Below are 66,523 nucleotides of genomic sequence, written 5' to 3'. Positions count from 1 at the left end.
CAATACATTACCACATGACCAAACATTTCTTATAATATTAAGACATTATGTCAATTTATGCATGCCTCTACAATTGCACATTTTCAGGCAGTTAAGCGGATTCTTCATTATTTCAATGGTACACAATCATGTGGTATTATAATCTTATCTGTTGTTCCCTTGAGTTATATGCCTTCTCTGATGCAGACTGGGCTGGATGTACAATCACTCGTCGTTCAACCACTAGTTTTTGTACTTATCTTGGTTCCAACTTCATATCTCAGAGTGCTAAGAAATAATCCATTGTGGCTTGTTCCAGTGCTGAAGCGAAAATACGATCTATGGCATCCACGTCTGCAAAATTGACATGTCATTCTTTTATTCTTCGGGATATTGGGTTGCCTCTTTTTAGGCCACCAAAACTTTTTTGTGACAATATTAGTGCTCTCCACATAACAGTTAATCATGGTTTTCATACACGGACAAAACACATTGAGTTAAAATATCTTTTTACACGTGAAAAAGTTGATCTTGGATTACTTATCACTCGTTTTGTTTCCTCTCGTAATCAAGTAGCTAATATCTTCACTAAGCAATTTCTACGAGAAATTTTTCAATATCTTTGCTTCAAACTTAGGCTTCAAATGCCTCCCCAACCGAGTTTGAGGGGGAGTAATAGAAAGAAAATATTAACATGGAGGAATGTAACAAGATAGTCCTTATAGTTAATCATAGTTAAATGATAGCTAATTGTGGTTTCTTTAGGGTTCTGCTAGGATCTAAGTCTAGGACTTGTGTTTCCTAGGGTTTGGGATTAAAGCTTTCGTGCTCTTATATTTAGGCCAAGATTCATTTGAGGGTTTAAGGTTTGACGGTTGGGATTTTTCTTTCTAGTAAATGGGGTTTATTTCAAGAACCTCGGGGCTTCTTCTCCTTTTAGTTTCTAATCTTACTGCCAAATTCAATTACCTAGCCTAAGTGTCCTAAGTATCTAACCTTTCAGATGGTCGGACTTTGGTTTTTTTATAGATCCTTCGAGTTGTTGCAATGTGGTTCGGGATGTTTATTAAATTTGTTTAACTCAAATTTTGAAATTCTGGCGGTGAAGTTCCAGACATGTTGTTTGGGATTATCAGGGCCCGACAATAGAATCATGTTGTCCAAAGCATGTATCACCCAACTACAACCATCTGGCACAGGGTGACCAGGATGACATGAGATGTGTCGATTTAGTCAAATCCACTGTGATGACGTGTCTAGTGTCGTCCGACCAGAATCTTGAGGTTTCAATTCCAGTGATATTCCACACATTTTTTTTATAATTCTAATTACGTTTTGAATTTTACGATGTTTCTCTCCTGCATTTTGTTTATTTCAAATTCAATTTTATGGGATAAGGGACTATAGTTTAGGGACTATAGATCGCAGGGTTGGTTGTTATAGGTATCTCGAGGACAATACCGTCTCTAGGAGTTCAGTAAGTATTTTTAAGGCATTTGTAGAAGTTTTAAGGTTAGAAAAAATAAGGAAAAATGCCAATTCAAAATGGGTTTCTAAAAAATTACACTAGGTTTTAAAATATTCAAATATTCGAGTGTAATCAATTATAGCCTGGGTACTCTTAGCACATATTTAACAAACCATTAAAATAAGGGATTGTATACTATAAGACCATTTATTTGTGATACAAGAAAGTCGCAAATCACTTATATCCATCGGAGATCGAATCTAATGGCTCTAGTTGTGTCACAAAGGTTGAGAAATTTTCATTTAGACTTTGAGCATAATCAAGGATATACCCCCAACCACTCAATCGTACATCAAACCGCTAAGGTGGTTGTGACATCCTTGAGCCAAAAAGAAATGGTCCTTTTAAATACTTTCCCTCGATATAATCATGAGAGAGGCACCTATCAATCCATTCATGTGTCCTTAGATAATTATGACAGTGTGACAGCTATCAATCCATTCATCCATCTTTAAAACCGCAGGCCACATCAAAAAGCTTCATGTGACAGCATGCTGAACCAGTATTTGCAATATCGATCAGTTCAAATCCAAACCGGTCAGTGCCAAGTACTGGTCAGTTTTGATTTTGGCCCATTTTTGTGATCTCGCCGGGTATTTAAAAAAATTTATATGAAATCTTAAAAACTACGGGATTTGTTTGAAATGTGATTTTTAATGTTTTTACCATTTTGGCTAAGATTAGAAATTTTTATGGTCATGGATACTTAATTTTTCATTTTTTCATCTTTTTTAAAAAAATTAAAAATATCCTTGGGCAGAAATTGATTTTCAAAATATATTTTTTCACTAATTTTCAACTTCATTTTGATTGGCATTGTTTGATCATGTTTTAAAAGTACTTTTCAATTTTTAACATTTTTTTTAATTTTTTTAGTACTTTTTATATCTGTCGGGAATTGCCTAGTTAGGTTGGTTGAATCGGCCAGTTTACTGATTACTCAGATCCCGCCCTTGATCGGTTTCCAAGGCCGGTTCGATTTTTCGAACACTATATTGAACTCAAAATGCCTTGACCATGGCAAGTATGAGCAATGCTTAAGAATATAATTAAATGCATTGTTATTCTAGCTTTTACGCAAAAGGAGTAATTTCAATCCGGCTCATAAAATTGTGTGTCTCGAGTACATCTTTGGCACCAAATACATAGCTGCCGCAATTGAGAAGAGAAAGTCCCCATGACTTGTTTTGAACTTTTAGTCTTCATGTTTATAATGATTGTAGAGAAAATTACTGAAGAGCCTAAAAAATATACCTTTTAGACACTCTACCCCCATCCTAAACTTTTCATACTTATTTTTCTCAAAAACCAACTTTTATAACTAATACCCCCCAATTCAAAAAGTTACATCTTTTTTTTTAAAAATACCCTCCCTTCACATGACAAATCATTTCGGATCCCAATAAAAGGAAACGCCTGACTGCATTTGTACAACACCTGACTGCTCAGTCTGGCACACTTCAAAACGTTGGACTGCTCCTACAAAATCTTGGACTGCCATATAGAAAAACCGAACTACCCCTTCAAAATGCCGGACTGCAATTTAAAAATGCTGGACTGTAACTTCAAAATGCCGGACCGCCCATTCCAGCAAAAAAATAATCTTCGAACCGCCACCACGAAACGTCGGACCGCCCATTCCAGCAAAAACAAATTGTCCGACCGCTTGTTCAAAATGTCAGACCGCCCTCTCTAACGAAACTAATTTGTTATGTGAGGGAGAGGTATTTTTCTCAAAAATAAGTGAACTTTTTGTGTAGGGGATATTAACTAGGAAACATCATTTTTTTTAGGGGAGTTGCTAGGAAAAGTTGGGTGGGGTTTAAAGTAGGTAAAAAGACCATTTTGGGAGGGTTTTAGCAATTTTCTCATTATTGTTTTAAGAAACCCTGAGTGGAAGCCCAAATGCCCGGTTTGACCTAAGAGCGTGGGGTAGGTGATCCAGTTCTTGGAATTGTTATTTATTTATTTTATTTTTTTAATGTTGGAATTGATATGTTCTTGCTATTATATTTTTGGAAAACTATCCCATCTATTTGGGATTTCACAATGGTTGAGATTTCACAAGGCCATATCTAATAGCAAAAAATTAGTTTCATATTTTATTTTCTTTAATTAAATGTTATATTTATCTAAAGGGAAAGTATGGGATTAGGCCACTAGCTCATATGAACAGATGAGCCCAATGTCCCAAATTGAATCTGGGCCGATCTGACGATCACGGATGTCCGGTAGTATTTGAATTTTAGTTTTTTTTTCTACAAATCCAAATCATTTGAAATTTAAGACATGTGTTTGTCAAAAATAGGCGAATCTTACAAAAATATCAAAAAAATATTTTACATGAAATAAATTAACCAAAATAACCCCGAAAATTTTTGGGGGGTATTTTGATCTTTTTTTTCGTGAATAATTTTTTATATTTTTATTAGGTGAATCTTGATGAGAAGAACAAACATCTAAAATTTAAGTGATTTGGATCTGTAGAAAAACAAATTCAAGCACTATCGGACATCCGTGATCGTCAGATCGGCCTAGATTCAATCTGAGCCGTTGGGCTCATATGTTCATGTGAGCTAGTAGGCTAATCTCATCTTTTCCCTTATCTAAAATTTGGAATACAAATTCATTTTTGGGTGTGGTTTGTATAAAGCCAAGGCTCTAAACAATCACAGTAAAATACACCCTCAAATAGTGGCGAGAAATGCAGTTTAATACTAAAAATCTTTGTAATAGCCTTAAAATATATTTGTATCTTTAGTAGTAAAATTTAAAGCTTAAGATCAAGCAGATCTATAAAAACTTGAAAAATCTCAAAAATAGAAAGTCCAAAAATGCGTTACAAGATGCACTACTTTCAAATCTTGAAATCTATTTTTTTCTCATGTCCATACATTTTGATGTCAAGATAATCAATTTGAGGATATTTGGGTATCAAAACAACAATGAAATTTTTGAGGTGGGCTCTAATTTGATTGTTTTGAGCCACGGCTCTACATAACCTTCTTCCTTTTTTATAAACATAACCAAATAAAAATTATTTTGGGTAAAAAATACCAAAACACTCTTGAATATATTTTGGTCCATACTTTTTTATGCAAAATATTTTTATTATTTTATTTAATTCCCCATGCGAAAACCCAAACTTCAAGATATAATTTTAAATTAAATGTAAAAAATTAAAATAAAAGTAATCTGAATCATACCGTACACTGCAAGTGGACGCAATACCTGCTACTTCATTTTTTTTTTATTATCTTTACGATTGGCTAACGATTCGTCAATACCACGATGCCCGAGTCAGCCACTTGAATCGTTGTTCAAAACACACGTGTAACCACTACAATAATAGCATGAACGTTACAACGACTAAGTAAGATTTGAAAACATTATGAATGGAGTTTCCTATAGTGCTTTTGCATCAACCTAATCATCAGGTTAACATGGGAAGGGTGGAGGAGCATTTCTTTCGTCATTTATTTCGGGGTAAATGTTGTAATAAAAAAATAAGTTGGGACAGTAGGCTGTAAAGAAAGCTACGACTTGTAATTTTCTCAACAAGTTCACCTCATGGATGATGAAACGCTGTCTTGCTCTGCTCTGCTCAGCTCTTCTGTTCTCTTGGCTTTAAGAATGGGACAAAACCGGGGTTGGTGGGGATTGGACAATTGACGGGTGATACGACATAGTTGAAGAAGGATACAAAACTTTCACAGAGAGAGAGAGAGAGAGGAGATGGTTCAATAAAATTTTCCTGAGCGAGACAGTTCAATGTTCAAACTTCAAAGAAGTACTAGAAGGTTTCTAGGTTTTCAAACTTCAAAGAAAGAAACATGAGAAGGTTTCTTGGTTTTTTTTATAATTATCATCGACTTCAATGGGAAATTTTGTGTCTATTAAATTGACACAAAATAATTATCTATTATAGAAAACACATATGCTCTCTCTCATTGAGAGTCAGAAATTTTTTGGATTCATTAATGGTGATTGCCCTACACCAAGTCAAAAGATTTCATCTTCAGATGGTAAGTGTGAAATCGAAAACCCAGACTACAAATCATAGCTAAAGTCCGACCGACTTCTTAAAGCTTGGATCATAACGATTTTATCAGAAGAGTATCTTAGCCTTATTGTTGGCCTCAAACTTTTGCAAAAGTTTGTAAATGCCTGAAGCATGTCTATGTAGGTAATTCTCAAGCTAGGGAGTTCCAACTTATCGAGCAACGCCAACTCTACAAGAAAGGGAATTCAACCTTATTAGAATACATATGCAAATTTAAGAGTATTTGTGATGATTTGACGACTATTGGAAAACCTGTACAAGATGAAAATAATGTATTTTAGCTCTTTAATGGACTTGGTCCAAAATATGAGAGTTTTGCGACTGCTAAGCTTAAGCCTCTAATTCTTTCATATTCTAATATAATACATCTTCTTTTAAGCCATGAGAGTAGAAATTGACCCCATGTATTTGATGAATACTCATATCCAAATCAAAATAAAACATTTATTGGATAACAAAAATTCTTTGGACCCAACAAAGGAAACCAGAATTACAGAGCTAGAGGAAGAAACAACTTTAATAGTCAACAGTTCTTAAACTCTCAAGTATGTGGTTTTGTTCAAACTAGTTAGATCAGTAATGGGAGTTGCGAGACGGCCCAGAAAAATCAAGAAAGTGGTGGTAAACTTCCGATGCGACCCATTGATCAATCAACAATCTACTCAGACACCTTGAGAAAAGTTTCAAATTTGTGGGAAAAACAACTTTGGTGGTCAACAGTTTTTTAACTCTTAAGGATGTGGTTTTGTTAAAACTGGTCAGATCAGTAATGGGAGTTGCGGGATGACCCAAAAAAATCAAGAAAGTGATGGTACACTTACGATGCCACCCATCGGTCAAGCGGCAATCTACTCAGACACCTCGGGAGAAGTATCAAATTTATGGGAAACTTGAACATGCTGCATTCAAATATTTGCATCGATTCAACCACACGTACCAATCAGAAGATATTCCTCAGGCCTTTGCGGTAATAACTATAGCCGATTCATAAGACTCATAATGGTTCTTGGACACAAGTGCCTCCACTCATATGACATGAAATCCAGGCAAGTATTGCAAATCTTCATCCCTTTAGAGACACAAATACAATCATGGTTGGAAATGGTAAACAATTAACTATTTCACATGTTGGTGATACAAATATTGATATCAGATCTAGAAAATTCCATGTTTCTAATATTCTTTTGGTGCCTGAAATGAAAAATAACTTGTTGTCTGTTAGTCAATTTACAATGGATTTCTCTTGTATATTTGAGTTCTCATCAAGTGGTTTTCTTATTCAGGAAATGAGCACAGGGAGAACTCTGGCTAGCGGGAGTTGAAAGCGAGGATTGTATATACTCCAAAATGTGAAACAATCTTTATTCTCTAATTGAAATAAGAGAACATCAGAAGATGTGTGGCAACAATGTCTTAGACATCCTCAAAATGAAGTTGTCTAATACTTAAAACCTAAGCAGTTGATGAATTTTGATGCGTGGAATAAATCTCATTCTTTTTGTGCTAGTTGTCATATGGGAAAAAGTTGTAAGCTTCCTTTTAGTGGTGTTAATAAAACCTCTATTTAAGATTCATTCAGACTTATAGGGCCCTGCTCCAACGTTATCTAATCAGAGTTATCGATTTTATGTGGTGTTTGTTGATGATTACACTCGTTTTACATGGATTATCCTTCAAAACGAAAATCCGAATTTTCGTTGTATTTATGAAATTTTATCGTATGGTTGAAGTGAGCTTTGATAAAAGAATTAGAGTTTTTCAAAGTGATAGAGTGGCGAATTTGCTAAGAAAGAAGTTATTGATCATCATAATGACAATGGTATCATGCGACAATTATCATGTCCGATAACCCTCAAGCAAAATGGAATAGTTGAAAGGAAACATCGAAATATTATAGAATTGAGTCTTACAATAATGTTTCAAGCAAAAATTCCTAAAAGATTTTGGGTTGTAGTCTTTGAAACTGCAGTATTTGTTATCAACAGAATTCTCTCTACCAGTTTAAAATGGATTCACCATACTCGTTATCGTTTGGACACTTACCGAACTACTTCTCACTTCAAGTATTTGGTTGTCGATGTTTTCCATATCTTCGAGACTATGCTACAAAAAACTTTACTCCTCGTTCTCTTTCATGTCTATTCTTGGGTTATAATGTCCAGCATAAGGGCTACAGATGTCTACATTCACCCACATGACACGTCTATATCTCTAAACATGTTGTATTTTATGAAAATGTATTTTCTTATGCTAACCCCAATTCTTTGTTTGTTAGTGCTCAGGTCCTGGTGGAGCATCCACATATGCAGAATGGTCAAAGTGTTATGAGCCCGACATACAGGCTCCTTCATCTTCTGATTCATCAATCCCACATAAACCACTCTTACGAGACGCATTTGATGTATCTAATCCCTCAAGTCCTTCTTTGCTCATCACCAATGATACCTCTCAAACTTCTCTTGTAGAGGGAGATGTCACCACTGCAACACCGATCCAAGATGTCCAGGATGATGCAACACACAACCATGGTGATGAAAATGTTGCTACTCAAGAAACCAATCAGTCAATTTTTTTAGCAGTCTCTAAGCGTCGTTGTTATAACATGGTTATAAGATCTCAAGATGGTACTCAAAGACCTCGAATTCTCCCATCCATGGCAATAATATCTAGTGCTCCTACTTTTGAAATTATCCCTTATGAACCGAAAACTATTAAGTCTATTTTAGTTCATTCGGGTTGGCATCGTGCTATGTAAGAGGAAATTGAAGCCCTACATGTCAATTTAACTTGGGAGCTAGCCGTCTTCCAGGTACGAATGTTGTTGATCGTCGTTGGGTCTATAAGTCTAAATTAAAGTATGATGGAAGTCTAGAGAGACTTAAAGCCAGATTAGTTGTTAAAAGATACAATCAAGTTGTTGGAATTGATTTCTCTGAAATAGTAAGTCATGTTATTGTGCTTACTAGTATTCGGATTATGCTCACCATGCTATTGTGCACGACTGGCTTATCAAACAACTTGATAAGAAAATCGTTTTCTTGCATGACTTTCTTGAGGAACTTGTATTTATGGAACAACCTTCTGGATTTGTGAACTCAAAATATTTAAATCATGTCTGCAAATTTGAAAGTGCTTTATATGGTCTCAAGCAAGTACCTCGAACCTGGTTTGATCGATTTAGTGCATATTTATTATCATTGGGATTTTATTGCAGCATTGTCGATTCATCTCACTACTAAAGGCACTATTATCCTTCTCTTTTATGTTGGTATTGTTGTTACTAGTGATAACTCAAATCTTCTAAAATGGTTCATTTCTCAACTTGGAAGGGAATTTGCAATGAAAGATCTTAGACCTCTTTATTACTTTTTTGGTATAGAGGTATCTCAGTTTTCAGGTGAGATTTTTTCCTCGCAAAGTAAATATGCCCGGGATCTTCTTGATCGTGCTCAAATGCTTGGTGCCAAACCTATTTCAACACCAATGGCAATGAAGAATATTATTTATAAATATTCTAATCTGTTTCCTGATCCATCTCTTTATCAGAGCATTGTTGGTGTACTTCTATACATTACCACATGACCAGACATTTCCTATAGTATTAAGACATTATGTCAATTTATGCATGCCACTACAATTGCACATTTTAAAGCAGTTAAGCGGATTCTTCGTTATTTCAATGGTACACAATCATGTGGTATTATAATCTTATCTATTGTTCCCTTTAGTTATATGGCTTCTCTGATGCAGACTGGGCTGGATGTACAATCACTCGTCGTTCAACCACTAGTTTTTGTACTTATCTTGGTTCCAACTTCATATCTCAGAGTGCTAAGAAATAATCGATTGTGGCTTGTTCCAGTGCTGAAGCGAAAAACTGATCTATGGCATCCACGGCTGCAAAATTGACATGTCATTCTTTTATTCTTCGAGATATTGGGTTGCCTCTTTTTAGGCCACCAAAACTTTTTTGAGACAATATTAGTGCTCTCCACATAACAGTTAATCATGTTTTTCATACACGGATAAAACACATTGAGTTACAATATCTTTTTACACGTGAAAACGTTGATCTTGGATAACTTATCACTCGTTTTGTTTCCTCTCGTAATCAAGTAGCTAATATCTTCACTAAGCAATTTCCACGAGATATTTTTCAATATCTTTGCTTCAAACTTAGGCTTCAAATGCCTCCCCAACCTAGTTTGAGGGGGAGTAATAGAAAGAAAATATTAACATGGAGGAATGTAACAAGATAGGAAAGTGTATAATGAAATATTGCCATAGTAGAAGGTAACAAGAGAGGAAAGTGTATATTGTATGTAACAAGATAGGAAAGTATACATTATACCATTGTATTACTCTATATATACAATGAAAGAACCACTATAAGAATTAAATGTGGGGAATAATTATCTGTCCAAAAGTTCCTCTCTCTCTAAAATTCTTTGGGCACAGGATGCTTGAAGCTTCGCCCGTATCAGGACCGTGACTGTGTTTAAACTATTGTCCCTTTTCTCTAGTCTTTATAGTTAATCATAGTTAAATGATAGCTAATTGTGGTTTCTTAAGGGTTGTGCTAGGATCTAAGTCTAGGACTTGTGTTTCCTAGGGTTTGGGATTAAAGCTTTCGTGCTCTTATATTTAGGCCAAGATTCATTTGAGGGTTTAAGGTTTGACGGTTGGGATTTTTCTCTTTAGTAAATGGGGTTTATTTCAAGAACCTCAGGGCTTCTTCTCTCTTTAGTTTCTAATCTTACTGCCAAATTCAAGTACCTAGCCTAAGTGTCCTAAGTATCTAACAATTCAGATGGTCGGACTTTGGTTTTTTTATAGATCCTTCGAGTTGTTGCAATGTGGTTCGGGATGTTTATTAAATTTGTTTAACTCAAATTTTGAAATTCTAGCGGTCAAGTGCCAGACATGTCGTTTGGGATTATCAGGGCCCGACAATAGAATCACGTTGTCCAAAGCATGTATCACCCAACTACAACCATCTGGCACAGGGCAACCAGGATGACATGAGATGTGTCAATTTAATAAAATCCACTGTGATGACGTGTCTAGTGTCGTCCGACCAGAATCTTGAGGTTTCAATTCCAGTGATATTCCACACATTTTTTTATAATTCTAATTACATTTTGAATTTTACGATGTTTCTCTCCTGCATTTTGTTTTCTTCAAATTCAAATGATGATTTTATGGGATAAGGGACTATAGTTTAGGGACTATAGATCGCAGGGTTGGTGGTTTTGGGTATCCCGAGGACAATACCATCTCTAGGAGTTCAGTAAGTATTTTTAAGGCATTTGTAGAAGTTTTAAGGTGAGAAAAAATACGGAAAAATGCCAATTCAAAATGGGTTTCTAAAAAATTACACTAGGTTTTAAAATATTCAAATATTCGAGTGTAATCAAATATAGCCTAGGTACTCTTAGCACATATTTAACAAACCATTAAAATAAGGGATTGTATACTATAAGACCATTTATTTGTGATACAAGAAGGTCACAAATCACTTTTATCCATCAGAGGTCGAATCTAATGGCTCTAGTTGTGTCACAAAGCTTGAGAAATTTTCATTTAGACTTTGAGCATAATCAAGGATATACCCCCAACCACTCAATCGTACATCAAACCGCTAAGGTGGTTGTGACATCCTTGAGCCAAAAAGAAATGGTCCTTTTAAATACTTTCCCTCGATATAATCATGAGAGAGGCATCTATCAATCCATTCATGTGTCTTTAGATAATTATGACAGAGTGGAAGCTATCAATCCATTCATCCATCTTTAAAACCGCAGGCCACATCAAAAAGCTTCCTGTGACAGCATGCTGAACCAGTATTTGCAATATCGATCAGTTCAAATCCAAACCGGTCAATGCCCAGTACTGGCCAGTTTTGATTTCGGCCCGTTTTTGTGATCTCGCCGGGTATTTAAAAAATTTAAATAAAATCTTAAAAACTACGGGATTTGTTTGAAATGTGATTTTTAATGTTTTTATCATTTTGGCTAAGATTGGAAATTTTTATGGTCATGGATATTTAATTTTTCATTTTTTCATCTTTTTTAAAAAAATTAAAAATATCTGGGCAGAAATTGATTTTCAAAATATATTTTTTCACTAATTTTCAACTTCATTTGGATTGGCATTGTTTAATCATGTTTTAAAAGTACTTTTCATGTTTTTATACTATTTTTTATTTTTTTAATACTTTTTTTATCTGTCATGAATTGCCTAGTTAGGTTGGTTGAATCGGCCAGTTTACTGATTACTCAGATCCCGCCCTTGATCGGTTTCCAAGGCCGGTTCGATTTTTCGAACACTATATTGAACTCAAAATGCCTTGACCATGGCAAGTATAGGCAATGCTTGAGAATATAATTAAATGCAATGTTATTCTAGCTTTTACGCAAAAGGAGTAATTTCAATCCGGCTCATGAAATTGTGTGTCTCAAGTACATCTTTGGCACCAAATACATAGCTGCCGCAATTGAGAAGAGAAAGTCCCAATGACTTGTTTTGAACTTTTAGTCCTCATGTTTATAATGATTGTTGAGAAAATTACTAAAAAGCCTAAAAAATATACCTTTTAGACACTCTACCCCCATCCTAAACTTTTCATACTTATTTTTCTCAAAAACCAACTTTTATAACTAATACCCCCCAATTCAAAAAGTTACATCTTTTTTTATGAAAATACCCTCCCTTAACATGACAAATCATTTTCGGATCCCAATAAAAGGAAATGCCAGACTTCATTTGTACAACACCTGACTGCTCAGTCTGGCACACTTCAAAACGTTGGACTGCTCCTATAAAATCTTGGACTGCCATATCAAAACACCGAACTACCCCTTCAAAATGCCGGACTGCAATTTCAAAATGCTGGACTGTAACTTCAAAATGCCGGACCGCCCATTCCAGCAAAAAAATAATCTCCGAACCGCCACCACGAAACGTCGGACCGCCCATTCCAGCAAAAAAAAATTGTCGGACCGCTTGTTCAAAATGTCAGACCGCCCTCTCTAATGAAAATAATTTGTTATGTGAGGGAGAGGTATTTTTCTCAAAAATAAGTGAACCTTTTGTGTAGGGGATATTAACTAGGAAACATCATTTTTTTTAGGGGAGTTGCTAGGAAAAGTTGGGTGGGGTTTAAAGTAGGTAAAAAGACCATTTTGGGAGGGTTTTAGCAATTTTCCCATTATTGTTTTAAGAAACCCTGAGTGGAAGCCCAAATTCCGGGTTTGACCTAAGAGCGTGGGGTAGGTGATCCAGTTCTTGGAATTGTTATTTATTTATTTTATTTTTTTAATGTTGGAATTGATATGTTCTTGCTATTATATTTTTGGAAAACTATCCCATCTATTTGGGATTTCACAATGGTTGAGATTTCACAAGGCCATATCTAATAGCAAAAAATTAGTTTCATATTTTATTTTCTTTATTTAAATGTTATATTTATCTAAAGGAAAAGTATGGGATTAGGCCACTAGCTCATATGAACAGATGAGCCCAACGTCCCAGATTGAATCTGGGCCGATCTGACGATCACGGATGTCCGGTAGTATTTTAATTTTAATTTTTTTTTTCTACAAATCCAAATCATTTGAAATTTAAGACTTGCGTTTGTCAAAAATAGGTGAATCTTACAAAAATATCAAAAAAATATTTTACATGAAATAAATTGACCAAAATACCCCCAAAAATTTTTGGGGGGTATTTTGATCATTTTTTTCGCGAATAATTTTTTATATTTTTATTAGGTGAATCTTGATGAGAAGAACAAACACCTAAAATTCAAGTAATTTGGATCTGTAGAAAAAAAAATTCAAGCACTATCGGACATCCGTGATCGTCAGATCGGCCTAGATTCAATCTGAGCCGTTGGGCTCATATGTTCATGTGAGCTAGTAGGCTAATCTCATCTTTTCCCTTATCTAAAATTTGGAATACAAATTCATTTTTGGGTGTGGTTTGTATAAAGCCGAGGCTCTAAACAATCAAAGTAAAATACACCCTCAAATAGTGTCGAGAAATGCAGTTTAATACTAAAAAGCTTTGTTATAGCCTTAAAATATATTTGTATCTTTAGCAGTAAAATTTAAAGCTTAAGATCAAGCAGATCTATAAAAACTTGAAAAATCTCAAAAATAGAAAGTCCAAAAATGCGTTACAAGATGCACTACTTTCAAATCTTGAAATCTATTTTTTTCTCATGTCCATACATTTTGATGTCAAGATAATCAATTTGAGGATATTTGGGTATCAAAACAACAATGAAATTTTTTAGGTGGGCTCTAATTTGATTGTTTTGAGCCACGACTCTACATAACCTTCTTCCTTTTTTATAAACATAACCAAATAAAAATTATTTTGGGTAAAAAATACCAAAACACTCTTGAATATATTTTGGTCCATACTTTTTTATGCAAAATATTTTTATTATTTTATTTAATTCCCCATGCGAAAACCCAAACTTCAAGATATAATTTTAAGTTAAATGTAAAAAATTAAAATAAAAGTAATCTGAATCATACCGTACACTGCGAGTGGACGCAATACCTGCTACTTCATTTTTTTATTATTATCTTTACGATTGGCTAACGATTCGTCAATACCACGATGCCCGAGTCAGCCACTTCAATCGTTGTTTAAAACACACGTGTAACCACTACAATAATAGCATGAACGTTACAACGACTAAGTAAGATTTGAAAACATTATGAATGGAGTTTCCTATAGTGCTTTTGCATCAACCTAATCATCAGGTCAACATGGGAACGGTGGAGGAGCATTTCTTTCGTCATTTATTTCGGGGTAAATGTTGTAATAAAAAAATAAGTTGGGACAGTAGGCTGTAAGGAAAGCTACGACTTGTAATTTTCTCAACAATTTCACCTCATGGATGATGAAACGCTGTCTTGCTCTGCTCTTCTGTTCTCTTGGCTTTAAGAATGGGACAAAACCGGGGTTGGTGGGGATTGGACAATTGACGGGTGATACGACATAGTTGAAGAAGGATACAAAACTTTATTATGACTCAGTTGAAAAAGACCACGTCCAGTTAACGGCACTGGACTTTGGGGGGAAACGCATAATGAAGTTGGAAACTCTGAAAGACCGCACGAGGGCTTGTTTTATTTCCCCCAAACAGACAACGGCAACAAAAGTATTTATCCACAGGTCAAATACTTTTAATACGTAACTCTTCTGGATAGTTCAATGTTTTTCTCCAAAATCTTTCACAGAGAGAGAGAGAGAGAGAGGAGATGGTTCAATAAAATTTTCCTGAGCAAGACAGTTCAATGTTCAAACTTCAAAGAAGTACTAGAAGGCTTCTCGGTTTTCAAACTTCAAAGAAAGAAACATGAGAAGGTTTCTTGGTTTTTTTTATAATTATCATCGACTTCAATGGGAAATTTTGTGTCTATTAAATTGACATAAAATAATTATCAATTATAGAAAACACAAATGCTCTCTCTCATTGAGAGTCAGAAATTTTTTGGATTCATTAATGGTGATTGCCCTACACCAAGTCAAAAGATTTCATCTTCAGATGGTAAGAGTGAAATCGAAAACCCAGACTACAAATCATGGCTAAAGTCCGACCGACTTCTTAAAGTTTGGATCATAACGACGTTATCAGAAGAGTATCTTAGCCTTATTGTTGGCCTCAGACTTTTGCAAAAGTTTGTAAATGCCTGAAGCATGTCTATGTAGGTAATTCTCAAGCTAGGGAGTTCCAACTTATTAAGCAACGCCAACTCTATAAGAAAGGGAATTCAACCTTATTAGAATACATATGCAAATTTAAGAGTATTTGTGATGATTTGACGGCTATTGGAAAACCTGTACAAGATGAAAATAATGTATTTTAGCTCTTTAATGGACTTGGTCCAAAATATGAGAGTTTTGCGACTGCTAAGCTTAAGCCTCTAGTTCTTTCATATTCTAATATAATACATCTTCTTTTAAGCCATGAGAGTAGAAATTGACCCCATGTATTTGATGAATACTCATATCCAAATCAAAATAAAACATTTATTGGATAACAAAAATTCTTTGGACCCAACAAAGGAAACCAAAATTACAGAGGTAGAGGAAGAAACAACTTTGGTAGTCAACAGTTCTTCAACTCTCAAGTATGTGGTTTTGTTCAAACTAGTTAGATAAGTAATGGGAGTTGCGAGATGGCCCAGAAAAATCAAGAAAGTGGTGGTAAACTTCCGATGCGACCCATGGATCAATCAACAATCTACTCAGACACCTTGAGAAAAGTTTCAAATTTGTGGGAAAAACAACTTTGGTGGTCAACAGTTTTTTAACTCTTAAGGATGTGGTTTTGTTGAAACTGGTCAGATCAGTAATGGGAGTTGCGGGATGACCCAAAAAAATCAAGAAAGTGATGGTACACTTACGATGCCACCCATCGGTCAAGCGGCAATCTACTCAGACACCTCGGGAAAAGTATCAAATTTATGGGAAACTTGAACATGCTGCATTCAAATATTTGCATCGATTCAACCACACGTACCAATCAGAAGATATTCTTCAGGCCTTTGCGGTAATAACTGTAGCCGATTCATAAGACTCATAATGGTTCTTGGACACAAGTGCCTCCACTCATATGACATGAAATCCAGGCAAGTATTGCAAAATCTTCATCCCTTTAGAGGCACAAATACAATCATGGTTGGAAATGGTAAACAATTAACTATTTCACATGTTGGTGATACAAATATTGATATCAGATCTAGAAAATTCCATGTTTCTAATATTCTTTTCGTGCCTGAAATAAAAAATAACTTGTTGTCTGTAACTCAATTTACAATGGATTTCTCTTGTATATTTGAGTTCTCATCAAGTGGTTTTCTTATTCAGGAAATGAGCACAGGGAGAACTCTGGCTAGCGGGAGTAGAAAGCGAGGATTGTATATACTCCAAAAAGTGAAACAATCTTTATTCTCTAATTGAAATAAAAGAACATCAGAAGATGTGTGGCAACAATGTCTTAGACATCCTCAAAATGAAGTTGTCTAATACTTAAAACCTAAGCACTTGATGAAGTTTGATGCGTGGAATAAATCTCATTCTTTTTGTGCTAGTTGTCATATGGGAAAAAGTTGTAAGCTTCCTTTTAGTGGTGTTAATAAAACCTCTATTTAAGATTCATTCAGACTTATAGGGCCCTGCTCCAAGTTTATCTAATCAGAGTTATCGATTTTATGTGGTGTTTGTTGATGATTACACTCGTTTTACATGGATTTATCCTTCAAAACGAAAATCCGAATTTTTCGTTGTATTTATGAAATTTCATCGTATGGTTGAAGTGAGCTTTGATAAAAGAATTAGAGTTTTTCAAAGTGATAGAGTGGCGAATTTGCTAAGAAAGAAGTTATTGATCATCATAATGACAATGGTATCATGCAACAATTATCATGTCCGATAACTCTCAAGCAAAATGGAATAGCTGAAAGGAAACATCGAAATATTATAGAATTGAGTCTTACAATAATGTTTCAAGCAAAAATTCCTAAAAGATTTTGGGTTGTAGTCTTCGAAATTGCAGTATTTGTTATCAACAGAATTCTCTCTACCAGTTTAAAATGGATTCACCATACTCGTTATCCTTTGGACACTTACCGAACTACTTCTCAGTTCAAGTATTTGGTTGTCGATGTTTTCCATATCTTCGAGACTATGCTACAAAAAAATTTAGTCCTCGTTCTCTTTCATGTCTATTCTTGGGCTATAATGTCCAGCATAAGGGCTACAGATGTCTACATTCACCCACATGACACGTCTATATCTCTAAACATGTTGTATTTTATGAAAAAGGATTTTCTTATGCTAACCCCAACTCTTTGTTTGTTAGTGCTCAGGTCCCGGTGGAGCATCCACATATGCAGAATGGTCAAAGTGTTATGAGCCCGACATACAGGCTCCTTCATCTTCTGATTCATCAATCCCACATAAACCACTCTTACGAGACGCATTTGATGTATCTAATCCCTCAAGTCCTTCTTTGCTCATCACCAATGATACCTCTCAAACTTCTCTTGTAGAGGGAGATGTCACCACTGCAACACCGATCCAAGATGTCCAGGATGATGCAACACACAACCATGGTGATGAAAATGTTGCTACTCAAGAAACCAATCAATCAATTTTTTTAGCAGTCTCTAATCGTCGTTGTTATAACATGGTTATAAGATCTCAAGATGGTACTCAAAGACCTCGAATTCTCCCATCTATGGCAATAATATCTAGTGCTCCTACTTTTGAAATTATCCCTTATGAACCGAAAACTATTAAGTCTATTTTAGTTCATTCGGGTTGGCATCGTGCTATGTAAGAGGAAATTGAAGCCCTACATATCAATTCAACTTGGGAGCTAGCCGTCTTCCAGGTACGAATGTTGTTGATCGTCGTTGGGTCTATAAGTCTAAATTAAAGTCTGATGGAAGTCTAGAGAGACTTAAAACCAGATTAGTTGTTAAAAGATACAATCAAGTTGTTGGAATTGATTTCTCTGAAACAGTAAATCATGTTATTGTGCTTACTAGTATTCGGATTATGCTCACCATGCTATTGTGCACGACTGGCTTATCAAACAACTTGATAAGAAAATCGTTTTCATTCATGACTTTCTTGAGGAACTTGTATTTATGGAACAACCTTCTGGATTTGTGAACTCAAAATATTTAAATCATGTCTGCAAATTTGAAAGTGCTTTATATGGTCTCAAGCAAGTACCTCGAACCTGGTTTGATCGATTTAGTGCATATTTATTATCATTGGGATTTTATTGCAGCATTGTCGATTCATCTCACTAAAGGCACTATTATCCTTCTCTTTTATGTTGGTATTGTTGTTACTAGTGATAACTCAAATCTTCTAAAATGGTTCATTTCTCAACTTGGAAGGGAATTTGCAATGAAAGATCTTAGACCTCTTTATTACTTTTTTGGTATAGAGGTATCTCAGTTTTCAGGTGAGATTTTTTCCTCGCAAAGTAAATATGCCCGGGATCTTCTTGATCGTGCTCAAATGCTTGGTGCCAAACCTATTTCAACACCAATGGCAATGAAGAATATTATTTATAGGAATTCTAATCTGTTTCCTGATCCATCTCTTTATTAGAGCATTGTTGGTGTACTTCAATACATTACCACATGACCAGACATTTCCTATAGTATTAAGACATTATGTCAATTTATGCATGCCACTACAATTGTACATTTTCAAGCAGTTAAGCGGATTCTTCGTTATTTCAATGGTACACAATCAAGTGGTATTATAATCTTATCTATTGTTCCCTTGAGTTATATGCCTTCTCTGATGCAGACTGGGCTGGATGTACAATCACTCGTCGTTCAACCACTAGTTTTTGTACTTATCTTGGTTCCAACTTTATTTCTCAGAGTGCTAAGAAATAATCGATTGTGGCTTGTTCCAGTGCTGAAGCGAAAAACTGATCTATGGCATCCACGGCTGCAAAATTGACATGTCATTCTTTTATTCTTCGAGATATTGGGTTGCCTCTTTTTAGGCAGCCAAAACTTTTTTGAGACAATATTAGTGCTCTCCACATAACAGTTAATCATGTTTTTCATACACGGATAAAACACATTGAGTTAGAATATCTTTTTACACGTGAAAACGTTGATCTTGGATTACTTATCACTCGTTTTGTTTCCTCTCGTAATCAAGTAGCTAATATCTTCACTAAGCAATTTCTACGAGATATTTTTCAATATTTTTGCTTCAAACTTAGGCTTCAAATGCCTCCCCAACCGAGTTTGAGGGGGAGTAATAGAAAGAAAATATTAACATGGAGGAATGTAACAAGATAGGAAAGTGTATATTGAAATATTGCCATTGTAGAAGGTAACAAGAGAGGAAAGTGTATATTGTATGTAACAAGATAGGAAAGTATACATTATACCATTGTATTACTATATATATACAATGAAAGAACCACTATAAGAATTAAATGTGGGGCATAATTATCTTCCCAAAAGTTCCTCTCTCTCTAAAATTCTTTGGGCACAGGATGCTTGAAGCTTCGCCCGTATCAGGACCGTGACTGTGTTTAAACTATTGTCCCTTTTCTCTAGTCTTTATAGTTAATCATAGTTAAATGATAACTAATTGTGGTTTCTTAAGGGTTCTGCTAGGATCTAAGTCTAGGACTTGTGTTTCCTAGGGTTTGGGATTAAAGCTTTCGTGCTCTTATATTTAGGCCAAGATTCATTTGAGGGTTTAAGGTTTGACGGTTGGGATTTTTCTCTCTAGTAAATGGGGTTTATTTCAAGAACCTCAGGGCTTCTTTTCTCTTTAGTTTCTAATCTTACTGCCAAATTCAAGTACCTAGCCTAAGTCTCCTAAGTATCTAACAATTCAGATGGTCGGACTTTGGTTTTTTTATAGATCCTTCGAGTTGTTGCAATGTGGTTCGAGATGTTTATTATTAAATTTGTTTAACTCAAATTTTGAAATTCTGGCGGTGAAGTGCCAGACATGTCGTTTGGGAATATCAGGGCCCGACAATAGAATCATGTTGTCCAAAGCATGTATCACCCAACAACAGCCATCTGGCACAGGGTAACCAGGATGACATGAGATGTGTCGATTTAGTCAAATCCACTGTGATGACGTGTCTAGTGTCGTCCGACCAGAATCTTGAGGTTTCAATTCCAGTGATATTCCACACATTTTTTTATAATTCTAATTACGTTTTGAATTTTACGATGTTTCTCTCCTGCATTTTGTTTATTTCAAATTCAAATGATGATTTTATGGGATAAGGGACTATAGTTTAGGGAATATAGATCGCAGGGGTGGTGGTTATGGGTATCCCGTGGACAATACCGTCTCTAGGAGTTCAGTAAGTACTTTTAAGGCATTTGTAGAAGTTTTAAGGTAAGAAAAAATACGGAAAAATGCCAATTCAAAATGGGTTTCTAAAAAATTACACTAGGTTTTAAAATATTCAAATATTCGAGTGTAATCAAATATAGCCTAGGTACTCTTAGCACATATTTAACAAACCATTAAAATAAGGGATTGTATACTATAAGACCATTTATTTGTGATACAAGAAGGTCACAAATCACTTTTATCCATCGGAGGTCGAATCTATTGGCTCTAGTTGTGTCACAAAGCTTGAGAAATTTTCATTTAGACTTTGAGCATAATCAAGGATATACCCCCAACCACTCAATCGTACATCAAACCGCTAAGGTGGTTGTGACATCCTTGAGCCAAAAAGAAATGGTCCTTTTAAATACTTTCCCTCGATATAATCATGAGAGAGGCATCTATCAATCCATTCATGTGTCTTTAGATAATTATGACAGAGTGGAAGCTATCAATCCATTCATCCATCTTTAAAACCGCACGCCACATCAAAAAGCTTCCTGTGACAGCATGCTGAACCAGTATTTGCAATATCGATTAGTTCAAATCCAAACCGGTCAATGCCCAGTACTGGCCAGTTTTGATTTTGGCCCGTTTTTGTGATCTCGCCGGGTATTTAAAAAATTTATATAAAATCTTAAAAACTACGGGATTTGTTTGAAATGTGATTTTTAATACTTTTATCATTTTGGGTAAGATTGGAAATTTTTATGGTCATGGATACTTAATTTTTCATTTTTTCATCTTTTTTAAAAAAATTAAAAATATCCTTGGGCAGAAATTGATTTTCAAAATATATTTTTTCACTAATTTTCAACTTCATTTGGATTGGCATTGTTTAATCATGTTTTAAAAGTACTTTTCATGTTTTTATATTATTTTTTATTTTTTTAATACTTTTTTTATCTGTCATGAAGTGCCTAGTTAGGTTGGTTGAATCGGCCAGTTTACTGATTACTCAGATCCCGCCCTTGATCGGTTTCCAAGGCCGGTTCGATTTTTCGAACACTATATTGAACTCAAAATGCCTTGACCATGGCAAGTATAGGCAATGCTTGAGAATATAATTAAATGCAATGTTATTCTAACTTTTACGCAAAAGGAGTAATTTCAATCCGGCTCATGAAATTGTGTGTCTCAAGTACATCTTTGGCACCAAATACATAGCTGCCGCAATTGAGAAGAGAAAGTCCCCATGACTTGGTTTGAACTTTTAGTCCTCATGTTTATAATGATTGTTGAGAAAATTACTAAAAAGCCTAAAAAATATACCTTTTAGACACTCTACCCCCATCCTAAACTTTTCATACTTATTTTTCTCAAAAACCAACTTTTATAACTAATACCCCCCAATTCAAAAAGTTACATCTTTTTTTATGAAAATACCCTCCCTTAACATGACAAATCATTTTCGGATCCCAATAAAAGGAAACGCCAGACTTCATTTGTACAACACCTGACTGCTCAGTCTGGCACGCTTCAAAACGTTGGACTGCTCCTATAAAATCTTGGACTGCCATATCAAAACACCGAACTACCCCTTCAAAATGCCGAACTACAATTTCAAAATGTTGGACTGTAACTTCAAAATTCCGGACCGCCCATTCCAGCAAAAAAATAATCTCCAAACCGCCACCATGAAACGCCGGACCGCCCATTCCAGCAAAAAAAAATCGCCGGACCGCTTGTTCAAAATGTCAGACCGCCCTCTCTAACGAAAATAATTTGTTATGTGAGGGAGAGGTATTTTTCTCAAAAATAAGTGAACCTTTTGTGTAGGGGATATTAACTAGGAAACATCATTTTTTTTAGGGGAGTTGCTAGGAAAAGTTGGGTGGGGTTTAAAGTAGGTAAAAAGACCATTTTGGGAGGGTTTTAGCAATTTTCCCATTATTGTTTTAAGAAACCCTGAGTGGAAGCCCAAATGCCCGGTTTGACCTAAGAGCGTGGGATAGGTGATCCAGTTCTTGGAATTGTTATTTATTTATTTTATTTTTTTAATGTTGGAATTGATATGTTCTTGCTATTATATTTTTGGAAAACTATCCCATCTATTTGGGATTTCACAATGGCTGAGATTTCACAAGGCCATATCTAATAGCAAAAAATTAGTTTCATATTTTATTTTCTTTATTTAAATGTTATATTTATCTAAAGGGAAAGTATGGGATTAGGCCACTAGCTCATATGAACAGATGAGCCCAACGTCCCAGATTGAATCTGGGCCGATCTGACGATCACGGATGTCCGGTAGTATTTGAATTTTAGTTTTTTTTTTCTACAAATCCAAATCATTTGAAATTTAAGACTTGTGTTTGTCAAAAATAGGTGAATCTTACAAAAATATCAAAAAAATATTTTACATGAAATAAATTGACCGAAATACCCCCAAAAATTTTTGGGGGGTATTTTGATCATTTTTTTCGTGAATAATTTTTTTTATTTTTATTAGGTGAATCTTGATGAGAAGAACAAACACCTAAAATTCAAGTGATCTGGATCTGTAGAAAAAAAAATTCAAGCACTATCGGACATCCGTGATCGTCAGATCGGCCTAGATTCAATCTGAGCCGTTGGGCTCATATGTTCATGTGAGCTAGTAGGCTAATCTCATCTTTTCCGTTATCTAACATTTGGAATACAAATTCATTTTTGGGTGTGGTTTGTATAAAGCCAAGGCTCTAAACAATCAAAGTAAAATACACCCTCAAATAGTGTCGAGAAATGCAGTTTAATACTAAAAATCTTTGTAATAGCCTTAAAATATATTTGTATCTTTAGTAGTAAAATTTAAAGCTTAAGATCAAGCAGATCTATAAAAACTTGAAAAATCTCAAAAATAGAAAGTCCAAAAATGCGTTACAAGATGCACTACTTTCAAATCTTGAAATCTATTTTTTTCTCATGTCCATACATTTTGATGTCAAGATAATCAATTTGAGGATATTTGGGTATCAAAACAACAATGAAATTTTTGAGGTGGGCTCTAATTTGATTGTTTTGAGCCACGGCTCTACATAACCTTCTTCCTTTTTTATAAACATAACCAAATAAAAATTATTTTGGGTAAAAAATACCAAAACCCTCTTGAATATATTTTGGTCCATACTTTTTTATGCAAAATATTTTTATTATTTTATTTAATTCCCCATGCGAAAACCCAAACTTCAAGATATAATTTTAAATTAAATGTAAAAAATTAAAATAAAAGTAATCTGAATCATACCGTACACTGCGAGTGGACGCAATACCTGCTACTTCATTTTTTTTTTATTATCTTTACGATTGGCTAACGATTCGTCAATACCACGATGCCCGAGTCAGCCACTTGAATCGTTGTTCAAAACACACGTGTAACCACTACAATAATAGCATGAACGTTACAACGACTAAGTAAGATTTGAAAACATTATGAATGGAGTTTCCTATAGTGCTTTTGCATCAACCTAATCATCAGGTTAACATGGGAAGGGTGGAGGAGCATTTCTTTCGTCATTTATTTCGGGGTAAATGTTGTAATAAAAAAATAAGTTGGGACAGTAGGCTGTAAAGAAAGCTACGACTTGTAATTTTCTCAACAAGTTCACCTCATGGATGATGAAACGCTGTCTTGCTCTGCTCTGCTCAGCTCTTCTGTTCTCTTGGCTTTAAGAATGGGACAAAACCGGGGTTGGTGGGGATTGGACAATTGACGGGTGATACGACATAGTTGAAGAAGGATACAAAACTTTCACACAGAGAGAGAGAGAGAGGAGATGGTTCAATAAAATTTTCCTGAGCGAGACAGTTCAATGTTCAAACTTCAAAGAAGTACTAGAAGGTTTCTAGGTTTTCAAACTTCAAAGAAAGAAACATGAGAAGGTTTCTTGTTTTTTTTTATAATTGTCATCGACTTCAATGGGAAATTTTGTGTCTATTAAATTGACACAAAATAATTATTAATTATGGAAAACACATATGCTCTCTCTCATTGAGAGTCAGAAATTTTTTGGATTCATTAATGGTGATTGCCCTACACCAAGTCAAAAGATTTCATCTTCAGATGGTAAGTGTGAAATCGAAAACCCAGACTACAAATCATAGCTAAAGTCCGACCGACTTCTTAAAGCTTGGATCATAACGATTTTATCAGAAGAATATCTTAGCCTTATTGTTGGCCTCAGACTTTTGCAAAAGTTTGTAAATGCCTGAAGCATGTCTATGTAGGTAATTCTCAAGTTAGGGAGTTCCAACTTATCGAGCAACGCCAACTCTACAAGAAAGGGAATTCAACCTTATTAGAATACATATGCAAATTTAAGAGTATTTGTGATGATTTGACGACTATTGGAAAACCTGTACAAGATGAAAATAATGTATTTTAGCTCTTTAATGGACTTGGTCCAAAATATGAGAGTTTTGCGACTGCTAAGCTTAAGCCTCTAATTCTTTCATATTCTAATATAATACATCTTCTTTTAAGCCATGAGAGTAGAAATTGGCCCCATGTATTTGATGAATACTCATATTCAAATCAAAATAAAACATTTATTGGATAACAAAAATTCTTTGGACCCAACAAAGGAAACCAGAATTACAGAGCTAGAGGAAGAAACAACTTTAATAGTCAACAGTTCTTAAACTCTCAAGTATGTGGTTTTGTTCAAACTAGTTAGATCAGTAATGGGAGTTGCGAGACGACCCAGAAAAATCAAGAAAGTAGTGGTAAACTTCCGATGCGACCCATTGATCAATCAACAATCTACTCAGACACCTTGAGAAAAGTTCCAAGTTTGTGGGAAAAACATTTTTGGTGGTCAACAGTTTTTTAACTCTTAAGGATGTGGTTTTGTTCAAACTGGTCAGATCAGTAATGGGAGTTGCGGGATGTCCCAAAAAAATCAAGAAAGTGATGGTACACTTACGATGCGACCCATCGGTCAAGCGGCAATCTACTCAGACACCTCGGGAGAAGTATCAAATTTATGGGAAACTTGAAACATGCTGCATTCAAATATTGGCATCGATTCAACCACACGTACCAATCAAAAGATATTCCTCGGGCCTTTGCGGTAATAACTATAGCCGATTCATAAGACTCATAATGGTTCTTGGACACAAGTGCCTCCACTCATATGACATGAAATCCAGGCAAGTTTTGCAAAATCTTCATCCCTTTAGAGGCACAAATACAATCATGGTTGGAAATGGTAAACAATTAACTATTTCACATGTTGGTGATACAAATATTGATATCAGATCTAGAAAATTCAATGTTTCTATTATTCTTTTGGTGCCTGAAATGAAAAATAACTTGTTGTCTGTTAGTCAATTTACAATGGATTTCTCTTGTATTTTTGAGTTCTCATCAAGTGGTTTTCTTATTCATGAAATGAGCACAAGGAGAACTCTTGCTAGCGAGAGTAGATACTCCAGGATTGTATATACTCCAAAAAGTGAAACGAGCTTTATTCTCTAATTGAAATAAAAGAACATCAGAAGATGTGTGGCAACAATGTCTTAGACATCCTCCAAATGAAGTTGTCTAATACTTAAAACCTAAGCAGTTGATGAATTTTGATGTGTGGAATAAATCTCATTCTGCTTGTGCTAGTTGTCATATGGGAAAAAGTTGTAAGCTTCCTTTTAGTGGTGTTAACCAAACCTCTATTGAACCTCTATTTAAGATTTATTCAGACTTATAGGGCCCTGCTCCAAGTTTATCTAATCAGAGTTATCGATTTTATGTGGTGTTTGTTGATGATTACACTCGTTTTGCTTGGATTTATCCTTCAAAACGAAAATCCGAATTTTTCGTTGTATTTATGAAATTTCATCGTATGGTTGAAATGAGGTTTGATAAAAGAATTAGAGTTTTTCAATGTGATAGAGTGGTGAATTTGCTAAGAAAGAAGTTATTGATCATCATAATGACAATGGTATCATGCGACAATTATCATGTCCGAGAACCCTCAAGCAAAATGGAATAGCTGAAAGGAAACATCGAAATATTATAGAATTGAGTCTTACAATAATGTTTCAAGCAGGAATTCCTAAAAGATTTTGGGTTGAAGTCTTTCAAGCTGCAGTATTTGTTATCAATAGAATTCCCTCTACCAATTTAAAATGGATTCACCATACTCATTATCGTTTGGACACTTACCAAACTACTTCTCACTTCAAGTATTTGGTTGTCGATATTTTCCATATCTTCGAGACTATGCTACAAAAAAATTTAGTCCTCGTTCTCTTTCATGTCTATTCTTGGGCTATAATGTCCAGCATAAGGGCTACAGATGTCTACATTCACCCACATGACACGTCTATATCTCTAGACATGTTGTATTTTTTGAAAATGTATTTTCTTATGCTAACCCCAATTCTTTGTTTGATAGTGCTCAAGTCCAGGTGGAGCATCCACATATGCAGAATGGTCAAAGTGTTATGAGCCTGACATACAGGCTCCTTCATCTTCTGATTCATCAATCCCACATAAACCACTCTTACGAGACGCATTTGATGTATCTAATCCCTCAAGTCCTTCTTTGCTCATCACCAATGATACCTCTCAAACTTCTCTTGTAGAGGGAGATGTCACCACTGCAACACCGATCCAAGATGTCCAGGATGATGCAACACACAACCATGGTGATGAAAATGTTGCTACTCAAGAAACCAATCAATCAATTTTTTTATCAGTCTCTAAGCGTCATTGTTATAACATGGTTATAAGATCTCAAGATGGTACTCAAAGACCTCGAATTCTCCCATCCATGGCAATAATATCTAGTGCTCCTACTTTTGAAATTATCCCTTATGAACCGAAAACTATTAAGTCTATTTTAGATCATTCGGGTTGGCATCGTGCTATGTAAGAGGAAATTGAAGCCCTACATGTCAATTCAACTTGGGAGCTAGCCGTCTTCCAGGTACGAATGTTGTTGATCGTCGTTGGGTCTATAAGTCTAAATTAAAGTCTGATGGAAGTCTAGAGAGACTTAAAGCCAGATTAGTTGTTAAAAGATACAATCAAGTTGTTGGAATTGATTTCTCTGAAACATTAAGTCATGTTATTGTTCCTACTAGTATTCAGATTATGCTCACCATGCTATTGTGCACGACTGGCTTATCAAACAACTTGATAAGAAAAATGTTTTCCTGCATGACTTTCTTGAGGAACTTGTATTTATGGAACAACCTCCTGGATTTGTGAACTCAAAATATTCAAATCATGTCTGCAAATTAGAAAGTGCTTTATATGGTCTCAAGCAAGCACCTCGAACTTGGTTTGATCGATTTAGTGCATATTTATTATCATTGGGATTTTATTGCAGCATTGTCGATTCATCTCACTACTAAAGGCACTATTATCCGTCTCTTTTATGTTGGTATTGTTGTTACTAGTGATAACTCAAATCTTCTAAAATGGTTCATTTCTCAACTTGGAAGGGAATTTGCAATGAAAGATCTTAGACCTCTTTATTACTTTTTTGGTATAGAGGTATCTCATTTTTCAGGTGAGATTTTTTCCTCACAAAGTAAATATGCCAGGGATCTTCTTGATCGTGCTCAAATGCTTGGTGCCAAACCTATTTCAACACCAATGGCAATGAAGAATATTATTTATAGGAATTCTAATATATTTCCTGATCCATCTCTTTATCAGAGCATTGTTGGTGTACTTCAATACATTACCACATGACCAGACAATTCCTATAGTATTAAGACATTATGTCAATTTATGCATGCCTCTACAATTGCACATTTTCAGGCAGTTAAGTGGATTCTTCGTTATTTTAATGGTACACAATCATGTGGTATTATAATCTTATATATTGCTCCCTTGAGTTATATGCCTTCTCTGATACAGACTGGGCTGGATGTACAATCACTCGTCGTTCAACCACTGGTTTTTGTACTTATCTTGGTTCCAACTTCATATCTCAGAGTGCTAAGAAATAATCGATTGTGGCTTGTTCCAGTGTTGAAGCGGAATACCGATATATGGCATCCACTGCTGCAGAATTCACATGTCATTCTTTTAATCTTCGGGATATTGGGTTGCCTCTTTTTAGGCCACCAAAACATTTTTGTGACATTATTAGTGCTCTCTACATGACCGTTAATCATGTTTTTCATACACGGACAAAACACATTGAGTTAAAATATCATTTTACATGTGAAAAAGGTAATCTTGGATTACTTATCACTCGTTTTGTTTCCTCTCGTAATCATGTAGCTAATATCTTTACTAAGCATTTTCCATGAGATGTTTTTCAATATCTTTGCTTCAAACTTAGGCTTCAAATGCCTACCCAACCGAGTTTGAGGGGGAGTAATGGAAAGAAAATATTAACATGGAGGAATGCAACAAGATAGGAAAGTGTATATTGAAATATTGCCATTGTAGAAGGTAACAAGAGAGGAAAATGTATATTGTATGTAACAAGATAGGAAAGTATACATTATACCATTGTATTACTATTATATATGCAATGAAAGAACCACTATAAGAATTAAATGTGGGGCATAATTATCTTTCCAAAAGTTCCTCTCTCTCTCTCAAAAATTCTTTGGGCACAGGATGCTTGAAGCTTCGCCCGTATCAGGACCGTGACTTTGTTTACACTATAGTCCCTTTTCTCTTCTCCTTATAATTAATCATAGTTAAATGTTAGCTAATAGTGGTTTCTTAAGGGCTAGGAATTGAGTTTCCTAGGGTTTGGGATTAAAGCGTTCGTGCTCTTTTATTTCTACCAAGATTCATTTGAGGGTTTAAGGTTTGACGGTTGGGGTTTTTCTCTCTAGAAAATGGGGTTTATTACAGGAACCTCAGGGCTTCTTCTCTCTTTAGTTTCTACTCTTACTGCCAAATTCAAGTACCTAGCCTAAGTGTCCTAAGTATCTAACCTTTCAGATGGTCGGACTTTGGTTTTTTTATAGACCCTCCGAGTTGTTGCAATGTGATTCGAATGTTTATTAAATTTGTTTAACTCAAATTTTGAAATTCTGGTGGGCAAGTGCCAGACATGTCGTCTAGGATTATCAGGGGCCGACAATATAATCGTGTTGTCCAAAGCGTGTATCACCCAACTACAACCTTCTTGCACATGGTGGCCAGGATGACATGAGATGTGTCGATTTAGTCAAATCCACCGTGATGACGTGTCTTGTGTCGTCCGACCAGAATCTTGAGGTTTCAATTCTCTTGATATTCCACACATTTTTTTATAATTCTAATCACGTTTTCAATTTTACGATGTTTCTCTCCTGCATTTTGTTTATTTCAAATTCAAATGATGATTTTATGGGATAAGGGACTATAGATCGCAAGGTTGGTGGTTATGGGTATCTTTACGACAATACAGTCTCTAGGAGTTCAATAAGTATGCTTAAGGCATTTGTAGAGGTTTTAAGGTGAGATAAAATAAGGAAAAAATGCCAATTCAAAATGGGGTTCTACAAAATTACACGAGGTTTTAAAATATTCAGATATGCGAGTGCAATCAAATATAGCCTAGGTACTCTTAGCACATATTAAACAAACCATTAAGATAAGGGATTGTATACTATAAGACCATTTATTTATGATACAAGAAGGCCACAAATCACTTTTATCCATCGGAGGTCGAATCTAATGGCTCTAGTTGTGTCACAAAGCTTGAGAAATTTTCATTTAGACTTTGAGCATAATCAAGGATACACCCCCAACCACTCAATCTTACATTAAACTGCTAAGGTGGTTGTGACATCCTTGAGCCAAAAGAAATTGTCCTTTTAAATACTTTCCCTCGATATAATCATGAGAGAGGCATCAATCAATCCATTCATGTGTCTTTATATAATTATGAGAGAGTGGCAGCTATCAATCCATTCATTCGCCTTTAAAACTGCAGGCCACATCAAAAAGGTTCATGTGACAGCATGCTGAACCAGTTTTTGTAATATCGATCGGTTCAAATCCAAACCGGTCAGTGCCCAGTACTGGTCAGTTTTGATTTTGGCCTGTTTTGGTGATCCAGCAGGGTATTTAAAAAAATTTATATAAAATCTTAAAAACTAAGCGATTAGTTTGTAATGTGATTTTTAATGTTTTTATCATTTTGGCTAAGATTGGAAAGTGTTATGGTCATGGATACTTAATTTTACATTTTTTTATCTTTTTAAAAAAAATTAAAAATATCCTTGGGTAGAAATTGATTTTTAAAATGTATATTTTCACTAATTTTCAACTTCATTTGGATTGGCATTGCTTAATCATGTTTTAAATGTACTTTTCATTTTTATATATATTTTTTTATTTTTTTAATACTTTTTTATCATTCGGGAATTGCCTAGTTAGGCTGGTTGAACCGACCAGTTTACTGATTACTCAGATCCCGCCCTTGACCGGTTTCCTAGGCCGGTTCGATTTTTCGAACACTACATTGAACTCAAAATGCCTTGACCATGGCAAGTATGAGCAATGCTTGAGAATAGCATTAAATGCAATGTTATTCTAGCTTTTACGCAAAAGGAGTAATTCCAATCCGGCTCATGAAATTGTGTGTCAAAGTATCGAGTACATCTTTGGCACCAAATACATAGCTACCGCAATTGAGAAGAGAAAGTCCCCATGACTTGTTTTGAACTTTTAGTCTTCATGTTTATAATGATTACTGGGAAAATTACTAAAAAGCCTCAAAAATATACCTTTTAGACACTATACCCCCATCCTCAACTTTTCTCACTTATTTTTCTCAAAAACCATCTTTTTATAACTAATACCCCCCAACTCAAAAGGTTATATCTTTTTTTATGAAAATACCCTCCCTTCACATGACAAATCATTTTCGGATCCCAATAAAAGAAAACGCCGGACCGCATTTGTACAACACCTGACTGCTCAATCTAGCGCACTTCAAAACGCCGGACTGCTCCTATAAAATTTTGGACTGCCACATCAAAACACCAGACTACCCCTTCAAAATGCCGGACCGCAATTTCAAAATGCTGGACTGTAACTTCAAAATGCCGGACCGCCACCATGAAAAATAATCGTCGGACCGCCACCATGAAACGCCGGACTGCCCATTCCAGCAAAAAGAAATCGTCGGACCGCTTGTTAAAAATGTCAGACCGCCCTCTCTAACGAAAATAATTTGTTATGTCAGGGAGGGGTATTTTTGTCCAAAATAAGTTAACTTTTTGTGTAGGGATATTAACTAGGAAACATCATTTTGTTAGGGGAGTTGCTAGGAAAAGTTGGGTGGGGTTTAAAGCAGGTAAAAGGTCCATTTTAAGAGGGTTTTAGCAATTTTCCTATTATTCTTTTAAGAAACCCTGGGTGGAAGCCCAAATGCCCGGTTTGACCTAAGAGCGTGGGGTAGGTGATCTAGTTCTTGGAATTGTTATTTATTTATTTTATTTTTTTAATGTTGGAATTTATATGTTCTTGCTATTATATTTGTGGAAAACTATCCCATCTATATCGGATTTCACAATGGTTGAGATTTCACAATGCCATATCTAATAGCAAAAAATTAGTTTCATATTTTATTTTTTTCAATTAAATATTATATTTTATCTAAAGGGAAAAGATGAGATTAGCCCACTAGCTCATACGAACATATTAGCCCAACGTCCCAGATTGAATATAGGCCGATCTGACGATCACGGATGTCCGGTTGTATTTGAATTTTAGTTTTTTTTTCTACAAATCCAAATCATTTGAAATTTTAGACATGCATTTATCAAAAATAGGTGAATCTTAGAAAAATATAAAAAAAATATTTTACATGAAATAAATTGACTAAAATACCCTCGAAAATTTTTTGGGGGTATTTTGGTCATTTTTTGTGAATAATTTTTTTATATTTTTATTAGGTGCGTCTTGATGAGAAGAATAACACCTATAATTCAAGTGATTTGGATCTGTAGAAAAAAAAAATTCAAGCACTATCGGACATCCGTGATCGTCAGATCGACTCAGATTCATTTTGGGCCGTTGGGCTCATATGTTCATGTGAGCTAGTGGGCTAATCCCATCTTTTTCCTTATCTAAAATTTGGAATACAAATTCATTTTTGGGTGTGGTTTGTACAAAGCCGAGGCTCTAAACAATCAAAGTAAAATACACCCTCAAATAGTGTCAAGAAATGTGGTTTAATACTAAAAATCTTTGTAATAGCCTTAAAATATATTTTTATCTTTAGTTATAAAATTTAAAGCTTAAGAAATAATATAGATCAAGCAGATCTATAAAAACTTGAAAAATCTAAAAAATAGACAGTCCAAAAGTGCGTTACAAGATGCACTATTTTCAAAACTTGAAATCTATTTTTTTCTCATGTCCATACATTTTGATGTCGAGATAATCAATTTGAAGATATTTAGGTATCAAAACAACAATGAAATTTTTAAGGTGGGATCTAATTTGATTGTTTTGAGCCACGGTTCTGCATAACCTTATTCCTTTTTTATAAACATAACCAAATAAAAATTGTTTTGAATAAAAAATACCAAAACACTCCTGAATATATTTTGGTCCATACTTTTTTATGCAAAATATTTTTATTATTTTATTTAATTCCCCAAGCGAAGACCCAAACTTCAAGATATAATTTTAAATTAAATGTGAAAAATTAAAATAAAAGTAATCTGAATCATACGGTACACTGCGAGTGGACGCAATACCTGCTACTTCATTTTTTTTTATTATCTCTACGATTGGCTAACGATTCGTCAATACGACGAGGATGACCGAGTCAGCCACTTGATTTGTTGTTCAAAACACACGTGTAACACTACAATAATAGCATGAACGTTACAACGACTAAGTAAGATTTGAAAACATTATGAATGGAGTTTCCTATAGTGCTTTTGCATCAACCTAATCATCAGGTCAGCACGGGAAGGGTGGAGGAGCATTTCTTTCGTCATTTATTTCGGGGGTAAATGTTGTAATGAAAAAATAAGTTGGGACAGTAGGCTGTAAAGAAAGCTTCGACTTGTAATTTTCTCAACAAGTTCACCTCATGGATGATGAAACGCTGTCTTTCTCTGCTCAGCTCAGCTCAGCTCTTCTCTTCTCTTCTCTTCTCTTTAATAATGGGACAAAAGCGGGGTTGGTGGGGATTGGACAGTTGACGGGTGATACGACATAGTTGAAGAAGCATACAAAACTTTAATATGACTTAGTTGAACAAGACCGCGTCCAGTTAACGGCACTGGACTTTGGGGGGAAACTCATAATGAAGTTGGAAACTCTGAAAGACCGCACGAAGGCCTGTTTTATTTCCCCCAAACAGAGAACGACAACAAAAGTATTTTATCCACAGGTCAATACTTTTAACACATAACTCTTCTGGATGGTTCAATGTTTTTCTCCAAAATCTTTCACAGATAGAGAGCGAGAGGAGATGGTTCAGTAAAATTTTCCTGAGAGAGACAGTTCAATGTTCGAACCTCAAAGAAGTAGTAGAAGGTTTCTTGGTTTTCAAACTTCAAAGAAAGAAAGATGAGAAGGTTCCTTGGTTTTCTTTAAAATTATTTCCCCCAACAACAAAAGTATTTTTATCCACAGGTCAAATACTTTTAATACGTAACTCTTCGGGATGGTTCAATGATTTTTTCCAAAATCTTTCACAGATAGAGACAGAGAGAGAGAGAGGAGATGGTTCAATAAAATTTTCCTGCGAGAGACCGTTCAATGTTCAAACTTCAAAGAAGTTCTAGAAGGTTTCTGGGTTTTCAAACTTCAAAGAAAGAAAGATGGGAAGGTTCCTTGGTTTTCTTTAAAATTATCATCGACTTCAATGGGAAAAGAACCCATTTCTGTTATACCAGAGAGAGAATACTCAGTCAGAGTCCATAGAAAGACATGAACCAAGAGGTGAGACACAGTGCACATTTACAGAGAGATTGAGAGGCTCTGTCGTTACTCGGAGATAGATTGTGCAGTTACTAACAAGATAGAGGGAGAGAGAGAGAGAGAGAGAGAGGATGGGTGGAGAATTAGAGAGAGAAAGGGCGGCGTCGCTCCCGGAAGAGTTGTGGGAGAACATTTTGGGGAGGCTTCCTGCCAAGGCATTTGCGAAGGCCTGCGTCACCTGCCATTCGTGGAACTGCATCTGCAACCGAATACTCTCGCGCCCTAAGCTTCTCTCTGCTCTCTCTGTCCACCACACTTTAGAGGTATATATCATACTCCCTGCTTTTATTTCCTTGCAGTCCATGATGTTTGGCCTTGATTCATCCTAAATTCCTAATTTTCTAGTTTTGTTAAGTTTTTCTATCTCTTTCTGTTTTTATGAATTATATTGTGGATTTGTTCTGTTATTGTTTGCATGTAATGTACGAATGGTTTGTTAAATTTTATTTCTCGCCGATTGATGACTGGTTCATTGGATATATACCTTTAATTTGGCAATTGGGGTTGATTTTGCATAAAGAAGGGAGAGTCTATTCTCCGGTAATCTTACGCTGGTTAGTTAGTTTAGGTAGTTTGATCTTCCATTGTACTTACGTTTCTGGCTTAAAGTATTTGCTTTGTCACTGTTTGCTTTGTTTCTGTTTTTTTTTTTTTGAGAGATGCTTTGTTTCTATATTTTTCTGGTTTTGAATCTACAGAAATAGGTTTTTCTTGTTTAGAGAAAGGATATGAACCATTTTAGTGGTTTTTCTTGTTTAGAGAAAGGTCGTGAACCATTTATAAGTTTGTCCTTCTCATTTTAGGAGTGCATGGATGAGGCTTTGGCCAAGGTTCTCTCTAAACCAATCCGGCCACACTTTGTGATGGCTTTCACGGGCTTCGCGTCATCTTTAGAGAAGACCCACATTCTTGTATGTTCTATTATCTTCCATTTATGATACATACTTCACATATCTACAGTGGCTCTGGTTTACAATTGCAAAATGAATACTCATTTTCTTTGTTATCCATCAAAGGAAGACATTTTTTCATTTAGAACACATTTTGCAGCTTTGTTCTGAATTTGGTGGAACAGTTCCTCTTGTCACATGTTTTTCTCAGGGTCTAATTGGTAGGGATACTGTCAGTAATGAAGTTGAGGAGGTACTCTGTCTCTGTCTCAATTTCTTTCTGTTTTCTGCAATTGTTGTACAAAAGGTGCTATTTCTGACAAAATTGTTAATCCAATGGCTTGTTATGGACTCATGGTGATGCTTTCGATTGAGCATTTACGAAAATTGGTTCCACTGATTGTTTGTTCAGGTTCTTTGGGATCCATACAATGACGTGCTTACCGATCGTGGGGTACTGCTAACTATTGGCTTCATCCCCGGCCTTAAAGTTGAAGCAGTGCCGTTATTTGGCTCTCCTGAAGTACGCCCTACATTTTAGTTTCATCTGTTAGAGGTGGTTCAGGGTAGCATTGGAATTTGTGAAGTAGTGTTGCTAACACCTTAATCAATTAATCACAATTACAATTCCACAGAAAATGATTTATTTCTTATCACAAATGAGTTTTTTTTTTCCTCTATAGAAAAAACTTTAACATTGTCGGACATATATTTGTGTATGGATAGAGAGAGAGATAGAGATTTATCATATCATGCTCCCACCTGGGCACACAATACACATACTCCCTTGGGCAAAAGACCTGTATGGGAGGATTTTTTCTATTTTAAATTCGGGCTCCACTTTAAAATCACCAAAATGAGTGCTTCAAAAAAAAAGAAGGATTTTGAGTCCCAAAAAATTGGACAGTCTCTGTGAAATCTAAGGACATTATTTTTTCGGGCACATAGAAAGTAAATCTTTTATTATTATTTTTTTGGGTACATAGAGTATGAATTTTTTTCTTTTAGTTTTTGTTGTTGAGATTGGTCACTTGGTTGAGCGGGTTACATCCCCAAAATTTGAAGGTCCTAAAAATACTCCTAGATATGGCTTTACGGAGTTAATATAGGATATGCTCTTTAGTATAACCCTTGGCTATAGAGTACAGGCTGCTGATGTGAGGTTCATCTCGTAGATAATTGTGCCTTTCAATTTTCATGTAATAGTGCCGGTCCTTGAGTTGGTCAATGGGTGCCTTCAAGCTTTGAATATTAATCTTGCAAAAGCATATCTATTTTGTTTTACTGACAGAGATAATTTTGATAGATCGCTACATTGTTTTGTAAATCGTAAAAAAGGAAAACACATGCTGATTAGAATGAAAAATGAAAGTTGTTTTGTATGGGGTGCAACTGTCCAAGTCATTTTGTTACAACAAATTGAATTATTGGATTATGTTCGGGAACACACCACTATACTTAGTTAATTTCCCTGCTTAGTTATCTTCTTTTTGTTGGTGTCTAATGTTGCCCTTTGTTGGTTTTATTTGTCCGTTACTGTTGATTTATTGCAATGCAACTGATACTGATTAATGGAGCTTTATATGACGATATCATCAGATATCTACTCGAACTTGTGTGGAATCATTCTTGGCTGATATTAACAACTTCACCAAAGAAGCTTCAAATTGTGCCAACCCCACAGGGATCGTGATGTTTACTGTGAGCTAACGCTATCTGCTTTGATATACCATCGTCTCTTGTAGAAACCTGAATTTCTAAACAGTAGTTTAAATGTGGTGATATGGCTTTAGAACTGATAGTATTGCGTAAAAATCTTTCAGGAACAGAAGGACTTGAGATATATTCTTCAGACGATGGGTAAGAATCAACTATTCTTGCAATAATTATCCTTTTTCTTCTTATTATCAGAGCACATGTATTCACCGGTTGCTTGAATTGGTACTTAGTGCTAACAAGTGTCACCTGGGCAATTGCTTATATCATGCTAAAATCAAAGGGGTTGCCGAAGAGTTTGCTTGCAAAATATCTGGAAATAAAAGCGTTAGCAATATCTGCATCTACTGCTCGTCTAAAGTTGTGTGATTTTGTGCTTCTAATTCTTTAGAAAATAGTGGTTTATATGTTACAATCCATTGCCTAGGAAGCTGACTTCACATGTGATCATTAAGGTAACCGGTTATGCTTAAATTTTCATTATATTCTCAAGCTTCAATCAACAGAGTGAATTAAAGACGAGATAATTAGAGTTGCATGGGTTACATTTGAATAGATCCACTAAACTTCCAGGTCTAACATCATTTAAACATTTATTGGGCCTCGAATTTAAGATACATTAGGAAGGAATGCCTTCCACATTGAACTGCCTAGGCTCCCTTCTGGTACATTTTTTATATGAAATATTTGTTTTGTTATATTAATTATTTAAGTTTTTGAGAGCTTCAGGTAGCCATCTGGACCACTTGTGGTACATGTTGCCTAGCACATCTGATGGAACTGCCTAGGTTACTTGTGCTACATGTTACCTAGCACTTCTGATGGAACTGCCAAGTTTAACCTTCAACAAAAAAGAAAGAAAAAAAAAAGAAAGAAAGAGACTTTGAAGAGCCCGTGTGTATTAAAATAGAAACTAGTCTGAGTTAACATATATCTGTTTTTTATTTTGAACAGAAAATTTTCCTTACCCCAGTAGAAGAAAAGAAATTGAATGGTACCCAAGAGACTTTCCAGGTGGAAATTTTGTTTGGAATTTAGTTATGTGATCCACGTTTCCCAAATTATCAATTAAATTGAACAATTTATACTTGACGAGTAATCCCACAAAATATTTTAAAATTAGTTCTACTGTAATTTCCCGAAGACAAATTTCTTTGTCATTTCTCTTTGATAATTAACTTTAATTATTCTAAAAAATATATTATTTTGATAAACAAGAAAATATCTTTCTTTTCAATTAGTTTTTCATTTCTTTTGTAGTTATTCTTTTGGGAGCTTTTTATTCTTCCCCTAATGTATATACATTTTATACTTCTTTTCTTTTTAATTTTTTTTTACAAAACATTTTGAAGTCAAATTTTGGCGTCCCCTCCTCTCTTGAACTCGCACATGTAAAAAATATATAAGAAACATTCTCAATAAAATGAAATGACCAGAATAACCCTAAAAGTTTCATAGGTATTTTGGTAATTTTGTTTCAAGGTGTATTTTGGTAAAGTTTTTCAAAAAATATGTTTTTTAATATTTTTTTTGGTGCAGCCATTGAGATGACGGCATGTACGAAATTTCATATTTATATGATTTGTAAAAAAAATTAAAAATAAAGTACTCTAAGGCTTCAAATTTAGATCAAATGGTCAATGGCTCACTCGAATTGGACGGCTGGATGGGGGGGAATTATATAACTTCAATACAGTCGGGTAAGTATAGAAAGCTTTCTCTATTCTTTTTTTCTTGTAGTTTGAACTTGGTGCATCTTTTCATATATTTTTGTGTATTTGGTGTTATTTCTTCTAGCTGCTAGTGTTTTCCTTTTATTTCTTTTGAAACATTAGACAATATCTTATGATCTCTATCAAAAAAGTATCAAAATACACATAACTGATGAAGTATTTAACATTTTACCCATTTCCTCTGATTTAATTTAAAAACCCATCAAAAGACATATGATTATGAGTTGGACCAATTGAAGAAGGGTAGAATGTTAGTTGATATTGAAGGAGTATTTTGATAAATTTCCCAAAACTTAAATTGGGATGTGTCCCAACAACAGAAATATTTGTTAAGTGATAGCTGGCTATATTGCTCTCTAAAAACAATTGTATTGGCGAGTATCTTCCAGGGCCTTTTTCTCCTTTTATCTACAAAATACCCTCCATCTGGTAGAATGTGAGCAATCCTATATTATGGAGAGTGTCACGTATTCATAACATTTTGAGTTTCCCATATTTTTGATATGTTCTTACCTGTTTTGAAAGTAATGAAACACTACGTCGTTCTTGTTAGTCTTCCTTTCACATGGGATTTAGATACGAACACATCCTCATTATAAGTTTTTCTTTCCTAATATAAAGCATGTTTTTGTATATGGGCCACCTGTGATTGTCAGTGGTCTTGAACTTCTATAAATGATGAGATTAATCTAAATGAAAAGTTAGACAATTGTTCTTCATATTAAACAATGTTGTTTTCTATTTCTTTCGATAATCTATCGATTTTATATATTAAGCAAGAGCAACACCCTCCCTATTTTTGTGCCACATGTCCCACCCTATTAATAACTCTCTCTTCTCTCCCCCCACATCTCTCTCATGCTCCCCCCCCACATCTCTCTCATGCCATGCATGTCATCTCAAGCCCATCCCTCTTCTTTTTCATCCCATTTTCTCCATTCTTTTAATTATCCATCTTTATTAATAACTCCCCCCTCTCGTTATGTTTTCTCTCATGCCCATGCATGTCATCTCATGTCTATCCCTCTTCTTTCTCATCCCATTCTCTCCCTTCCTTTAATTATCCCTCTTTCTTAATAATTCCCCCTCCCCTAACACATATTTTTCTCTCTCTTCTCTCTCCTTCCCGATTCATGAGTGTGCATCCATCTTCTCTCTCATCTCATTTTCTCCCTTCTTTTAATCATCCATCTTTGCTAATAACTTCCCCCTCAACGTCTTTCTCTCACTTCTATCTCCTCCCCCATGTAATTCCACATAACTCCTTTCTTTTATAACTCTTATTTCCTAATAACTCTCCATCCCCACTTTTTCTCTCTTCTCTCTTCTCTCTCCACCCCCATACTCTCTCATGCAACTCCTTTCCTAATAAAGCTCTCTCCTCTCTCTCCTCCCCCATACTCTCTTATGTAACTCATTTCCTAATAAAGCTCTCTCATCTCTCTCCGACCCCATACTCTCACTTAACTTCTCTCTCTTTTTTATAACTCTTATTAAGCATGTATAGTAAATATTTATTTATTCTCTCTTTCCTTCTCATGTCCCTCTCCTCATCACTTCCCCCAATCGGTTTATGTCTCTCTCTTCCTGTCCCTCTCCTCATCACTTCTCCCAATCGGTTTATGTCTCTCCTTCTCTTCCCCTATCTGTTTATGTCTCTCCCTCTCTCTAAAATTATTTGTTTTATAAATATATTATAACAATTATGAATAACTATATTAATATTTATGAATAAATAATACTCATTATTATAATTATAATAAAAGAAACATAGAAATTATAATTCTATAATTTCAATTTATTAAAGTAAAAATTAGAATGATAACAATGTTAATCATAGTTTCATTTATTATAATTATATATTATTCACACAATTAAAAATGATATGTGTAGTGGTGAATGCAAACAAAAGAAAAAGATTATATATTCTTTCTCTATTTTTGTTTTGTTTTCTTAAATTAATCAAATTTCTATAATATTTTTGTTTTCTATTTTTAGCTTTTATATTTTTTATTATTATGATTTTGACCTTTTATTTTAAAGTTTTGGAAAAGAGCACCTCATTTGTATAATGAGAAACTCTTTTTGAGTAACAACCCAATATTACTATTATTTCTCTCTCCCCTATCTTGTTAAATCAATAATTTCTCAACGCCTTTTCCCATATGCATCTCGCATTAAATGCAAATTTAAGTTGCTTTTTATTTATTACTTTCTATTTTCTTTCTCAAGGTATTCGCTCCCTATTTAACCATCAATGGCACTCTCTCTCACAGATTCTCTCTTTTTCTCTGACAAGCATACCTTTTTGTCTCTCAAACATGCACACCTCTATCTCTTTCTTACGATAAACACTTTATATGGTTACGATTTCTATATCTAATTTCTTATTCTTCGCTCTCGGTACAAGCGATTATCTATGTCTCTCTAAGGCGATGACGCATATTCTCTAAACAGGTATGTTATTTCCATTTATTTTGTTATTATTGTATTTTTAATTTATTTTTTTTTCTTTTTTTTCTTTTTTTATTGTTCATCTAACTTCATGGAGACATGTACTATTTTTTTTGAGAGCACGTAAGCAGAATATGTATGTGGGTGGGTTGGTTTTTTAAAGATATGGTTCCTTTTTTTTATTGCTAGAAATTGTTGATAAGAGAACCAAAAAAAATAGTTTTAATTAATTCTCAAATTCATGTCTTTTAATTCCTATTTTTTCATGCTTTTTGCAATTTCTATTATAGGAGTGATATCATCCATTTGGGATGATGTGTCTTTAATGTTCGAGGGAGAGTTTTCAAAGAGAGACAATTTTGATTAGAGATAGAATGCCTCCCTAGGAGAGAGAGAGAGAGAGAGAGAGAGAGAGAGAGAGAGAGAATTAATTAAATTAACTAATAAATAATTTTTAAAAAAAATATTATTTGAAATATTATAATAATATATTAAACTAAAAAATAATCTAAAATTATAATTTATAGATAATATTATAAAATTGTAAATTAGCAAACTTTTTGTATTATGGGGTTATCGTTTCAAGCTTGACAAGTTTAACATTAGAAACATCAATGCAATTCTCCAAATATCCACCATAAATCAAGAGTTATTTATTTTAATCATCTGAAGAGCGTGGAAGTGGAAACAGGGCTTTCCCATCAAAATTCAGATCTTGGTGATTAGTTACATCATGGTTTTTTTTCTTCTTTTCTAGAATAAATGGTGGGTTTTGTAGTTATTTTTTATTTTTTATCGTTACATAGGTTTCATAGTTTATCTCATGAAAAAGGGCAAAACACTGTCTCGATTTGGATGGCTCATGTTCAAGACTGAACAATGTATGAAATTATGCAAACATTGCAGCCGATTTAATCATATGACAAAAGCAACTTATCTACTTCTATTAAAAATCATTTGAGCTTGCTACTTTCAAAATCAAAAGGAAATTTACTGAGGAAGAAAAATAAATAATTTCCAAAATTTCCTAAATCGAAAGCATATTGTTTATTTTCTTTATTCAATTTTTTTTCTTTTTCTATTCTTTTCATTTCTGTCAGTATTTCTTTATAATTTTAAAAATCCAAAATAAAATTGAAAAAAAGGGAGAAAAGAAAAATTTTCCTACTATTATGATTAGTTTTGATTGCAATGGATTCATGTTTATTATGAGGTTATTATATGTATCATGTGACATATTTTTGTATTTTCATATTATCTAATTTTATAACATTTACTTATAAGTAAATATTATATTTACTTATGTAATTAAAAATAGTTTTAATTATGTCTCTCTCTCTAATAGAATGTCCTTTTAAAATATAATTTCACAATAAATAATTATTTATATAATTAACAATTAATTTAACGTGCAAGGCACATGCATATCACTAGTTCATATTACATGTACGTGAGATTGCTTTGGTTTGGCCTTTCATTAGGACTATTGGTCATGTTGGTCACCTTCTTTAAAGTTCAAAACCTATGGTATTTATTCTAATTTTTCAGGTTTACCTTAAGGGTGCGCTTTGTATAGAGCCTAGGATCTAAATAATCAAATTAGAGCCTACCTTCAAATAATGTAAATCGAGGATCTATGAAAACTTGAAAATCTTGAAATTTGACGGTCCAAAAGTGCCTTACAAAATACAATATTTCCAAAACTTGAAATCCATTTTTTTATCATGTCCATGCATCTTGATATCGAGATGATGAATTGAGGATATTTGGGCATCAAAACAATATCTTCTAGTGAAAGTTTTGAGGTAGGCTCGAATTTGATTGCTTAGAGCCTTGGCTCTATATAAACTTTTCCCTTACCTTAATGCCTCATCTTTCTTGATCTTTTTTTCATTTTGTCTGATTGTACTTCCCATTATGTGATTCTTGTGTTTTTTACGTTTTCAATGTATATTTCTTCTTAAATGATAATGTTTTTCTGTAACATACTCAAAAATATATGATCATTGGGCAAGTCCATGGTTTTCGAACTCTGCTATATTTTATTCTCTATTTCCAGATGATGCGTTTCAGGGACAAACTCCTATAGTTGGTGGAGTTGCTGCTGAAGATAAAGAAGGAAGTATCCTATATAGTGCTGGAGATTGGTCAAGAACTACGAGAATTCAAAATTTGTGTCTGCCCCCTGAATCATCTAAATCAAGATCGTATACCAAACTACTGATGGATCGTAATTATAGACTTGATGCGGTTGCTCTAGTATTTGCGAAGGACATGTATAATACTCTAGGTACTTTTTTTCAAAGGCTTTTGTTTTAGTGAAATCCTACATCGGAAAAGAAAAATATACCATTTAGATTTTTTTGAACTGAGAATGGTTTTAGATTGGAGTTGCGGAAGTAATTATAACAAGAAAAGCAAGATATTTCGTGCTACTGAAATACAACTGCAGTTAAAATACTTGCAACTCTTTGAATTGTGCTATGATAGAAGAGTCCAATAATCCAAGTTTTACACATTGCAAACCATTTATTTTCAATGAAGTTTTTATGGAAATTCAACAAAGGTTGCTTCAAGGAAGTGTGACAATGGTTATCATATCTAGGAAGGGCCCTGTTTGCTTTAGGAACTGGATTGATGTGCTGTATATATTTCAAGTGAGCTCCTTAAAAAGGAGATGTGGGTAATGGTTGGAGAAATTGTGTTTGGATGTGATGCTGATTTATGGATTTGAAATGTACAGTTTTGAGTTGACTAGTTCTTGTGAGTTCATTTCATGGCTTCTTGTTGTAGCTTTATTTTTATCTACTTGACAGTAATTTTTATATGCTGTTGGAGCTTGCAAGATGATTCTTAGAGTCTTCCTTATGAAGGAATAATTATTGTTATTCAAATCAGATTTTTATTGTTGTTCATTTTTGTTGAGTCTTGTGGAAATATATGGTTAGGGTATCAGTCTCTTTCTGCTAAGTTTATCAAAGAAGGGACACCTGGAGCAATGGGGACCATAGTCCTTCACAAAAGCATCTGAAATAATAAAATGTGATGTTAAAATTGGAACTTTTATTTTTCTCATTTCGTTTTTTTAATCATTATCATTGTTTGTTATGAAGTGAAAGCAGCAGTTCAGAAATTTACAGGAAATTGGTTGGTTATCTATTTCATTCTTTATAGTTTCTTTATGTGGCCATTTGTTCCTGGAAATCAAAAGGACAAATAAGTGAGTGTATTCTTTTCTCATGTGTACCTTGTCATTAGAAAGGGTGAACTAGACTGCATGATAATTCTCATGGTTATTGCATTATATATTGGGCTCTCTGCTGTCAGCCTATTGAAACTATCTATTTCGTTATGCAGGTGTCCATGAAATCCACTTTACTTCTGCTGTATCAACTGGCTTAAAACCTAGGGGTCCTTCGTACAAGGTCGCTTCTGTTAGATCGAGTCTGCAAGAAACATGGCTCACCGCTAAAAGAGAAGGGCTCCCTAATGCACTGGATGGTCCAAGGATCTGGGAAGAGATTGAGAATGAGGTTTGATCCATCATACCTCTAAGATTTATGGTTCTTTCTATGTTGGCTACCATATGTAATTTTTGAACATCACTTAGCAGCAACAATAATTTTCGTGATCAGCACTTGAGCAACTTCAACTACCACAGCCATTTTATCTTACATAATTTTCGTGCTTCAAATATTTGACAAGTTCCTTAATTGAATTCTTCCAAATGTATTATCAAAATTTGCATATCTTTTTAATAATGATCATACTAAAAATGGAATATTTGGATTCACTCATTTCCTTGATAAATAGGTTAGAAATTTCTAAATTTCAGCAAAAAAAAGTCTAAATTTCTAAATTGTCACAGACAGGGTTGTCTCCCTAATAATTCGACATGCACCACAACCAATAGACACAAGTTTCCTTGATACATGGGTTAAAAAAATTCTTAGTTAGATCATACCTTAGACACAAGTGTTGGCATTAATGGGTTCCGGTTTTCTTTTAGATACATAGAGGTCATCATTAATGGTGATGCATGGAGTTACTTTTGGTTTGGCATACTAGCCTATCTTTTCTTTTGATTTGTTAAGTATTAACAGTTCAAACTTGAAATCAAGACTTTGCATTGACAGTATTTTTTATTTGTGGCTTTCTCTTGCTAGGAGGTTTACATGTTAAAATACCAAGTGACCATAATCCTGATTCACCTCATTGTGCAGTTGCTCTTTATGTATGCATGAATTCCTTTTTGCTCATGGAATCATGTACTTTCTCACTCCTAAATACTCTGGCAGGTTGGTAATGAAATCTATGGGGATCCTTATATTGGAGTTCTAAAGCGAAGAAAGCACTACATTGCAGCTGGGAAAAGAAAATCTGTTTCATCCTTTGCATATCATGGATTTTATAAGTAAGATTCACAATAACTAATCTCATGTCCTTAAAAAGCAAACATAATGTTTTGATTTTATTCCTTTCATTGAATTCCTTGTCCCCTGGAATTGCATGGATATGGAAATGAAGTTGCACCTTGACACATTTGAAGAATTTTGAGCCTAACATTCTAGTTTCCTGGTCATTTACAGCTCGGACGACAGGTACCTCAATCTTGAAGGTGAAGGAATCAAAACTGCAGATACCTTTCGCTTTTATTTCCCCAGTGTAGAGGCTGCATGGGCATCACGCAATGCTGTTTGTGAGCAACTTAAGGTTTTGAAACAGAAAGGAAGTGAAGATTGTGGCCCAAGAAACATGCAAAATGGTTTGGAGACTCAAGTGTTTGGAGGGTTGATCTTTGCATGTACAAGTCGTGGGTTACCATTTTTCCGTGAAAAAAATGTTGATAGCTCAGCTTTTTCTGAGATTTTTCCAGGTGTACCATTAGCAGGAACTTATGTTGGAGGAGAGATTGGACCACCTGCCTTAGGAGAGATGGAGAGAAGCCAAATGAACTTGACTTGCAGTTGTTTGAGTTACTATAGCTCAGTCTTTCTTGTGATGTCTTACACTATGAATTCACTAGAAACATGGGCCATAGGCCAGTCTTAGGCATGTGAATAAACTTATCCATGAAGAAGTGTGTTGGCAAATTCATGTCACTAAACTCATTGTGAATTTTGATGCTTTCTTGTTGCACATTATGATTTTTTATGCTCTCTCCTCTATCTTTCTCTCTTTCAAGAACAGTGGATACAAAATGCGTTCCTCAGAATCAAGAATTCAAGTGAGGTGCAGACACAAATTGTAAAAATTCATAAATACTTTGATTCAATCCAACCTATGAAGAATCTCAGCATTTGGGTCATTTTCAGCAACCAAATTTGACATATTGATGAAAAAATCCCTCAAAAAACACTGACCTCCCTAAAATTTCACACAATCTTGCTGATTCGGCCCTATCCGGCCTTAAAAAAATTTCAAAAAATTGTTTAACCTAATATTTCTTGTAAAAAGTTTATTGTAAAGAAATATAGAGACGAACTATCGAGTTTAAAAAACTAAAATTAAGAAGAAAATGCAGATGTTCAAAATAGCGCATAAATCACATTCCCCATTTCCACGCATATAATAGCTAATATTGAAACCTTAATATAGCGATTAAAAGAAGGATCCCAAAATTCCAATAGGATTGTACCTGATGATTAACAAACAAATTAAAATCTCGGCATCTCAAGAATTTCAATAATAAAAAAATTAAAATACTAGAGGCAAGCATTACCAGGGCCAGGAAACAAAATCAAATCACAGAATGGTGATAAAATAAAGAGAATATGTATGCTTGAGCTTGAAGCATTTTCTTCTAGTTTACAGAACGCCAAATTGAGATTTGCCTCCAACGAGATGTCAAACCGTACACAAGGCGCACCTTAAAAATCTTCTAGAAGACAGCATTCTAATGTCAAAAAAACCCTCCAATTTGAACATCTCCTTCTCAAGATGTATCGGTGTAGGAAAAAAATAATTTGAAGTCCAAAAAGTTATATATCTAGTAAGAAATTATCGATCTATTTTCAAAAATTTCAAATATATATTTATATATGGCAATGATTTCATGCATCCGTTGTATAGTATTATAATGCAACAACCTTAAAAAACCATCTTATGGACATTTGTTTGATCCAAAATTTGAAATATACACTCTTTTCATTCTAACGAATAATCATAAAAAGAGAAAAAATTGAAAACACAACCTAGAAAAAAAAAAAATTTGCCCAAATTTTTGTTAGATGAGCCTTGATGAGAAGAACACATACCTAAAATTTCATGTGATGTGTATTTGTAGAAAAAAATGAAAATAAAAATATGAAATGAGGTTATGACCGTCAGATCGGCGGATTCAATCTGGGCCGTTGGACTCATATGTAGGCTTAGGCTAATGGACTACACCAACTTTTTCCTTTTATAAAAGGTGTGGTTTGTATAAGGTTGTAACTTTAAACAATCAAAGCAAGGTGCACCACTAAAGTTATCCTAATAGTTTTTTAGGATGCCCTGAGAATCCATTTTCATCTCTAATTATAAAGTTTGAGATTAAAAAAATAGTTAGTATAAACACATGAACATATGGAAAATGGATGGTCTAGGTAATATGTTGAAAGATGCACTGTTTTCGGCACTCGAAATCCTTTTTTTTTCGTATACAACTAAATGTCGAGATGATCAATTAGAGGATTTCTCGACTTCAAAATAACCTTTTACGATGAATTTTTTAGGTGCATCTTAATTCCACATTTTAATGTTTCAACCTCATGACTTTTTCCTTTTGTAAAGGATGCAATTTCTACAAGCCTAGGGTTTATAAAAACAACGGACACCCTTACCCCAAATCCTTGTCTGAAAAGAACATTGGGCATCGACAATCTCCATGATGGTTCTAAAATCAATTTCTAATACCGACTATGAAATTTGAAGCAAAAAAATGTTATAGATCATGCAAATACGTGAACTCTTATTTTTAGGTTGAAATGAATAATATAGATAATGTGTTACAATATATATTATTTTTATGTTTGAAATCCTAATTTTTTCACAACCACAATAATCAAGGTGAGATGCTCGGTTTGAAATGTTTCCAACTCCATAACTATAATTTTAAGTGAGTTTTGGGTTGAGACTTGGCTTATTCACGATTAAAATATGGGATTGCATACAACAATACCATTTACCTTTGGTACATGGAGGTCACAAATTACTTGCAACCATCCGATGTGAAATCTGATAGCTTGGGTGTGTCACAAAGTTCGAAAAAAATTATTTTGAACTTTGAGTTTGGTCAATGAAATAAATGCAACCACTCAATTTTACATCCAACGGTCAAGATTAATTGTGAACTACTTTACACCAAGGGGTCGTTTGGATACTTGAAAATATATTGTCTGTGAAAAATATTACTGGCATAATACATTACTGCGTAATACATTATATGCAAATAGATTGTTAACGTTTGGGTAATATTTAGATGCAACTTGGAAAATACATTGCTCTTACTTGACACAGTTTAATATGAAATTGTCTACATTGCACCTTACAATGTCAACATGGGTGGTTGTACTAGTGTCATTGAATAAATACAAAATTTAAAAAAAAAAAAATCACTTCATGACTCACCTCAAGCTGTCCAATTTGACATCTAATATTTGAGAATGATTGTGACCTCCATTAACAAAAGATAAATGGTCTCTTTGTAGACATTCCTATTTAATATTGAAATGCATATGTATAGATACTATACCATGCTTGTCATACCTCAAAGAATAATAGCTTAGTAGTGTGAATTAATATTGGTCATAAACATTGAGTGAACTATTTTAGTCACAAAATTTAAATATCGTTAATTTGTAGTTTAATAATAAATGGTGATGTATTTTAAAAAAATTAATGTGAAATGGTAAAGTATTTTAAAAATTAGATTAAGATATTGGAAGAGGCCAATGTGTAAGTAGTTTACACTTCTTTATCTATATCTAAACCCTAATCCCAAAAACTCCTTTTTTCTTTTAAAAGGGTAATTATTATAATTTAAATAAATATAATTTATCAATTTTTTGTCTCGATCTAAACCCTAATCCAAAAAAAATCTGCTTTTTTTTTTTTAAGATTTATTAATCATTATAATTTATCTAAGATTTAGTAATCATTATAATTTACCAGCACGGCTCGCTTGTAGAGAGAGCCTAGAGAAAGGAGGCTCGAATAAGGACAGAAAAGGGAGGCTCGAAGAGGGAGAGAGAAGATGACTGACTATATCAAAAGGGCAAACATAAGACATTTGGTTTCTATGAATGCATTGCGTGATGAAGAGAGAGCGCGTAATGAAGAGAGAGGGAGCTTGAGAGAGTTGTAGACTTACCATGTTGAGAGGGAAAAGGGAGCTTGAAAAGGGTAGAGAGCCCAGAGAAGAGAGGCTCGAAGAGGGATAGGGAGAGGAGAAAGGGGAGCTTGAGAGGGGTAGAGAGAGACCGCAGAGGAGGGAGGCATGTATATTTAATTCTTAACTATTCTGGATTACCTTATTGGAGCAAACATGTGATTTTTATTATATCACTAAGAATATTTAGTGAATAGCTAATTAGTGTGTGATTTGTAGCTAACTCTCTTTGCAGGCATAAACCACATATTTGTTATTTTTGGGTTTTTTACTTGGTTTCTTTGACAATTTCATGTTGCTTAGAATCTAGAAACTATATAGGCTACTCACACATAATTTTTCTCAACAGAATCAATTTCTTTACTCACACGTCATTTTTCTCAATAGAATCAATTTCTTTTCTCATGAGATCATGAGAAACTCACGCTGAGAATGGGCACAAAGATTATCGAAATGGAGGAAAACGTTTGAGGAAGGAGAGAGAAAGCACCTAAAATGCTACAATGGAGGTTGGGGGAGATCTTCGGACTAGGTATGATGGGTCTGTGGCAAAGGTTTTGAAGGTGCAGATTGGTAAGCTAAATGATTTAGAGAGGAAGGCTCAGCAGATCTTGGTAGGATCCTTGTCCGCCGATTAATGATACTTTTGGTTTGGATGATTGGGCAAAACGGGGTTGGGGTTTGTCGTATTTGCCTCATGCGTTCTTTTTTGACAAAGGTAGGGTAGCTTTTGTGTTACTGTCTGATCAAGAGGTGGCTCGTGCATGGAAGGAAAGATTTTACAGAGTTCGAGGTTCGTTGATGACTCTATTACAATGGAATCCTTCAATGCATTGTTCTTTTGTGAAGAAGGATCTAACCTAGGTTCGTTTGTGGGTGTTCCGCTCCATGTTTGGAATGAGTCTATTTTCAAATAAATTGTTAACTCTTTTGGTGAGTATTGTGTTGTTTGATCTAAAGCTTTTAGGTGATCCCAATGCTTCTTTTGTCAGAGTTCAAATCAATCGCTTTTTGGAGTGCCTTGCCCAAGACAAGTTAGACTACAGGTGGGCCAGGATCTATTTCTAATAGATGTGTGTTTGGAGGGCAAAGGCCCGACGATGGATTGTGGTAAGCAGGTGGCCCAACCATGTGAGGTTCAGCCGCCTGAGGGGAGATGGACTTTGGTGTGTAGGGGGAGAGCACAACAGCCTCCGGTGAAGTGGCATAATTGGAATAATGGTAGGGGTGTAGCCGGGCCGGTGAGGTTCACCCAAAAAAATTTGAATTTACATGGGAAGATTCAGGAACGCCAAAGTGTGGGCGCGAAATGCCATTCGGTTACTAAGGAGCTTAAAATAAGGAAAATGTGGGTCCCAATGAGGCTTATCTTGGATCCCGCGACTTTGACGAGGATACAAGGGATTTTGTTATTGACTTGTCAACACAGGTGATGGAGGAGGCTGGCGTCGAGGTTGAAGATGTTGAGTCCTTTGATACACAGTCTGCTTTGGTGCTTTCTGAGCCCATTACTCCCCTTGCTACTTTACCTGAAGTAGCCACATTACCGGAAGCTGGAGATGCTGAGAAGGGCAGAGTTGAAGAGGCTCTTTATCGAACTGTTCTTGAAGATATGAGACTTGATTATGATGTCCCTATTGCTAAGGTTTATCAGGCAATACAAAAAAAAAAAAAAAAAGCCGAGAAGCGAGCTGCTAAGGAAGTGCAAGCACCGAGTAAGAACATTGTGGAGGATATGGAGGCTAACATTGTTTTGAAGGTGCTCGAGGCTCTGATGACTAAAGAGATACAGTTGCAGGCTACATATATAGTGCAGAATGAGGCTACCGACAAGTCTCCAGACACTGTTCGGCACAAAGGGAAGAAAAAGGTGCTGCTAAAAGCTAAGGAAAAGAAGTCAACTGCTCTTTCCTGATATTCAAGTAGACTGAGGTCCAGGGGCGCATTGATGATCAGGGAGTTGAATGTTGATGCTCTAGTTGAAGTGAGTTCAGAGGAGTCTACTTCTGATGATGATGAAGGTGATGATGTGCTCGATGTGCCTTTTCATGGGCCTCACGGTGAAGGTCCAGGTCCTTCTTCCAATAATTTCTGATGATTATTTTGAACTTGAATGTTAGAGGTTTAGGGGATGCTAGTAGGAAAAATGATGTTTTATTTTTTGTTAGGAAGTTGTAGACACCCCATTTTAAATCCGGCAAATTCCGTGGTTTCCTGAACCCTTATGATCACACTTAACCTAGTAAACCCATTTGTTTGGATAAGTACGTATTGGTTATGTAAGTATATCCTCCCCAGAGAGAGAGAGACCAAACCCTAGAAGAAAGAGAGAGACCAAACCCTAGAGACCAAACCCTAGAAGAAGCATATAGAGATCAAACCCTAGAAGAAAGCATATAGAGACCAAACCCTAGAAGAAAGCATATAGAGACCAAACCCTAGAAGAAAGCATATAGAGATCAAAAATCTAAGAGACCAAAACCCTAGGGAAGATAACAGATAGAGATCAGAGAGAGAGAAAAAAAAATAGAGAGAGTTACACGAGAGAAGATAAAAAACCCTAATAGCTGCGTCAGGAACCTGCGCCTCATGAGAAAAAACCTAAGTCTGAGAAAACTTAGACCTAGGGCAAAACCACTCTAGATCTACCCATAAGGCACAACCACCCTTCTTCAACCAGAGACTTTCTGGTGAGCATCTAACTCAGAGAGACAAAAAAGGACCGGTTCTGATACGGGCGAGCCCCAGAAGGCTCGGGAGTCCCGGGCCATCCGGCCCGGTTCGGTATCGTTTCCTACTCTTTTATTATTTATTTTATGCTTTTATTTCATTTTAATTAGATTAGATTAGTTTTTATTGCTTTTTATTTCGTGTTTCATATTCGGATCATTGTTGGCGCTGCCACTGATCTGAGAATAGATCCACTCGTTTCTAGGTGGATCTGGCCTCAGATCAGAATTCGATTTTCCCCACATTCTCTATCATCTATTTTTAAAATCAGTTTGTGGTGTTCATATCTGAGGGATCTTCCTTTGAAGATCTCTTTGATTTTGCACCATAAACAGTTTGGCGCCCACCGTGGGGCACTTCGAACTAGATCCCTGAACGAAAAAAATAAATAAATAAAACAGCCCCCGATCTCCTTATGAGGACAGTTTTATAAAAAGGAAAAAGGAAAAAAGAGAAAAAATTAATCTTTTCCATAGGAAAACCTTGCTTTGGCTCCTTCCTATAATTTAGTATTTCTTTACTTTATTTATCTGCTCATAAGTAAAAAATAAAATAAAATAAATCATTCGAATATCTCTTTGTCAACAGTTGCGCACCGTTATTCTTTGGGTTTATCTTCTGCATAAAGGTTTGAGTCTCATTTATCTTATGCTTCTAAGGGAATTGGATAAAGGTTGGGTCTCATGTCTTCTTTAAGTAACCAGAAAAAATAATAGTAAGAGACAACAAAAACTAGTTTTCCCTGCTGCCATCAGATCCTGCGCCCCCGGAAACTCGCGCAACCGAGTATAGCAGTTACAATTTCTCTCATACCATGAAATTTTTGGCTTTTATTTGTTATTTTTTATTTTTTATTTATTTTTACTACCTTGGTAGTTTTCTGGATTGTTTTTGGTCTCTATAAAAAATACAATTTTGTTGTAAGGCCTCTTCGGCTTCAAAAAAAAACAAAGGCTTTAAATTTGTTTTGCTCTTGTATTATTATTATTATTTCAAAAAAAATAAAATTTAGGGCCTCTTGTTTCAAAAAAAAAAAAGAAAAAAAAGGATCGTTGTTGTGAAATTTTAGTTTTTGTAAGGCCATTGTATCTCCAAAAATAAAATAAAAAATAAAAACTTTTCTAACAGAAAAAATTTCTTATTTTTTTTTTTAAAAAAAAAGGCCTCTTTATTTCAATTTTATTTATTTATTTATTTTCTTTAACAGCCATTCTATTTCCCCAAAAAAAAAAAAAGTGTGTGTTTAAGGCCATCTTTTATATATATATATATATAAAAAAAGCCAAAAAAAAAAAGTAAATTGAACATTTAGCCATTTAAAAAACAAAATCAGCACTTTTGTTTGGCATATTTGTGTCAAAAAAAAAAAAATTTGTTAAAACTTGCTTCTTCTTTTTAAAGCCACTTTTGTGTTTTTTTTAAAAATAAAAATAGTAGATTAAGTTGTCAAATTGTTTGTCTATTGCTTTATCCTTATCTGTGAATAGCTTAGTTGTTAAATTCTTTATCTCTTATTTTTATAGTTAGAATAGATTTTTAATTCCTTACTTTTTGCTTCCATCCCTATCTTGGATATGCTTTCTGGATTATCTATTTAGAAGTAGATCTCAAAAAAAAAACAAAAAAAAAAAATCTAAGAAATCACTTTCTCCCCCTCCAAAAAAAACAAAATAATAAAAATAATAATAATAATAAATAACAGCACTTTTTTTTAGGCCTTTTTGTTTTCAAGAAAAAAAAAATCGCCTTCCATCTTTTTCAAAAAAAATAATAAAATAAAAAGTCCTAGAAATCATTTTTCGAAAAAAAATAAAAGTTCTTTTAAGGCCATCTTACTTTTTTAAAACAAAATAAAAAAATTAAAAATTTTAAGGCCTCTTTCATTTTCAAAAGAAAAATTTTCTTTGCAAAAAAAAAGGATTATCTTGTTTCAAAAAAAACATAAAAATCACTTTTGCTATAAAAATTGTTTTTCTTTAGGCCACTTCATTTTCTAAAAATAAAAAATAAAAATAGAGTATTCACTTCAAAAAAAAAATACCTCTCAAGCCTCTCTCTCGTTTAAAAAATAAAAATAAAAAATCCAGGGTCACCTGCACTCTATCTCAAATTGTGCCATGTTCGAGTCACCCTCGGCTCGGGGCGCGCTCAACTACGCACAAGTTGAGCCTGGTTCCACTTTCATTTACTACATACTTTCTTAGGGGTTGCTTACCCTCACATCTGAACCGTGCTTTTGTCAGTCAAAAACCCGACCCGAAGCACACCTCACTTGGCACGATCTGTGCCAAGTGCTCATATTTTTCTTGCATTGTGTGCTTGCTTGCTTGCTACTTTATTTTCACTTGCGTGCTTGTTTATACACTATTGCACACACCGGACAGGGAATGCTCGAAAAACCAACAAATATTTTTGAAAACCTCCAAAATCAGTGTTAACGGCGTGGGGGGAACCTAGCTTTGAGGGTCGAGGCGGTTGAGATTTGTATAACTTTAATTGTGAGCGCCCCTCCGTAATCATTTGCCTGAAAGCAACTCCGTGTATAGTAGGACCTGGTGAACATTCGATAGCAGGAGGCTAGGACCTATGTGTGGACCTATATCAGCCTAGCCATGTTTCAATAGTTAGGAACCCACTCTCAAGCCAAGCTTACATATAATCTAGAACAAAAGTTTTTGTTTATTTATGTTGGTTAATCTTAGATCTCAGTCCGGACCCCCTTTTAGTCCGAGCTAAACTCTCTGGGTCCAAGTTTTGGCTTATACCTAGCCTAGCCCAGGTCCGAACAAGGTTCACACCCAGGTCCAAACCTAGGCCCCCTTTTGGTCCAAGCCAAGGGCCCATGCCTAAACCAACCTTGATCCAGTCCAGGTCCACACCCAATCTGATTTTCAAAACCCTATTGGTCCAAGCCCTGGCTTGCACCCAGCTCAGTCTAGGTCCGAACTAGGCTCATACCCAGGTCCGAACCTAGACTCACTCTTAGTTCGAGCCAAGACTTGTACCCATCTAGTTTAGGTCTTAGCCTAGGTTATAGCATAGATGTAAGCCTAGAGTTGCCTCTAGAGCTAGACTAGGCTTACCCTAGTTCAGGGTTCAAACAAAAACCCATCAAGTCTAGCAGGTTTCATCCAGTATAGTCTTAGCTTAAATCTTAGTTAGGGTTTTGTCCCTAGAGTCAGACTAGGTCTACCTTGATGCATCGAGTCTAGATCTTACCGAGTCTAGGAATCCTGACCCAGGATCATAGCAGAGCAAGGTCCAACCCCATGGCCGTAGCTCAGTTTAGATCCAGAGAAGCTAGTCAGTCCAAGAGGCACCGTCACAGTGCTCCCCCACAAATCATTCATAGCACTCGTGTCAGTGAGCCGACTCTCGACCCAAATGGAAGCAAACCTAGCTGTCCAAGCCGCCTTTAAGGCCACCATTTAAAAGTCACTAGCCATAGGGGTTAACCTCAAATCCAATCGGCAAAACAAGAATAAGGCCCCAGCCCAAATCTCTGAGTCATCCAATCTCAGCCGTGTGAGCCTCATTGGTCAATTAGCAGCCCAACATTCCAGTCTTGGTAATCAGCCAGTTAGTGAGCGAATGGGTTCACATACAACTAGAGAAAGTCTACCCAAGCAACCCATCACCAGTAAAGATAGGGTTTTGACCTAACTCGATATAAAGACAATCCTAAGGTGCATGCTTACTTTCAAGAGCTGCTCAATAGAGGATACACCATCCAGTGCACGTAATCTAGGAAAGTCAGGTCGGAAGCTCAAGCCATGGGCCAAGTCCAACATTTTGGCTCAAACCAGAATAATCCTATGGTTGTTAGCTTGCCAATCCAACCCACTACGGGCCAGGGGTCTAATTCTAATCATCACTTTAGCCCAAGACCGCCTAGAGGGCAGACTCCCTTTGGCAGTAATTATGGCATTCCTTCACTCTTTCAGTCCAGTGCTGGGGCAAGAGAATACCCTAACCCTAGGGATAGATCATCCAATCATGATCAGGATCAGGTAGACCTAGCCGCCCAAGGTCAGAGGTCTAGTCGTCATAGCAACTTGAATCGTCCATCCCAGTTAAGTGGTGATCCTATCTTGCAGGCCTCTTTGCATGGCCAAGTTGTGCAACCTCCGAATAGGTGTACTCTAACCCAATTCAACTCGGGTGAGTCTACAAGCTGACGACCGGTACAATCAAGTTCAACACATTCCTCAGGCTCAGTCCTTGGGCCAACCAGCGACATGGGCGCCACAACCAGTTTATACGAGCCACATTCCACAAAGTTAAGTTCAACTGACCATACAACCGAGCCAACTCACAGTTATAACGACGGCTCAAGTCGCTCATATGAAACACCTCCAAGACTCTTTAGAGAAAATGATAAGATGAGATTTCAACTCCTAAAGCTTATGTACAATAAATTCTAGGACACCTAGAAGATCTACCAGTGGGATTTGTGATGCCACGGTTCAAAAATAAATTTTCAGGGAAAGGGGATCCTGAGGCACACATCAACGTCTACTTATTGATGGTCCACACACTGCAAGACCGACCCAACCAACTTAAGGTCATGTTCTCGCATAAGTTATCAGAAGAACCCTTTATGTGGCCCTAAAGATTCATGAACGATAACCCTCAAGCAACTCCTGACGAAATGTTCAGGCAATTTTCCTCCCGCTATAGTGGAGGAAGGCTGAGACCTATCACCTTTGGTGAGTTAACTTCCATCAAACAGAAATCGGGCGAGTCTCTTTCCCTGTTTATAACTAGATTCAGAGAGGCCGTTATGCGAGCCACTGAAACTCTATTCTCTAAAGCTACGAGGGTAAGCTTGGCATTAGAAAACATGACTCCATAATATATCACGCTCTTCAGTATGGGGACAGTCCATTGCTCATTTGATGTTTTTCTTGAAAGAGTATCGCGATATGAGCGAGCCAAGGAAGATAAAGCCGTAGTTGAAAAACCTTCTCAAGAGGGAGAGGTGAACATGATCAAGAAAAGCAACCCTTCTGCAAACCATTCACATGAAAAGATCAAAATTAATTCTACCACATGGAGAATGCAGACTTCCACACCAAGGGAATTCACTCCCATTGATGAGCCTATGATCGATGTCATGAAGAAGTTGCTTATGGCAAGACTCGTAGAATTACCTACAACAGCCAAGATTCCTCCTTTCCATTGAGGCGATACATCTCGATAGTGCGATTAGCATCAAAACTATGCTCATAGCACTGAGGAATGTTGAGCTTTCAGACATAGAGTTCAAGATCTTATCGATAACGATATGATAAGTGTCGAAAAGGAAGATGTTGATAGCAAAAAAGAATCAGAAACTCTAGATGCCTTGACAAAGAATATTGGTGTCAACTTGATTAACTCAAGAGAATTACAAGTTGGGCCCAAACCCGAAGAACATCCACAAATGCCTTGGAGCACAAGAAGAAATCAGTTGGAAAGTTCAGTAGATGAAGAACAAAGCGAGCATAACTCACCCAGAAGTTAATGACTAAGGATACTCAAAATCAAAGTAGTGAGGATGATCTTAGCTCCAAGTCCATAACAGAAGAGGGGGAAAAAGAAAGGGGTATCACATATGAAATACCACTCCAAGATACACCCCCAAAAGTGGCACAAGAATCCCCATCATCAAGAGTTACACTAGGGCATATGAACCCTTCAACCCATACTTTCAAGTTAATACAATAAATGGTCCATACGTGTGTGGCAACGAAACAAACTCGCAAGAGCAATATGAACTCGAGCTTAAGCTCAACCAAGGTTTGAAGCTATGGATTTCCAAGCCCATGATGACAAGAAAAACCTTAATTCTAAGACAATAACTCGTGAGGAGGCAAATGAGCAAGTGCTAAAAGGATGCCCTTCACCTCAAAACCTTGACGACTCACCTAAGTGGGATCAATATGATGAGGACGGCGTTTCAAAAATTGATGTGATCCAGATCAATGAGAATAGATCATCTTCCAAACAAGGGGTCAACACCCCAAAGTCTCCCATTATGCTTCCAAATAAGGGGCCAACACCTCAAATATCAAAAGAGGTCAAACGTTTGAAAATTCTAAGGGGCCCACCTGGGCCACTTTTACCATACTTCTTGGCCAACCCACCTATATGGGATGAGGAGCTGAGCTCAAAAGATTTAACCAAGTCACCTCTCGAGGTGAACCCAGTTATAGATGATGGAGAAGCAAAGAGCCCAAATTTGACTATTCCCAAAGATTTGACATCTTCACTAAAGTTGATAGAGCTTGAACCTTTAGAAATTTTAAAAGGCCCACTTAGACCACCTTCACAAGATTTCTTGCATGATCCACCAATCTGGGATCAAGAATTGGATATTGAAAATCCTACCATGTTACCTCCTCAAGAGACAAGCTCTCTAAAAGTTATTAACGACATGAGCACAACTCCGATAATTAGAGCACCACCATGTCAAAAGAATTCATCATGTGAAAAACAAGTTCCCAACGGAATAGAAAACCCTGCAGAAGCAACCCCATCAAAATATTCAATAGGGTCAAACTCCTCTCATGAAGAGGATACAATGGGGGCAACTAATAAGACTGAACCCTTCTTCGTTGACTCCTAACATGTCGTAAGGCCATCTAGTACCAACTCAACCACTCCTCTTGTGCGATAGTCTCACCTAAGCTCGAGCACAGAGAAGGAGCCTACCATGGAGTTAACCTCCGAAAAGCAATTCGAAATTTGCAATGAAACAGATTACTGAAAAGGAGTTGGGTGATCACTCACCCCTTGCAAATAACCAAATGCCTCACACTTCAAAAGACATTAATGCCTAATGTGTAACATGAAGCACTCCATTAACGAAAAAAACCTGATGAGCTTAGCCGTCCATTCAGAAGGCTAAGGGATTTGGAAACTGAGAGTGATTTTTAGTCCCAAAATCAAGGTTCAAGTGGAGAAGTTTAAAGGAAATGTTCAACAAAAAATCAACAACCATTGTTAAAGAGATTTTAGATGCCAACCTGAGTCAAGGGAAATCAAAGGAAGACCGATATTTGAACCTCCCTGCTACTTGAAGGAGGGAAAGATGATCGAATTCTTACATGATCTTAAAGCGAATTGCTAAAAAAAAGAGGGGCACCTTTGACTCTTCTCCCTCATCCTCCTCTTCTTTTGTCATTGTTCTCTTCTTCAAAATAAAAAATCAGCTGGGCTGAAAATCCAAAAGGAACCCCAAGCATTGGAAAAAAGGCTATCGAGCTGAACACCCAAAAGGGACCCAAAGCGAGAAAAAAAAAAAAAAATCTACTGAGCTGAAAATCCAAAAAGAACCCCAAGCGTTGGAAAAAGGCTACCGGGCTGAACACCAGAAATGGACCCTAGGGTGATGAAAAAGAAGAAGTTCTCTCCTTCCTCCTACTCTCCAAATCTCTTCTCTCTAAACATCCCTTGAGTCAAAGTGGTGTTAAAAGAAAATCAATAAGCATTAGCCCGACAAAACATTACTTAGGACCTAGATCATCTGCAACTTCGAAAGGTCAGTGGTGAAGTAATAAAATCGGAAATCCAAAGAGATTCTAAATACCCAAGGGCAATATCATGTATTTTCAAGACTCTGTTTCTCTCGAAACTCCAGAGAACTCTCATTGAATTGCAACACAAGAGCTAAGGTTGGAAGTTTAAGAAATACTTGATGATATCTCGTCCCGAAGATTCAAGCAAAGACCCCATACGCTCATAAGGTCCACCAAAGGGGTCACAAGTGGTTAAACTGTAAGACCTACATTAAAAAAAAACCACCCCCCAACAGAGGCAGCAAATATATATATATATATATATATATATATATATATATATATATATATATATATATATATATATATATATATATATATATATATATATATATATATATATATATATATATATATATATATATATATAATAACTCCACGGTCGTATGAGTATAATTGCCGACTACACCATCTATCGTTGCATGACGTTAAACTGCTTAGAGGGCTCCATGGTTGCAGGAGTTAAAATTGCTAACCAACATTGTTTTTTGAAATATCTTCCTCTTCAAATTTTTCACTATATGTCTTGTGTTTTCAAAAACTTTAATTTTTTTTGTTAAAATCATAACCTATTCTTGCTCCGGGTTCTATTTCAAATCTCACGCTTATGTAACTCATCGATATCTCACGCCGAAAACCCCAGGAGGAAAAATGCCCTAGGTGGGTGAGCTCGATGAGCGCAATGACTTGGGGGGATAGTGGGTGTGCCCTCTGACCACGTGACCTCAAAAAGAAATCTTTGACGTTCACTTGCCCCTCGAAGGACATGGAACGTCAGAGTGTCTACTTCTTTGCCACTCACATGGCCCTCGAAGGACAAGGAGTGCCAAAGAGGGGCAACTGTAGACACTCCATTTTAAATCTGGAAAATTACGTGGTTTCCTAAACCCTTAGGATCACACTTAACCTAATAAACCCATTTTTTTGGATAAGTAGGTGTTGGTTATGTGAGTATATTCTCCTCAACAGATTTTGACCCCTATAAACCCTCTTTTCGTGGTCATTTGGGAAGCGAGAGACCAAACCCTAGGAGAGAGCAGATAGAGATAAAAAATATGAGAGACCAAAACCCTAGGGAAGAGAACATAAAGAGATCTGAGAGGAAAAAAAACAGAGAGAGTTACACGAGAGAAGAGAAAATCCTAGAAACTGCTTTAGGAACCCGAGCCTCCTGAGAGAAAACCTAAGTCTGAGAAAATCTAGACCAAGGGCACAACCACCCTAGATATATCCTTAGGTCACAACCACCCTTCTTCAACTAGAGACTTTCTGGTGAAAATCCGACTCAGAGAGACAAAAGATGACTGGTTCTGATACGGGCAAGCCCCAAAAAGCTCGAGAGTCCTGGGCCATCCGGCCCGGTTTGGTATCGTTTCTTACTCTTTATTATTTATTTTATGCTTTTATTTCATTTTAATTAGATTAGATTTGTTTTTATTGTTTTATTTCGTGTTTTATATTCGGATTAATGTTGGCGCTGCCACTTATCTGAGAACATATCCGCGCGTTTCTGGGCGGATTTGGCCTCATATCAGAATTCAATTTTCCCCACATTCTCTATCATCTGTTTTTAAAATCAGTTTGTGGTGTTTATATCTGAGGGATCCTCCTCTGAAGATCTCTTTAATTTTACACCATAAACAGAAGTATAAATCTGATGTCCTTATTTTGCAAGAGACCAAACTTCACAGCCCTTCTATGATCGGTGCTCGGGAAGTCTGAGGCTCTGGTTCGTTGTGTTTTAAGGGTATTGATTCTGTTGGGGCATCGGGTGGGCTATAGGTTGTTGTGGAATCCTCAGATTCTGCAAAGTTTTGAGGTTTTAAAGGGGGATAGGTGGTTAGCTATACTCTTTAATGGTCTCGAGTCTGACTTTTCATGGGGTCTTTTGAATGTTTATGGTCCAAACAATGTTTATCGGGTGTTTTATCTCTGTTTCGATTTCCATTTTGTGTGGGGGGTAATTTTAATTTAATTTGGTGGCCTGAGGATTCTTCCTCAAAAGGCCAGATAAACCCTACTATGAGATTGTTTAATGGTTTTATTCAAAACCATGGCTTGGTGGATTTGCCTTTGTTAGAAGCGTCTTTTACCTGGACTAATAATAGTTCTAGGAATCTTATCATGACCAAATTTGATAGATTTTTGGTTGCTAATGATTTTTTGGAAAGGTTTCCTTTAGCCTCTGTGATAGCCTTGCCTAGACTATCTTCAGACCATACACCTCTTCTTCTTCGGTCCAAGTCTTCTCTTAGAGGTCCAAAGCCTTTTAAAATGGAGATTGGCTGGTTGGATGAGACGGGTGTGATGGATCTTATTAAGAGGACTTGCGAGAATGCGATTACATTTGGCTCCATGGATTTTCAGCTACACAATGTAAAGCACAAGTTGATTGAATGGAAGAAGGAAAATAAGTATCACTTGGGGGCTAAAATTGATAGTCTTTTGGAGGATATTAAGGGGATAGACCAAATTGTGCAGATTGGAGGGGTTTACTCTGAGTTACTCGCTAGTTAGAGAATTGGAAAAATTAATACTTCAAATGTACTTTGTAGGTCGGAGGAAATTTATTGGCGACAAAGGTCTCGAGTCAAATAGCTGAAAGAGGACGATACGAACACAAAGTTTTTTCATTCTATTGCCTGTGCACTTAGGCAGCAAAATGATCTCTCAGGTGTTATTCATCAAAAACTACATCACCTTCCTGTCACTATTTATCTCCAATAAGCTCTTAATGCACCAAGCACTAGTGATAGCCTTCAAGTTTACAGATTCATATTCTGTCCACAAGTTCATGAAACCAGCATAATATTCATGAATAGTTTTCTCCCCTTGGCCAAAAGAAAACATATCATATACTCGATTTGGAAGCGTCTTGCAAGATTTGATTACTGATAAACTTTTTCCAAATATTCTCACATTTCTTTCGCGGTACGAAAGCCTCTCATTAGCCTCCAATATCCAGATCGACAGAGCCAATGATCCATGCATTATTGATCTTCTATTGTTGGATATCTTTAGTATTGGGTGTAGCTGGTTCAGGCTCAATGCCATCAACATACCTCCACAAACATTTCCCTTTAACAAACAATTGAAAATGGTATCACCAATCGGGATAGTTTTTCCCATTAAGTTTGATAGCCAATACATCTCCTTTGCTTGAAGCCATGTACGAATTGTATCAGAACTCAAGAGTGTTGATATAATATGGTCCCTATAGACCACCTCTACCTCTTTCCACCCTTTTTTTTTTTTTTTGAAAATATTGGGAAGATGCATGAGATCAGGGAGCAATGTATTGGTTTTGGGGCACAGAGCCAGGTGTATGTGTCATCGGTAGACCAGATGCTGAAGATTCCATGTGGTTCAAGATTGAACAAGTAAAAGGGATAGCATCAGGGTTGGATCGGTTGATGGCGGCGGACATCAGCGGGGAACTGGTGCCCATCTTGAAGTAGGCGGGTGCATTGTGGTATTTAGCTTACTGGCTTTGATTTTGGTAGGATGATTGAATGCAATAAATCGAGAGAAAGAGAGAGGAAAAAGAAGCCGAACAGAAAATTTGGGGAGATGCCTGTGGACCCCAAGAATCAGACCTACGGATAAAAAGCAAGCTTTAAGACCCTAATACCATGGCTCTAATACCATGTTAAAATTATGAATCCTCTGTATTTGGATTAATTATCAAGAATATACAAAGTCCCGTATATATATACGGATAATCAGTTATCGATAATGACGAACTAATCTAGTCTTATCAAGAGAGATATCTACATCAAATACAATATAACTAAAAATTAAAAACTATCATCAACTATTTCTATCTCCTCAACTATCTCTATCTCTACAAAACAAACTCTCAGATCTCAGGGATCCTCATCTGAATGTTAGAAAAAACCTTGAGAAGATAATTAACATTAGAAAAAACCTTGAGAAAATAGTTATTTATTTATATATTACATAAACAAAATCCTTTAACAATGAATAAATATTAAAATAAATAAACATGAGATTCCTCTCATAAAAAAAAGGGAGAACATCTCTGTGCCCCCTATTTTTAAGTTTCATTTCTCAATACACCCAAGTTTTCAAAACATATATTGGGTCATGAAAATCTCATGTATTATATCTTCTAACCCTCTGGACATGCTTTACCCACTCTGATAGCTTAAACAAATCTTAAAAAAACCTCCCCTTCCATCTCTCTTCACGTGATGATCCCAAAAACTTCTCAATCTCTGTATCTCCCCAACTCTCTCTCTTCTCACTCTAACAAACTGCTACCTTCTCTCTCTAAAAACTGTCATTGTCAACCCCACAACTCTCTCTTCTCACTCTAACAAACTGCTACCTTCTCTCTTTAAAAACCACCATTGTTGATCCCACAACTCTCTCTTTATCTCCCCAACTCTTTCTTCTCAATAAACCACTACCTTCTCTCTCTAAAACCCAACATTGTCAACCCCGCAACTCTCTCCAGAACTGGAAGTCTTGAACTCCACAGACTACTCCTCATGAGTGGCGTAGCATGCGACGCATCATCGAACCATGTCGTCTCTCTAGACCTCTTGGGCTGAAACTTGAATGGGACCCTTCTTGCTGAGAAGCCTCATGAACCTCGCAGTTGCAGTCAACCAGTTCATCGGCAGATACCATGAACAACAACCTCAAGCTTCTCAACCTCTCTAACAACCTCTTTAATGATAGTTTTCATGCAAATTTCTCAAGGCTCAAGAAACTCGAGGTCTTGGACATCTATAACAATACTCTCACTAGCCCTTTACCACTAGAAGTTACAGAGATGGAGGAGCGTAGGAGCCTTCATTCACGTGGTAACTTTTTCCTTGGTACAATACCACCTGGATATAGAAAATGGGTTTCTAGAATATTTAGCTTGGAAACTTGACAAAGCTTCAACAACTCTGTCTTGGCTACTATAATAGTTATGAAAGAAACGCTAATGTGATCTTGGAGGGGACATTTCTTTTTTTTTTCTCTCCCCTTTTCTTTTCTTCGCTTTTGGTGAAGATCACATACAAGTAGCCTTATTACAACAACTCTTGCTTCAACGAAAATTAAAACTTACAAATCCAAGATCTTAAAAACTTTGATGCTACTGAACCAATTTTCTTTAATCAAAGAAAATAACCACAAATTTTGTGCTTGAGAATATACGGACAATACAATTAAATATGCAAGAAACAAAAAAGGATGCCGGAGATTACCTCAATCGGGATTATTACACCCCATACCGAGTCACCACCATCCGATGGCGTGGGATCAACGGTCTTTGTTCAATCTCAATCGGGAAAGTGAATTTCGGCTAAGCTCTTCAATGGAACCCTTATGCTCTCACAAGAGCTTTAGGACCAATCCCTAAAATACTGCTTCAAAAAAAAAAACACCTTCACTATGTTTCCCAACCCTAGGCTTAGATCAAATTTGAGAGAGAGAGAGAGAGGTGGTTTATCTCTAGGCTTAGATCAAATTAGAGAGAGATGGTTTATCTCTAGGTGGGGCGTGCCCCTTTCATTGGGCTAAGAGAGAGAAGAGGTATTTGTTAGAGAGGGATGGGAGAAGTGAGAGGGGCGTGCCCCTTATGAAGAAAGAAATGAGAGAGGTGGGGCGTGATTAGAATAAAAGGGGATTAGCCTTTTTTATAGAGAATTGGGTTATGGTTTCCATTGCTTGCCTCACAAGATTGGGTTATGGTTTCCATAGATGGGCCATCAACATTGCGGAATGTGCTGAACTATGATCCCATCAAATAAAATTTAATAAATAAAATATTGTGCTCTATCCAAAATATATATTCATAAGCCTTATATGCCTTCTAAAAGATTTTATTCAAATCTCTTAAAGATAATACACTTTATCAACTCAAACCAATTTGAGATAAGATATCAACAAATCCCATAAAGAAGTGGAGGTGCCACCCATGGGATAAGCCTCCCCTCAAAAGGTGGCGTACCACCCAAGATAGAGACTCATGAGCCCCACCTTCAAGAATATTGTGGGCCCACGTGCACGATGGGCCTCCATAAAATTTTATATATATTAAAAATAATATAATAAATTTTAAAATATTATTTGAATATTTAAATAATTAAAAATCAATATATTTAATTTTATAAACCCAAATATTATAAAAACAAAATATCCAGGGGTTTATAAAAATTCAAATAAAAATTTTAAAATAATATCTCCCATAAAAGAAACATAAATAAATTAATTTGATGAGAAAAAGATTCATATGGTCAAGGAACTAAATCAATAATGGGGCACTCCACCTTCAACTGTGGACTACAGATCACGCTTTCTTTATCATGTCGACCTAGCGTTGCCCATGACTCACAGTCCAAGGGGTCGCAATCCCAATCTGTGGATTTCAGGTTCTCCCCTAGAGACGAGTCAAGGTCATCTAGACCTGATGCGACCACAGCTCTATGACACATAAGGGTATTTCTCGCACATGCATATGCTTCACCCTAAAAAGTAGCTTGTTCGCTTACCTGAACGGTTTATCACTATGCATGTCATGTAATGGTACATGGATGAGGCTTTGACCCCTCCGTTGGCCACCATCCGGGCTTATACTCCTACCTCATCAAGGGATGACCCATTAGAACCCTTCTTGGTTAATTCTCTATGCCTGGGTAATATAGGTTTTTTCCA

General features: G+C 35.7%; 1 protein-coding gene across 7 annotated transcripts; it reads left to right on the top strand.

Annotated features, from left to right (window-relative positions):
- Positions 1-33,685: 33,685 nt before the first annotated feature.
- Positions 33,686-46,324, top strand: LOC18438054 (F-box/LRR-repeat protein At5g63520). 7 transcript variants are annotated; one of them, XM_088869671.1, is made up of 11 exons: positions 33,686-33,799; positions 34,045-34,655; positions 35,196-35,303; positions 35,443-35,535; positions 35,695-35,805; positions 36,882-36,983; positions 37,106-37,142; positions 43,245-43,475; positions 44,543-44,718; positions 45,484-45,599; positions 45,775-46,324. In XM_088869671.1, exons 2-11 carry the CDS (start codon positions 34,464-34,466, stop codon positions 46,235-46,237), a joined length of 1,629 nt encoding a protein of 542 aa, XP_088725797.1. In that variant the 5' UTR covers positions 33,686-33,799; positions 34,045-34,463; the 3' UTR covers positions 46,238-46,324. The 7 variants fall into 7 exon arrangements, with proteins under 7 accessions (XP_088725797.1, XP_088725801.1, XP_088725796.1 ...); XM_088869675.1 differs by having other exon boundaries at positions 37,106-38,698; XM_088869670.1 differs by having other exon boundaries at positions 35,443-35,589.
- Positions 46,325-66,523: the final 20,199 nt, after the last annotated feature.

The sequence above is a fragment of the Amborella trichopoda genome, chromosome 6, assembly GCF_054954075.1.
Source record: "Amborella trichopoda isolate Santa Cruz 75 chromosome 6, AtrichopodaSantaCruz75HAP2 v2.0, whole genome shotgun sequence".
In the NCBI taxonomy this organism is placed as follows: domain Eukaryota; kingdom Viridiplantae; phylum Streptophyta; class Magnoliopsida; order Amborellales; family Amborellaceae; genus Amborella; species Amborella trichopoda.
Note: the sequence above shows the minus strand (reverse complement) of the source record. Positions and strands in the feature narration are given on the sequence as shown.

Bases quoted from the DNA above. Each gene is read 5' to 3' on its own strand.
- LOC18438054 (XM_088869670.1), top strand. From the start codon at position 34,464: ATGGGTGGAGAATTAGAGAGAGAAAGGGCGGCGTCGCTCCCGGAAGAG. The intron at 35,304-35,442 runs GTATGTTCTATT...CACATTTTGCAG, and splicing joins TAGAGAAGACCCACATTCTT to CTTTGTTCTGAATTTGGTGG. The intron at 37,143-43,244 runs GTAAGAATCAAC...CTCTATTTCCAG, and splicing joins ATATATTCTTCAGACGATGG to ATGATGCGTTTCAGGGACAA.